This window comes from Pseudophryne corroboree, chromosome 1 (assembly GCF_028390025.1).
Source record: "Pseudophryne corroboree isolate aPseCor3 chromosome 1, aPseCor3.hap2, whole genome shotgun sequence".
Classification (NCBI taxonomy): Eukaryota; Metazoa; Chordata; class Amphibia; order Anura; family Myobatrachidae; genus Pseudophryne; species Pseudophryne corroboree.
Genome location: NC_086444.1, coordinates 861,716,092 through 861,788,180, shown reverse-complemented (window position 1 = coordinate 861,788,180; position 72,089 = coordinate 861,716,092). Strand labels below are relative to the sequence as shown.

General features: G+C 45.7%; 1 long non-coding RNA gene, 1 other non-coding gene and 1 pseudogene across 2 annotated transcripts; 1 reads left to right on the top strand and 2 right to left on the bottom strand.

The window, feature by feature from the left end:
* Positions 1 to 20,274: 20,274 nt before the first annotated feature.
* On the bottom strand, positions 20,275 to 20,381 carry LOC134932527 (U6 spliceosomal RNA). The gene has a single exon (XR_010179383.1). It is a non-coding gene; the product is annotated as a U6 spliceosomal RNA (small nuclear RNA).
* A 608-nt stretch (positions 20,382 to 20,989) lies between these two features.
* On the bottom strand, positions 20,990 to 21,090 carry LOC134961797 (U5 spliceosomal RNA; annotated as a pseudogene).
* Positions 21,091 to 35,339: 14,249 nt separating this feature from the next.
* Positions 35,340 to 63,679, top strand: LOC134957263 (uncharacterized). The gene is made up of 4 exons (XR_010186547.1): positions 35,340 to 35,440; positions 53,208 to 53,292; positions 58,379 to 58,459; positions 63,075 to 63,679. It is a non-coding gene; the product is annotated as an uncharacterized LOC134957263 (long non-coding RNA).
* Positions 63,680 to 72,089: the final 8,410 nt, after the last annotated feature.

Below are 72,089 nucleotides of genomic sequence, written 5' to 3'. Positions count from 1 at the left end.
TTAACCTCAATAACCATAATTTCCACTCATTTCCAGTCTATTCTGAACACCTCACACCTCACAATATTATTTTTAGTCCTAAAATTTGCACCGAGGTCGCTGGATGACTAAGCTAAGCGACCCAAGTGGCCGACACAAACACCTGGCCCATCTAGGAGTGGCACTGCAGTGTCAGACAGGATGGCACTTCCAAAAAATAGTCCCCAAACAGCACATGATGCAAAGAAAAAAAGAGGCGCAATGAGGTAGCTGTGTGACTAAGTTAAGCGACCCAAGTGGCCGACACAAAGACCTGGCCCATCTAGGAGTGGCACTGCAGTGTCAGACAGGATGGCAGATTTAAAAAATAGTCCCCAAACAACACATGATGCAAAGAAAAAAAGAGGTGCACCAAGGTCGCTGGATGGCTAAGCTAAGCGATACAAGTGGCCGACACAAACACCTGGCCCATCTAGGAGTGGCACTGCAGTGTCAGGCAGGATGGCACTTCAAAAAAATAGTCCCCAAACAGCACATGATGCAAAGAAAAATGAAAGAAAAAAGAGGTGCAAGATGGAATTGTCCTTGGGCCCTCCCACCCACCCTTATGTTGTATAAACAGGACATGCACACTTTAACGAACCCATCATTTCAGCGACAGGGTCTGCCACACGACTGTGACTGAAATGACTGGTTGGTTTGGGCCCCCACCAAAAAAAGAAGCAATCAATCTCTCCTTGCACAAACTGGCTCTACAGAGGCAAGATGTCCACCTCATCATCATCCTCCGATTCCTCACCCCTTTCACTGTGTACATCCCCCTCCTCACAGATTATTAATTTGTCCCCACTGGAATCCACCATCTCAGGTCCCTGTGTACTTTCTGGAGGCAATTGCTGGTGAATGTCTCCACGGAGGAATTGATTATAATTCATTTTGATGAACATCATCTTCTCCACATTTTCTGGAAGTAACCTCGTACGCCGATTGCTGACAAGGTGAGCGGCTGCACTAAACACTCTTTCGGAGTACACACTGGCGGGGGGGGCAACTTAGGTAAATTAAAGCCAGTTTCTGGCTTTCTGCAAGGGCCTCCAAATTGCCTCTTTTTCCTGCCAGTATACGTACGGACTGTCTGACGTGCCTACTTGGATGCGGTCACTCATATAATCCTCCACCATTCTTTCAATGGTGACAGAATCATATACAGTGACAGTAGACGACATGTCAGTAATCGTTGGCAGGTCCTTCAGTCCGGTCCAGATATCAGCACTCGCTCCAGACTGCACTGCATCACCGCTAGCGGGTGGGCTCGGAATTCTTAGCCTTTTCCTCGCAGCCCCAGTTGCGGGGGAATGTGAAGGAGGAGCTGTTGACGGGTCACGTTCCGCTTGACTTGACAATTTTCTCACCAGCAGGTCTTTGAACCTCTGCAGACTTGTGTCTGCCGGAAAGAGAGATACAACGTAGGTTTTAAATCTAGGATTGAGCACGGTGGCCAAAATGTAGTGCTCTGATTTCAACAGATTGACCACCCGTGAATCCTGGTTAAGCGAATGAAGGGCTCCATCCACAAGTCCCACATGCCTAGTGGAATCGCTCTGTTTTAGCTCCTCCTTCAATGTCGACAGCTTCTTCTGCAAAAGCCTGATGAGGGGAATGACCTGACTCAGGCTGGCAGTGTCTGAACTGACTTCACGTGTGGCAAGTTCAAAGGGTTGCAGAACCTTGCACAACGTTGAAATCATTCTCCACTGCACTTGAGTCAGGTGCATTCCCCCTCCTTTGCCTATATCGTAGGCAGATGTATAGGCTTGAATGGCCTTTTGCTGCTCCTCCATCCTCTGAAGCATATAGAGGGTTGAATTCCACCTCGTTACCACCTCTTGCTTCAGATGATGGCAGGGCAGGTTCAGGACTGTTTGCTGGTGCTCCAGTCTTCGGCACGCGGTGGCTGAATGCCGAAAGTGGCCCGCAATTCTTCGGGCCACCGACAGCATCTCTTGCACGCCCCTGTCGTTTTTTAAATAATTCTGCCTCACCAAATTCAATGTATGTGCAAAACATGGGACGTGCTGGAATTTGCCAAGATGTAATGCACGCACAATATTGGTGGCATTGTCAGATGTCACAAATCCCCAGGAGAGTCCAATTGGGGTAAGCCATTCTGCGATGATGTTCCTCAGTTTCCGTAAGAGGTTGTCAGCTGTGTGCCTCTTATGGAAAGGAGCGAGTTGGCGTTTGCGAGATGCTGCTACTGGTACCGCCGCTGCTGTTCTTGCTGCGGGAGGCAATACATCTACCCAGTGGGCTGTCACAGTCATATAGTCCTGAGTCTGCCCTGCTCCACTTGTCCACATGTCCGTGGTTAAGTGGACATTGGGTACAACTGCATTTTTTAGGACACTGGTGACTCTTTTTCTGACGTCTGTGTACATTTTCGGTATCGCCTGCCTAGAGAAATAGAACCTAGATGGTATTTGGTACCAGGGACACAGTACCTCAATCAAGTCTCTAGTTGCCTGTGAATTAACGGTGGATACCGGAAACACGTTTCTCACCACCCAGGCTGCCAAGGCCTGAGTTATCCGCTTTGCAGCAGGATGACTGCTGTGATATTTCATCTTCCTCGCAAAGGACTGTTGGACAGTCAATTGCTTACTGGAAGTAGTACAAGTGGTCTTCCGACTTCCCCTCTGCAGCGCCAGCAGCAGTAGGCGTTACAATCAAGGATGCATCGGAGGAATCCCAGGCAGGAGAGGACTCGTCAGACTTAACAGTGACATGGCCTGCAGGACTATTGGCTTTCCTGTCTAAGGAGGAAATTGACACTGAGGGAGTTGGTGGTGTGGTTTGCAGGAGCTTGGTTACAAGAGGAAGGGATTTAGTGGTCAGTGGACTGCTTCCACTGTCATCCAAAGTTTTTGAACGTGTCACTGACTTCTGATGAATGCGGTCCAGGTGACGTATAAGGGAGGATGTTCCTAGGTTGTTAACGTCCTTACCCCTACTTATTACAGCTTGACAAAGGCAACACATGGCTTGACACCAGTTGTCCGCATTTCTGTTGAAATAATTCCACACCGAAGAGGTGATTTTTTTTTGTATTTTGACCAGGCATGTCAATGGCCATATTCATCCCACGGACAACAGGTGTCTCCCCGGGTGCCTGACTTAAACAATTCCTCCCCAGCGCCAGCAACACCCATATCCTCATCCTGGTGTACTTCAACAGTGACATCTTCAATTTGACTATCAGGAACTGGACTGCGGGTGCTCCTTCCAGCACTTGCAGGGGGCGTGCAAATGGTGGAAGGCGCAACCTCTTCCAGTCCAGTGTTGGGAAGGTCAGGCATCGCAACCGACACAATTGGACTCTCCTTGGGGATTTGTGATTTAGAAGAACGCACAGTTCTTTGCTGTGCTTTTGCCATCTTAACTCTTTAAAGTTTTCTAGCAGGAGGATGAGTGCTTCCATCCTCAGGTGAAGCTGAACCACTAGCCTTGAACATAGGCCAGGGCCTCAGCCGTTCCTTGCCACTCCGTGTCGTAAATGGCACATTGGCAAGTTTACGCTTCTCCTCAGACGATTTTGATTTAGATTTTTGGGTCATTTTACTGAGCTTTATTTTTTTGGATTTTACATGCTCTCTACTATGACATTGGGCATTGGCCTTGGCAGACGACGTTGACGGCATTTCATCGTCTCGCCCATGACTAGTGGCAGCAGCTTCAGCACGAGGTGGAAGTGGATCTTGATCTTTCCCTATTTTACCCTCCACATTTTTGTTCTCCATTTTTTAATGTGTGGAATTATATGCCAGTAATATATCAATAGCAATGGCCTACTACTATATATACTGCGCACAACTGAAATGCACCACAGGTACGGATGGATAGTATACTTGACGACACAGAGGTAGGTAGAGCAGTGGCCTACTGTACCGTACTGCTATATAGTATATACTGGTGGTCAGCAAACTGTGCAAAACTGAAATGCACCACAGGTATGGATGGATAGTATACTTGACGACACAGAGGTAGGTAGAGCAGTGGCCTACTGTACCGTACTGCTATATATTATATACTGGTGGACAGCAAACTGTGCAAAACTGAAATGCACCACAGGTATGGATGGATAGTATACTTGACGACACAGAGGTAGGTAGAGCAGTGGCCTACTGTACCGTACTGCTATATATTATATACTGGTGGACAGCAAACTGTGCAAAACTGAAATGCACCACAGGTATGGATGGATAGTACACTTGACGACACAGAGGTAGGTAGAGCAGTGGCCTTCTGTACCGTACTGCTATATAGTATATACTGGTGGTCAGCAAACTGTGCAAAACTGAAATGCACCACAGGTATGGATGGATAGTATACTTGACGACACAGAGGTAGGTAGAGCAGTGGCCTACTGTACCGTACTGCTATATAGTATATACTGGTGGTCAGCAAACTGTGCAAAACTGAAATGCACCATAGGTATGGATGGATAGTATACTTGACGACACAGAGGTAGGTAGAGCAGTGGCCTACTGTACCGTACTGCTATATATTATATACTGGTGGACAGCAAACTGTGCAAAACTGAAATGCACCACAGGTATGGATGGATAGTATACTTGACGACACAGAGGTAGGTAGAGCAGTGGCCTACTGTACCGTACTGCTATATATTATATACTGGTGGACAGCAAACTGTGCAAAACTGAAATACACCACAGGTATGGATGGATAGTATACTTGACGACACAGAGGTAGGTAGAGCAGTGGCCTTCTGTACCGTACTGCTATATAGTATATGCTGGTGGACAGCAAACTGTGCAAAACTGAAATGCACCACAGGTATGGATGGATAGTATACTTGACGACACAGAGGTAGGTAGAGCAGTGGCCTACTGTACCGTACTGCTATATAGTATATACTGGTGGTCAGCAAACTGTGCAAAACTGAAATGCACCACAGGTATGGATGGATAGTATACTTGACGACACAGAGGTAGGTAGAGCAGTGGCCTACTGTACCGTACTGCTATATAGTATATACTGGTGGTCAGCAAACTGTGCAAAACTGAAATGCACCACAGGTATGGATGGATAGTATACTTGACGACACAGAGGTAGGTAGAGCAGTGGCCTACTGTACCGTACTGCTATATAGTATATACTGGTGGTCAGCAAACTGTGCAAAACTGAAATGTACCACAGGTATGGATGGATAGTATACTTGACGACACAGAGGTAGGTAGAGCAGTGGCCTACTGTACCGTACTGCTATATATTATATACTGGTGGACAGCAAACTGTGCAAAACTGAAATGCACCACAGGTATGGATGGATACTAGTATAATTGACGACACAGAGGTAGGTAGAGCAGTGGCCTACTGTACCGTACTGCTATATAGTATATACTGGTGGTCAGCAAACTGTGCAAAACTGAAATGCACCACAGGTATGGATGGATAGTATACTTGACGACACAGAGGTAGGTAGAGCAGTGGCCTACTGTACCGTACTGCTATATAGTATATACTGGTGGTCAGCAAACTGTGCAAAACTGAAATGCACCATAGGTATGGATGGATAGTATACTTGACGACACAGAGGTAGGTAGAGCAGTGGCCTACTGTACCGTACTGCTATATAGTATATACTGGTGGTCAGCAAACTATGCAAAACTGAAATGCACCACAGGTATGGATGGATAGTATACTTGACGACACAGAGGTAGGTAGAGCAGTGGCCTACTGTACCGTACTACTATATAGTTTATACTGGTGGACAGCAAACTGTGCAAAACTGAAATGCACCACAGGTATGGATGGATAGTATACTTGACGACACAGAGGTAGGTAGAGCAGTGGCCTACTGTACCGTACTGCTATATATTATATACTGGTGGACAGCAAAGTGTGCAAAACTGAAATGCACCACAGGTATGGATGGATAGTATACTTGACGACACAGAGGTAGGTAGAGCAGTGGCCTACTGTACCGTACTGCTATATAGTATAAACTGGTGGTCAGCAAACTGTGCAAAACTGAAATGCACCACAGGTATGGATGGATAGTATACTTGACGACACAGAGGTAGGTAGAGCAGTGGCCTACTGTACCGTACTGCTATATAGTATATACTGATGGTCAGCAAACTATGCAAAACTGAAATGCACCACAGGTATGGATGGATAGTATACTTGACGACACAGAGGTAGGTAGAGCAGTGGCCTACTGTACCGTACTGCTATATATTATATACTGGTGGACAGCAAAGTGTGCAAAACTGAAATGCACCACAGGTATGGATGGATAGTATACTTGACGACACAGAGGTAGGTAGAGCAGTGGCAAACTGTACCGTACTGCTATATAGTATAAACTGGTGGTCAGCAAACTGTGCAAAACTGAAATGCACCACAGGTATGGATGGATAGTATACTTGACGACACAGAGGTAGGTAGAGCAGTGGCCTACTGTACCGTACTGCTATATAGTATATACTGATGGTCAGCAAACTGTGCAAAACTGAAATGCACCACAGGTATGGATGGATAGTATACTTGATGACATAGAGGTAGGTAGAGCAGTGGCCTACTGTACCGTACTGCTATATATTATATACTGGTGGACAGCAAACTGTGCAAAACTGAAATACACCACAGGAATGATGGATACTAGTATACTTGACGACACAGAGGTAGGTAGAGCAGTGGCCTACTGTACCGTACTGCTATATAGTATATACTGGTGGTCAGCAAACTGTGCAAAACTGAAATGCACCACAGGTATGGATGGATAGTATACTTGACGACACAGAGGTAAGTAGAGCAGTGGACTACTGTACCGTACTGCTATATATATAGTTATACTGGTGGTCAGCAAAATCCTGCACTGTCCTCCTACTATATACTACAATGCAGCACAGATATGGAGCGTTTTTCAGGCAGAGAACGTATAATACTGGTGGTCACTGGTCAGCAAAACTCTGCACTGTCCTCCTACTATATAATACTGCTGGTCCCCAGTCCCCACAATAAAGCAATTAGCACACTGAGCACAGATATTTGCAGCTCACTGAGCACAGTCAGATATGGAGCGTTTTTCAGGCAGAGAACGTAGATATTTGCACTTGCAGCACACTGAGCACAGATATTTGCAGCACACTGAGCACAGATATTTGCAGCACAATTTGCAGCCCACTGAACATAGAAAATGAGAGGACGCCAGCCACATCCTCTCACGATCATCTCCAATGCACGAGTGAAAAATGGCGGCGACGCGCGGCTCCTTATATAGAATACGAATCTCGCGAGTATCCGACCGCGAGATGATGACGTTCGGGCGCGCTCGGGTTAACCGAGCAAGGCGTGAGGATCTGAGTCTGCCTCGGACCCGTGTAAAATGGGTGAAGTTCGGGGGGGTTCGGATCCCGAGGATCCGAACCCGCTCTTCACTAATTATAAATTAGAGATGTGCACCGGAAATTTTTCGGGTTTTGTGTTTTGGTTTTGAATTCAGTTCCGTGGCCATGTTTTGGATTCGGACGCGTTTTGGCAAAACCTCCCTGAAAAATTTTTGTCGGATTCGGGTGTGTTTTGGATTCAGGTTTTTTTTGTTTGTTTTTTAAACCCTCAAAAACAGCTTAAATCATAGAATTTGGGGGTAATTTTGATCCCATAGTATTATTAACCTCAATAACCATAATTTCCACTTATTTCCAGTCTATTCTGAACACCTCACAATATTATTTTTAGTCCTAAAATTTGCACCGAGGTCGATGGATGACTAACTAAAGCTACCCAAGTGGGCGGGACAAACACCTGGCCCATCTAGTAGTGGCACTGCAGTGTCAGACAGGATGGCACTTTAAAAAATTAGCCCTAAACATCACATGATGCAAAGATTTTAAAAAAAAAGGTTGTTCTCCATTTTTTAATGTGTGGAATTATATGCCAGTAATATATCAATAGCAATGGCCTACTGTACTGTCTGTACTACTACTGCTGTTCACCAAAATGCTGCACTGTCCTACTATATACTGCTTACAACAATGCAGCACAGATATGGATACTTGAAGTGATACGGAGCTGCAAGATACAGCAATGGCCTACTGTACTGTACTACTGTATATGTATACTGGTGGTCACCACAATGCTGCACTGTCTTACTATATACTGCTCACAACAACAATGCAGCACAGATATGGATAGTATACTTGACACAGAGCTGCAAGATACAGCAATGGCCTACTGTACTGTGCTATATGTATACTGCTGGTCACAAAATGCTGCACTGTCCTACTATATACTGCTCACAATAATGCAGCACAGAGATAGTATCCTTGACACAGAGCTGCAAGATACAGCAATGGCCTACTGTACTGTACTATATGTATACTGCTGGTCACCAAAATGCGGCACTATCCTACTATATACTGCTCACAATAATGCAGCACAGAGATAGTATACTTGACACAGAGCTGCAAGATACAGCAATGGCCTACTGTACTGTACTATATGTATACTGCTGGTCACAAAATGCTGCACTGTCCTACTATATACTGCTCACAATAATGCAGCACAGAGATAGTATACTTGACACAGAGCTGCAAGATACAGCAAAGGCCTACTGTAATGTACTACTATAATTATATACTGGTGGTCCCCACAATGCAGCACACTGAGCACAGATATTTGCAGCACACTGAGCACAGATATGGAGTGTTTTCAGGCAGAGAACGTAGATATTTGCAGCACACTGAGCACAGATATTTGCAACACACTGAGCACAGATAAGGAGCTTTTCAGGGAGAGAACGCAGCCACGTCCTCTCCGTTCAATCTCCAATGCACGAGTGAAAATGGCGGTGACGCGTGGCTCTTTATATAGAATACGAATCTCGCGAGAATCTGACAGCGGGATGATGACGTTCGACCGCGTTCGGGGTTAACCGAGCAAGGCGGGAAGATCCGAGGCTGCCTCGGACCCGTGTAAAATAGGTGAAGTTCGGGGGGGTTCAGATCTCGACGAACCGAACCCGCTCATCTCTAATTATAATAATGGTAATTCATAAGTGTTCTAAATAAGACCATGAAATCTGTAGTTTAACACTTTCTATAATGAAAGAGACCATTGAATCAAATTTAGCTTGGCATTATTGCAGCAGAAATAAGTCTCAGACACACAAAATTAAAAAGGTCAGGTCTTATCCAAATTGGTAAGTTACAAGTGCAGCCAAATTGCACTCTGATCCTGTCACTTGGCACTCAGGCTGAGCCGCCTGATCATACTGTTTGCAGACAGATTTAAACTCACTGTACTGCTCATTAAGCAGCTTTCATTCCAGTATTGAGCAGTGTATGCATTAATCTTTAAACAATTGATTAGGATTGTCATTACTGTCTATGAGCAGTTGCACACAAATTTACAAAGCACAAAGCAACAGTTCTCCTTGAGTATGCCCAGTGTACATGTACAGTAAGTGCATACCTCATCTTGGGCATGATTCAGAGGCACTGGCATATCATACGTGGTCAGAGCCACCATCATGGGGAAATTGCCGGAACTGGAGTCCCAGGCCCGAACAGAGAGAGGGTCCTGCCCCTGGTAGAACTAGTGGCACTGGCGTTTCTGTAATGGGTGCAGTGTGTGCGGTGCACACAGGCCCCTGAGTCCAGAGGGAGCCCACACTGCACACACTGCACCCATTTTTTTTAACACTCACCGCTCCTGAGTCCCGCACCGACATCACCGGCGCTGTTAAAACTCCGTGAAAATGGCGCAGCGGCCATTTTCACAGAATTCTGCGCATGCGCAGTAGAGAAACCTCTGGGAAAATGTCCGCAGCGCCATTTTCCCAGAGATCTGCGCATGCGCAGTACAGTCTGAGCCCTCTAGAGCTCAGACTCTTCAGCGCTCCTGCAGAGAGGAGGGGGCCCGTACAACGGAGGCAGGATACGGGCCTACCCCTCTCTTAAAGCGCCCCTGACTAGTGGTGTTGCATTTGGTGCATTGCACCAACTCCCACCGCAAATGCCTCTGCCCGTCACCCTCTGCCTCTCACTGTCACCCTAGTTGTTGTTTTTCTGTTTTTTGTTTTTTCTGAGGCGGGGGCTGCCTATTTTGTCTGCCCGGGCCTAACACATTTTGATGGCAGTTCTATGCGTGGCTGTGATTTCCCATGGATTCTGCAAATGGGAGTTTAAGCATGAAAATATGCAAATGGTGGCTTCAGCATTCCCTTTGTGCACTGGACTGAGCAAATCCTGCGACACCCACTTAGCATATCTGAGCAATGCCCAGGTGCGCTGGTGGATCCTATGTCTCCTCCACTGACACACCATTGGTCACAACATGGACTACTCCAGCACTCTGTATCTGGCAAGGAACCTCCCTTGTCATTTTCTTAAGATATGGACACAAGACTTTAGGTCTCTTCCCATTCTCTACCGTGAACCACCCAAGAATCACAGAAATCATCTCAAGCAATACAGTGTTGTATGCAAAGTGTACGCCATCACACTGTTTTTCACACATTTTATATTACAATTTTGTACTGCGCTCAATCCTGGACTATGTGGTAGTTTGTCACTATGTCTACTTTATTGTTTACTGTAAATCACCTTTATAATTTAGAAATAAATAAATGAGTACAATAAATTGTCTTTAAATGCTTTACTGATTCAATGTCTAAAATAATAATGTCTCTTGATGAAGAGAAACAGTGAGAAATTGTGGATGTTTCCACAAGCACAGCGACCTGATGTAACAATATTTGGGGATGCAAGTTCCCCCCAATCCAACAGGTTTGGATAAACCAAAAATTGCAGCACAAGAAAAATCAAAATAGTTGAAAAAATAGTCCTTATTTGTTTTAGCAATGTCTATTAATAAGTTGCGGCGTCCCGCACTCTTATAATGTGTGAGCACTTGATGCTGAGTAAATGTGAGATGGATGAATAGACACTGCGGGTCTGCACAGTGTCAGGTCGTAAGTGTGAAAAAACGAGGTTGAATAAAAAGGTGTGGGGCTCCGGACTCGTTCCTCCACCCTCCCCCAGCTCCTATTGGTGCGCTTGGGTTCAGGCGCTCCCCTGGAAGCCAGTCGGTCAGGGGGAAGAACTCAGTCTAGGGCAGGGCTGCCTGCATTCACCGTTGTCCACCACGTCCATGCACCGGCTTCTTACCCTCGTCCTCCGTCCTCCTGGTTGCTAGGCGATGCTGCTCACTTCCGTGTTGCCGAGTCACGTGACCAGATCGTCCCATATTCTTTAGCACTGAGTGCCCTGTTTGCAATGGATAAGTCAATCTTTGTTTGCTGTAGCTCCAAAGCGTTTCAGCCCCTTGGGCCATCCTCTGGGAGCAGTACAGCAGCTTGTCCAAACCAAAAGATACTCAGTGCGCAGTTAAACTTCCATATATTTGTTTTCACATGTGCATTAAGGATTTTTTCTGGGCTGCGCATGCGCAGTATGCCAATTATCGCTGCTACTGTGCGTATCTTAACTGCGCCCACCTCTGGATCATCCAAAGTAATCGGAAAGAGGTCAAATCTTTAGAAGTCGCACTGTTAACGTCAAACCAGTGTAACCTCTTAACTTTCGGTTTGTGTTTTATGAAGGACCAGATCCTTAGACTTGCTAGTTGCTGTGAAGTTCTTCAGTACTATTTTGGGACATAGCAGCCTTGGACTTGCTTGAAGTTGTGGGAATCTCTGGTTCTATTAGGGTGAGACTCTAAGGACCCTCAAGAGGCTTTTCACTATTAGCAACCCCCACTGTTCCTTTAGTGCTTGTTGTGCACACCGGTACTAAGGGGGCCACCTGGACTTAATTCCTCCAGCAGTAGGAGCTCACCCAATAGACAGGAGATTCCAGAAAACAAAGAATAAAACTGAAGAGAGAAGGCACCACTGGTAGCTAGGACACAGCTTGATTAGACTTCAGTACCACTGGGTCCTAAGTGATCCTCCCATATCAGAGGTTGCAGAGAGGCAGAGAAATACGTTGGCAAATGTGGACAGACCAGGGTATTAGGAATGGCTGCGGTTCAGTCGTGCAGAGTAATAGCAGTCAAGTCAGATATAATGGAGATGAAGTAGCTTGACCTTGCAGGATGACAACAGGCAGGCCTGGTATGCAGGATTAGCTAGAACATGGCCTTACATGCTGTCAACAGACAGACCAGATATACAGGATTGGCTGTTGGCTCGATTTTGCAGAATACTGACTAGGTGTGCAGGAGTGGCTGGAGCTTGGTCTTGCAGGATGTTAGCAGACAGACCTGGCGTGTAGGGTAGGTTAAAGCTTGGCCATAAAGATGTTAGGAGGTATGAAAAGTAAATCGGAACTTGACCTTGCAGGATGTTAGCTAAATTGCCAGATGTGCTGGCTAAACTGTAGCTCAGCCTTGCAAAACTTCAGCAGACAGACCAGGTTTTCAGGATTAGCTGCAGCAGACAAAGGAAGCCAGGAAGATCCAAAGTACAGAACAGAGTAACTAAGGATTATAAAAGGCAGGTGTAAACAGAAGATAAAGGAGTGGGGAGTCAGTCCAGAGGCCAGCTGAGACAAGCCCATCCACATGCAAAACTCTGCGCAACTGGAGCGCTGCACGTCCCTCAGGATTGCCTGCACTCCCCAACGGGCGGTCGCCTAGCTACGACCGGGACTAGTGCTGAGCTGGCATGGCAGCTCGTGACAGATCCCTTTCAAATTAATGTTTTCAGTTGATCTTATATAGTACCAGAGGCAGAACTCTGGGAGGCAACGGAGTCAGCTGCCGCCGGGCTCCTGCTTTGAAGGGGGGCACCTCTCCTCCTGTTCCGTGTGTTCAGCGACATTAATCAATTAAGTTAATGACAGCAGCCGGTATCTCTTCTGTAGCCGGCTTCCCCACTAGTCCCTGCACCTTACAAATCACACCCTATTTATTATAGATACACTGGAAGCAGACACCTTACTGATGAAGCTATTTGCTCCTATAAAGGAAACATGAGAATTCTAACTATATGAAGTTATTTCTCTGACAATTACACGTAACTTCATATAGTTAGAATTATCATACTTCCTATGCAAGAGCAGATATCTCCATCAGTAAGGTGCATGCTACCAGTGTAAAAGGTTGTGGGTTCTAATCCTGGATATGACACTTGCAAATTAATTGTCAGAGAAATAATCAGCATTGTGAGTGACTGAGCAGATCTATTTAGTGTGTGGCTGGACCCCTACATAGATCTGCCTAGTTGCAATGGTTTTGTAGTAGCTTCATATAGTTAGAATTAGAGATGAGTGGGTTCGGGTTTTACTCTGTGTTACTCGGATCTCAAAACGGCATGTTATTGGCTCACGGATGATATATAAGGGGGGGGGGGGGCACCAATATTTTTCTTGCCTCCGGGCAACTGGGATAAACTTACGCCACTGTATAGTACTGCTCAATTTAGTCTGCTTTGTAGAATAAATACAGTAGCCAACCCTTTATTTCCTCTCCAACCCTATATTTCATTGCAATATCTTAAGCCCACAAAACGAAAACCTTGTTTCTAACCTCCTCTGCAAAACATGGCACAAGTGTGTCTCTTCCTTACTCAGGGGGAATTCCCTCACTCAGCCTCTGCCTGTGCACACTTCTTCTCCACAGGTGTTTTGATCCATAATTCACTGCATAATTCGCTCTGCAGCCAAAGCCCCCTTCAAACCTTTCTCTCTCTCCCATCTCTCCTTCCCCTCTCTTTCTCACCCTCCTCTCTGTCTCCCCCTCATCCCTGTCTCTCCCATCTCTCCCTCACCCATCTCTCTAATCTCTCTCTCTCCCTCTCCTCTCTCTCTTTACTTTCCTCTCTATCTCTCCCTCCCATCACAGTCTTTCTCTCTCTGTCTTTCCTCTCTCCCATCTCTCTCCCTCTCCACTCTCCCATCTCCCCTCTCTCCCATATTTCTCTCTCTCTCTCTCTCTCTCTCTCTCTCTCTCTCTCTCTCTCTCCTCTATCTCCCTTTGCTCTGTGTAGTGGCACCACTGGCACACCCTTGGTCAGATGGCGAAACTGCACCTGGACTGGTGCAAGTTTTGATGCTGTATCCGATGGTAGTGTAGAAGGATGCACTAGTCAGCATTACATTGTGCACGGACAATAAAAGTGTGTGCCTCCGTCATTGCACATTCGGACAAATGGATGTCCTCAAGAAATGGCGATTGTAGAGGCATTGCATAAACTTGCAGATGTGCTGCATGTGATTTTGCATGCAACTCAGAATCAGGCCCTGAGTTAGATGCAATGCCAATATTCATGCAAATGATAGAATGCATTCTAAGTTGCAAAAACTTCACACAGCAAGCTGTGCATGTGCAAATTCGCAGTAAGGATTGAGATGCATGGACGTGGAAAAGTATTGGAAATGTAATGGTGTTCCAGGGTGGTGACTGGAAGGTGGCCATTTAGACACATGGCCATCATATGTGCATGTAACAGGGGTGTCACAACCATGCTGCAGGAGTGGCTGCAGGCTCAGTCATGGACATTGAAAGCCATACTCTGGCAGGGAATTTGCACCTGGCATGGGGCTGGTGTAAGTTTCTATGGTACAACCATAAGTAGGTTTTTTTTTGCCGTAGTTAAGTCTCGGACTGTATGCTAATGCTAGCAAAGCCCTTCCCTTGGTGTACAGGTGTGCATCTGAATGCACAAGGGCTGGGTTATCCACTTTCAGGTGCTCCCGGTACAACCATCAGAAACACCATTGGGTCTTGCACCAGCCCTATGCTAGGTGCAGAATCTCCATCATAGGGGTACATTTACTAAGATGGGAGTTCTATTTAAGATGGGATGTTGCCCATAGGAACCAATCAGATTCCAGGTATAATTTTCTAGAATGTACTAGATAAATGAGAAGTAGTATCTGATTGGTTGCTATGGGCAACATCCCATTTTAAATCAGTGGTGCAAGTAGAAAAAATGTCTTACGGGTACTGTGTGCGCGCGCCTTCGGCGCGCGCGCAAAAAAATGGGTGTGGCCAAATGCCACATGGGGCGTGGCCAATGAAAATATACACATATGGGGGAGGGGCAGATACACGTATGACCCCAATAGTGTCAGATACACGTTGCCCCACAGTGCTAGATATACATTGCCCCACAGTGCCAGATACACATTGCCCCACAGTGCCAGATACACAAATGTCCCCAGAGTGCCAGATACACAAATGTCCCCAGAGTGTCAGATACACATTGCCTCACAGTGCCAGATACACATTGCCCCACAGTGCCAGATGCACATTGCCCCACAGTGCCAGATACACAAATGTCCCCAGAGTGCCAGATACACATTGCCCCACAGTGCCAGATGCACATTGCCCCACAGTGCCAGATACACAAATGTCCCCAGAGTGCCAGATACACATTGCCCCACAGTGCCAGATACACATTGCCCCACAGTGCCAGATACAGAAATGCCCCCAGAGTGCCATACATTGCCTCACAGTGTCAGATACACATTGCCCCACAGTGCTAGATACACAAATGCCCCCACTGTGTCAGATATACATTGCCCCCCGTGCCAGATACAGAAATGCTCCTACAGTGCCAGATATGCCCCCAGTGCCAGATATCCTCCAGTGCCAGCTATACATGCCCCCCGTGCCAGATATCCCCCAGTGCCAGGTATATATGCCCCCCTGTGCCAGATATGCCCCCAGTGCCAGATGTCCCCCAGTGCCAGGTATATATGCCCCCCTGTGCTAGATATGCCCCCAGTGCCAGATATCCCCCAGTGCCAGGTATACATGCCCCCCCCCAGTGCCAGATATCCCCCAGTGCCAGGTATACATGCCCCCCCCAGTGCCAGATATCCCCCAGTGCCAGGTATAACATGCCCCCCCAGTGCCAGATATCCCCCAGTGCCAGGTATAACATGCCCCCCCAGTGCCAGATATCCCCCAGTGCCAGGTATACATGTCCCCCTGTGCCAGATATCCCCCAGTGCCAGGTATATATGCCCCCCTGTGCCAGATATGCCCCCAGTGCCAGGTATACATGCCCCCCTGTGCCAGATATGCCCCCAGTGCCAGGTATATATGCCCCCCTGTGCCAGATATGCCCCCAGTGACAGGTATACATGCCCCCCTGTGCCAGATATCCCCCAGTGCCAGGTATATATACCCCCCCTGTGCCAGATATGCCCCCAGTGCCAGATATCCCCCAGTGCCAGGTATAACATGCCCCCCCAGTGCCAGATATCCCCCATTGCCAGGTATATATGCCCCCCTGTGCCAGATATGCCCCCAGTGCCAGGTATACATGCCCCCCCAGTGCCAGGTATAACATGCCCCCCTCCCCTACTCACCGTTGCCGCTGCCGTCGCTGTCCTCCTATCTGTCATGTGAGGGAAGGAGAGTGCAGCCTGCGCCTCTCGTTCCCCTCAGTCTCCGGCGGGTGTCTCAGTTTAATTCAGCGCCGATCCGTGAGCCAATCAGAGCTCGCGGGTGCGAGCTCTGATTGGCTCACGGATCGGCGCTGAAGTAAACTGAAACACCCACCGGAGACTGAGGGGAACGAGAGGCGCAGGCTGCACTCTCCTTCCCTCACATCAGCGGCGGTGCGGCGTGTGCGGCGGTGCGGCGTGGGGGAGGGAGGGAAGGAAGAGGAGCGGCGGCCCGTCTGTGTGGGTACGGCGTACCCACGGCTAAATTCTTACGGGTACGCCGTACCCACCCGTACCCGCCCACTTGCACCACTGTTTTAAATAGAACTCCCATCTTAGTAAATTTACCCCATAGTTTGGCCACCAAAGTACGACACGCCTGCGACATTCCCATAACACATCCATTAGACGGAATATCTTTGTGCATCTGCTTACCCACCTACCAGTCATCAGCCAGGAGAGCTCAATACATTCCAGAGCCAGTGCAGCTTAATCATCCCTGCGATCGCTATGGAATGCATACGCTTCATCCAAGGACCCCATTGGGGGACTTTGTCCCCAAACACAATATGATAGTTTATATTTTCCCTTATTTTAGTCCCTGCTTGTAGAGTTGCCACTTGGACTATTTTAAGGACCTCAGTTGTGTTCTTTACCAGTAATTCTAAGTTTAGTCCTGGAGCAAATATTATTCTATTCAACATTTGTTCAGTGATTCTCTATGACTATGATATACCTGTACTCATATATGGCTTATGCAAAACTTTGGTTATGCAAAACCTTCCAGCATACGCCCCTTTTCATTAGCCAGTAGTCTGTATTTGTTTTATTGAGAAGCTAGCAAGCTAAACCTATGCACAACCAAGAGACACCATACATATAATAAATGTATAAAATAAGGGAGACAATACTAACATGGCAAACAAAACTAGCACTAACATTTCAACATTAATAAAATAAATTATTCCATTACAAAATAAGTATTTAGATCAATGTCTTGGTACTACCTGGAATATAGTGCCACACACGCAAGATTATTGGTGCTTCTGGAAAGAGACAGCATTTGTAAATACAGTATATCCTCTAGTATTACATACATATTATTAATCAGTGGCTTAGCCTTATTATAGCTGTAACAATTCTAAACTGAAGTAGTGTATTTTGAATCAATTCTTTTTGTTATTATAGAATGATTTTAACTACAGATTTGATGGATGTGTGTTCATGTTATAGGACATTTTTGACTTACCATTTTTACAACATAAAAATTGCAATAACTTTAAAGACAATAAGAGTGATTCATGTCCTTTCAGCATAGAAACTTTTATGAACACACAAATATGTAAAATGAACCACCTCTGTACTACTTCACTTCCCACACATCATTTTTCATTTGTTAACTCTACAGTTGGCTTCTGCCCCCACACACTGGAGTGGGTGCACCTTGCTTTGATCCTGTTCTTTTGCCATGGAAACAGGGACACCATCCTTGGAAACAAGAGCTACCCCTGCAGGGTGCTAAGCAGCACATTGAGCAACAACTAAAAGTAGCGTGGCTGGTGATATGCATGCATATATATATGCTCATATTGTATATCAGTAAAAAAAATACATATATACATATATATTATATTCACTATTAACTATATATATTTGCATAAGTGTGTGTGTGTGTGTGTGTGTGTGTGTGTGTGTGTGTATATACATATATATATATATATATATACTGTATATATTTAGGTAACATTAATACTTACAGACACACACCTAGGTAAACATTAACACACTGTACATACACACAGGGTTAACATTAATACAAGCCAACATAAAATTAATACAGAAGACACTCGCCTAGCCATAATAAAACTGTTCTCTGCACCAGTGGAGGAGAGAGGTGGAGATCAATTGAAGAAGAGAAGGATGTTTGGAATAAAGAGGACTTAGGGATGTGAGGGAAACAAACAATCTTAGATTTGAGGCGCGTGAGTTGGTGGATGGACCTGGGGCATGGGCCAGCCACAGTGAGGATGCACAGTTGCCGGACTTGGTCCCTTTTAAGGCAAGACCAAACCCAATAATTCTCATAATCCAGATACAGATCCTCATTAAGATAACTCAGGCATCCCACATTGATCTTTACTGTTGGCATGTAGTTTACTTATAGAGTGGTCCAGCCCCGCATGGAACTAGCTGAGATTAGAAGTTCGCTGGTCCCTATCTATGGGCAATTTGTATGTTCTCCCTGACTTTTTGTGGGTTTCCTCTGTGTGCTCCTGTCTCCTTCCACAGTGTAAAAATAGGATTTTGGTACTTACCAGGTAAATCCTTTTCTTTGAATCCATAGGGGGCACTGGAGTACTCTTGGGATATGGACGGGCGTAGCCGAACAAAGGCACTGAATATTCAAATTCAGGACTCTCCCCCCCCTCCATATCCCCAAGTACCTCAGTGTACCTTGCCAGTGTTTTTTACTGAGCGAACAGGATATAGAGAGGTTGACAATGGAGAATCCCTATAACATAACGGACAACCACAAAGTTGATCCGTAACCTTATTGTCAACTAAACAGTTGACACCTTAACCGATAGAACTTTATAATTTGAGCCAATCGGTGAAAATGTGTTACCATAAGCTCCCTTGAGCTTAATACCATCCAAGTTAAATTTGTTCACTAAGCTCCTTTGAGCTTAAAACAACCCAGGTAAAACTGCTCTGGGTGGGCGTCCAGTGCCCCCTATGGATTCAAAGAAAAGGATTTACCTGGTAAGTACCAAAATCCTATTTTCTTTATCATCCACTAGGGGTCACTGGAGTACTCTTGGGACGTACCAAAGCTTCCCTCGTGGGCGGGAGAGCTGTTTGATACTTGTAACAGTAGGCAGGCCAAAGCTAAATGCTGATGGCGCCACCATTAATAACGTATAAACGTGCACAAACGTGGTGCACTGAAGGCTATGTAGCCGCGTTGTAGACGCTCCACGACCCGTTGGGTCTGACATTCCCACAGAACCTGTGGGATGAACTATTACTGACGTAGGCGATTGTAACTTAGCCTTAAAGTAAGTCTGACTTGTAGTCATTATTATCCAACTGGATAATGTCTGCTGAGAAACTGGCTAACCCCAGTTTACAGTATCATATAGAACAAACAACGTATTCAGATCACGTACTGTAGACGTTCGGTACATATATAAACGCGTAACGCGTGTACCACATTCAGAATTCAAGAATGTGCAGTCCACACAGGAACCACTATTGGTATATTGATGTGAAGAATACGAAAGCGGATTTCGTCCGAAGATCTGCTTTGTCATGAGAAACTCAAATACGGTGGCTTGGAATACAAGGCACCCAAATATGAAAACAAAACCTTTGCCGAAGCACCCTTGCCGAAGGCAAGGCTAGAAGAAAAATGTTTTCCAAAGTGAGAAACTTAATTCTCATTTGTTGTAAAGGTTCAAAAAATATGAAACTTACTTCCCCTTTGTTGAAAGGGTTCCAAAATATGAAAACTGTAATAAATCTGAACCCAACCTCAAATCGCCTGGCGCTGTAGGTGGGATAAATAGAGTCTGAACTTTGGTGACACCTTGTAGAAAGATGTTTACAGACGCAAATAGAGGCAAACTTCTTTGAAAATACGTTTACCACACAGATACCTGCACTGTTAGTGCAGATGAACGCAGTTTTCCATTCCATCCCGTTTAACAGAATACGGGTACTTGAAGTATGATGTTGGAAACTTCTGAGGTTTACAACCTATGTAAGCACACGAAATGTTTTAATAATGAGCTGCCTTAAGCGGCTTACTATTTCGTTACATGGTTGGTATAACCGATACTGTAATGCTCTATTTTTTTAAGAGGGCGGTCTTATGGAACGTTTCACGAATTTGCGTGTCATCCTTGCGCAGGGGCCATGCTAATCTTCTCTGTATCGTTCCAACTTTAGTATATGTGCTGCCGAAGCGAGCACTGAACCCTCACCCCGTCAACCGCAGCTGCGGTACATAGATAATAGGTACATAGGTAACTATGGGTAAAAGAACGTTCCCTGATGTAACAGGTTGGACGTATTATGAGCGGGCCAAGATCGTGTGCAAGTATTCCTTGAAAATTCGAGAAGCAAACTTCTCTGAAACCCATAAGATACCACCAGTATGCCTGTGACGAACTGTCTTCTGATCCGTTTTGGCAACGAAGAAAGAAGCGGAAATTGGTGAAGCCAGATACACGATGCTGAATGACCCCATGAATGTGATGTACACATACTGAGCTTTTGTAATTGTGGTGAGATGCCCTCATGTATACTTGAGGGTAACCCCCTTCTGTGGACTCACATCTGAAACACCTCTGGATTTAATGTCCAGTGTTTTAAAATCCAAACCCTGACAGGTGAGATCGTCTGTCTAACAGATGTCCACTCACGGATTGATATTTTGACATTTTCACATAATGGCGTTCTGAGCCATTGAAGATTTGAGTTACCTACCGCCTTGCCATGCGGCTTATTGGTTCTCATTGGTTGTTGAGTATGCAACTGCCGTTGCTTTGTTTGACTGCTTAAGGGCAGCGTGAGCCAGGTATGAAAAACAAAATTACATGAAACTCACGGTTGTTCCTCTCCACAGAAATCTTTAGTAAAAAGCGAAAGATTTATTTGTTCTGAAGAGAAACCAGAGTCTATCCCTGGTCAGACTGAAAGCGATTTATTGCATTGTAAAATGCACATAGTTCTAGGACATTTATCTATTGCATTGTAAAATGCACAGAGTTCTAGTACATTTATCGACAGCAATCTGTCGTGTTTTAGAACCTTATAACGACAAATCCTGACTCTCTGTGACTGTAATCCAGAGTATACGCACCCTTGTTCCTTTGTGGGTAAAGCAAATGAAGGGTGGCGAACTAAATTGAAAACCCATCTTTATTCTTAATAAGTGAATACACCAATGTACCGCTAGTGTAAGTGTACTTTTGTTGTTGCTGGTGTAGTAGGTAAAAGTCTTTGAATTACCATATTTATAATCTTACCTAGGAATTGACATCGTTTAGACAGACTTAGATGTGATTGTTACTTAATCTGCTACCGCAGTATACCTTAGTAACGCAAGATATAGGAACTTTGTTGATACATAGTTCTTATGTGAGATGAGCTATCATTCCAACATCACTTTGGTAAATACAGGAAGCGATAAGCAACTGTAGAAATGAAATGGTTAATGGTTGCGGCGATTTGCAAACGCTAAACCTGTGATGAAGAAACCGGACTGTGTAAATACGCATTGTGAAGGTCAAATGCAATTATACAATTTTGTGTCTTCAATAAGCAAAAACTAACTGCAGAAAATTACTTGCTGATTGATATTGGAACGGAGCTGTTTGATTTTGCTCAAACAGAGGGGAATAAGTAACTCTGACTCTGTTGGCGTACTACTGCCTGGTTTATAAACCAGCAAAGACTAAATGACAACCTGCCAACCCGTTCGACAGAAGCAGTTTTGTACTCCAAGCTGTAAATAGCTGAGACATATATGAGTTGAAGTCATGAAACCTCGCAACTGTAACATGAAAAGACACACTTCCACAATTGTAAAAGAGGTCATCAACCCACTGACTTGTGACTGTAACGTCCTGTATATGGAACGCTTCAAGAATTTGCATGTGAACCTTCCAATTTTGTGCTGCCGAAGCAAGCACTCGTTACAAGGCGTGACTTTTTTTTTTTTTTTTTTTTTTTTTTTTTTATAAAGGAATAAAACGCTGTTACAAGTAAATTGTATGCGCTAATGGCAGAATATCCTAAAGGGATAAAATGTCGTTACACATATATCAAATTTAGGAGCAAACAAGCTCTGGCCTTGTCGCGCGTTACTAACGACAATGAAAGTAACCGGCGTTAGCAGAAGCTTTACAGATATACTCTGCAGCTTCTTTTAACCGTGATCGGTATGGTTTCATACATAGATTCTAGTGACCCAAATGTATCTGTGGTTTTTATAATGTTTGACAGAAACGCATATACCAATGGCGGATCGCGTCCTTTTGGAAACGATTATTTATGGTTGTCCAAAACCCCGCACTATCTGAGTGCTGGACTAATGTACCCTTCTCACTCGTAGTTATCGGTGTGAGATTTGACATAGAATCGTGCATTAAATTATAAGACTAGTGAAATAAACACTCTGGTACCCAAAGGAAAATTGTCACTTTGGAAAGATTGTCTTTTGTTAGCGCTGGCGGAGTTATTCTGAGACTCCGATTACCGCTGTTTTAACTTGAATTGCCAATGTTAACATTTTTAGTCTGCACTAGAGCCTTATTCGCTATGTAGACAAACATCATAATAGGCAACAGACAGACACTTGCACGACTTAATACCATTATTATATGGCATATATATCTATATATATATGTTATTGCTGAACAGCATATTTATTAGGAAACTAAAGTGTTCTTTATGTGAAAAGCAGTTCACATGGGCATGAAACCCGAACCAAATTCCTACTAACACCCCTGCGCCTTCTGGTGGCTTAAAGATGTAGGGCAGGAATGTTCTAGAATTGAACTAAAAATTCCCACTAACACCCCTGCGCCTCCTTGTGGAGTAGAGGTGTACAGTCTGGAATTATAACTGGAAAAAACCAGCAATGATTAAAATGGCCGTCATGCCATGCTTTCCTAGAAAATCACAGTACAGGTTACCTGCTGCAGTTTTAATATAGGCTTAATAGCCTATTATACAGTTACTAAGCTTAATAGCCTATTATACAGTGCATTTATTCAAATAATATGAGCACTGCCTGCAGTGTATGCCAGTGTAACCAAAAATAACAGAAAACATGGTTAAACGTGCAATAGGGTATGCCACTGATAACCTATTGCCAGCCAAAGCCTCATATATATATTATATATATATATACAAAGTGTTTACACATATATATTATAGACAGTTTCGCCAGCAAAAGCTTTATTATATTTATATATATATAAAACGTGCTGAAACATCCCAGTACACAGTGTACATTGTTTAAAGTGCTGCGCTGCTTGTGTATTTTGAACCCATGCAGCCTTTGCTGCTGCCATGGGTATTATTCCCCCTCCCCCCCCCTGCATCCCTTACCTGCAGCGTACGGAGATCGGGAACAGGGAGAGCGCCTGAATCTAGCGCCGGGGAGCCGTCCGGCAGCTGCTTCCTACAGCAGTACACAGTCTCCCTGTGTCTGCGGTGTCTCACTGGAAGAGCGGCCGGCGTCCTTTAGTGACGTGCGGCCGCTCTTTAGTACAGAGGAGCGTCTCGGCGGCGTGCCGGGCCATCAGAGCAGCGAGAGCGGCCGGCGTCTGAGTGACGTGCGGCCGCTCTGCTTAGTTGAGCGCCCGGAGGATGTCGGCGGCGTGTAGCGGTGCCGCATCAGAGCCGTGAGAGCGGCCGGCGTCTGAGTGACGTGCGGCCGCTCTGCTTAGTTGAGCGCCCGGAGGATGTCGGCGGCGTGTAGCGGTGCCGCATCAGAGCCGTGAGAGCGGCCGGCGTCTGAGTGACGTGCGGCCGCTCTGCTTAGTTGAGCGCCCGGAGGATGTCGGCGGCGTGTAGCGGTGCCGCATCAGAGCAGTGAGAGCGGCCGGCGTCTGAGTGACGTGCGGCCGCTCTGTTAGTTATAACACTCCCGTGCTCAGCGGCTATGGCATTCTACAGCTCACACACAGCAGGGCGGCAGCGTGAGCTGACCGCCCTGACACTCATACCTTGTGCTGCCTTCTCCTGGCTGTGACGAGCTTCTCTCTGCTCCGTTTCAGCCTCCAGCATCTCATCTTGGCTGCGTTGCAGCTGTAGATCTTTCCAGCTCTTTGTCTCCTTCTGGCTGTGACGGAGCTTCTTCCTGTAAGCTCCGTTCAGTTTGCAGGAGACAGTGGCTGCCTGTGGCTGTGAGGGTGCTCTTTGTGAGGACCGACACGCCATGCGCTTGCCTATAGCGCCTGTGGCTGTGAGGGTGCTCTTTGTGAGGACCGACACGCCATGCGCTTGCCTATAGCGCCTGTGGCTGTGAGGGTGCTCTTTGTGAGGACCGACACGCCATCCGCTGCCTTGCAGCGGCACCATCCCGGACCCATGTTTTTCAGAAACTGGGACGGGAAGTGTAAAAATTAAAAATAAAAATCTTCTGAAAAGTGGCCATTGCCACAAGCCGATGTTCATCTGTGAGCACCGAAAAAACACTGGCAAGGTACACTGAGGTACTTGGGGATATGGAGGGGGGGGAGAGTCCTGAATTTGAATATTCAGTGCCTTTGTTCGGCTACGCCCGTCCATATCCCAAGAGTACTCCAGTGACCCCTAGTGGATGATAAAGAAAACATAAGCGCCACCCAATATCAACATTTACACATCCTCTGTAGAGTGCTATATATACAGTAAATACATGTTTCAGTTTTTTCTGTCTCGTTGGAGAGGAATGCTTTTTTTTCTCACAGTCGGATCCAGTGTGTTGCATACACAACGGAATGTTGAACTAGATAACCATTATAAAGGCCAAGGAAAATGAACAGCTTTTTTATTCATGTGACTCTGTTTGTGAAGTAACACAATTCATATAGTCACTGGCCAGTTCAGCAGCATCATCTCTTGAAAATAGGTGACCCAATCCTACTCAATGGCAGGCTGTATCTAGGGTTCCGAGCGCCCCTCGCAAAGTAAAGGACTGGCGCCCCCCACCCCCATAATTGAAACAGGGATGGCACGTGTGTCAAAAAAGGGGTGTGGCCACTCAATAGTACCCCAATTCAAATTACACCACACAGTAGTGTCGCTTACTCACATTACACAGCACAGTAATGTCTGTTATTCAGGTTATGCTACACAGTCATGCCCCTTATACACATTATGCCACACAGTAGTGCATATATATATTATATATACCAATCCAATGACTGCTGGCACCCCTATGGTTTTTTCATCTGCTGTGTTGCCCCAACCAGTGATACATATCCTTTCAGAAAAGAGACTGGCACTCAGGAGACTATTGAGAATGTTAAATGTTTTTCCCCAATATCAACGTTTCGGGGATATAAGCCCCGTCATCAGGACCATATACCTGTTTTGCTATATGGTCCTGATGACGAAGCTTATACCCCTAAAACTTTGATATTGGGGCAATACATTTGAGAATACCCCTGAGAATGAGCAGAACCCCTCAGAGCAGGTACTGGGACATAATATGGTGACAGGGGCATTACTGTGGGGGCATAATATAATATGGTGTCAGGAGCATAACTGTGGGGGGCATAATATGGTGACAGGGGCATGTGCACAGTAATTTTTATATCTATAACATACTTTTTTTATTATTCTTTTTTTCGGAGGGGTGGGGTCCTGCCTAATTTGTCAGTCCCGGGCCCCACAGTTTATGATGGCAGCCTTGGTCACATACATTTATGTACCACTTGTTGTTTTTTTGTTTTGCTTTTTATTTATTAATATATTGGGGGGTAAATTGTTTTTATTAAATCCAAAGGCAAGCAAAATGCACACCGTGCTTAAAAATGCACACAGTGATACAACAATATACAGTGATACAACAATATACAGTAGTCAACAGATGAGGCACACCCATAAACATCGGGAAAACAGTCATCAACCCTATCAAGAACACACGTCATAAAATTACTAAATAATAGAAGGAAGGATACATATCAACACAGCACTAGCAATAGTCATAAATAACTAAACAGATGGGGTACAGCACGTAGCACTCGTTTTCAACATTTATGTTTTGGTTTGTTTGTTTGTTTGTTTGTTTGTTTGGGTTTTTTTGCAATGTTTTGGTTTGTTTTATTTTTGCAATAAATGCAGTCAATACCAGGAGTGAATACAACTACTGTAACACAGTAAAACAATATCCCCTATCTTGTATGAGTAATATAATGTTTTGCTGGAACACCAACAAAATGTCAGAGTGATGAAAAGAGTCGGTAGATCATTTGCAGTCAGCCAATCATAAAGAAGACCGTTATCAGTGGCAAACGCAGGATTTCTAGAGGGGGGTTTCCAAATACAATACACAATCTCCCACTACTGGAATACAGTATTAATATTTAACATTATAGATGGTCTATAGTATAGGCTGTATCAGACATATTTAAATAATATAAATAAAGTAAGTGGTCAGGAAAAAGGTTAAATATACTATAATAAATAAATACACAAACATAATAGAGCCAGTACTGCACTTACTAAGCACACATTATCCCACCTCATGGTAAGGCTGCTGTCTCTTCTTCCTGGTAGCTGCTCTCTGGTCCAGAGCAATGATTGAGGACGCAGATGCACACACACAGCAAACTTGGTAGAAGAAGCTGCTACCACTGGGTATGTGCAGCAGCTCTGCTCTGTCCTTTACACTGCATGATGTGCCGGTAGCTCTAGTAATCATATTATATACTATTGCTATTGTCATAATTTGAGCCACTTGCCAAGAGGAGGGGGGTTTCCAGGCAACCAGAACCCCCCCCCGCGTTTGTCTATGGTTATCACCATCAATTTGCTCTGGCTCTTGTCCCACTGCAAGTAATACCCCTTTTACACTGACAATTTTATGTTGAACGCACATCATCCCGGGATTTTTGTCAGTGTAAAAGGGTACACTTACAATTTCCCGGGATGAGCATCCCGGGATTTCAACCCAGGTCTTGACCAGGGTTGAATCCGGGACCATCCCAGGAATCTATGCAGTGTGAACGAGTATACCGGGTCAAGGCGACCCGGCACCCGTTCTCTGCATAGGAGGAGGCGGTGCTTGGAGAAGATTATCTCCAAGCACCGCCTCCAGTAAAGTCAGCGGTGATGTCACCGACCCGGCAATATGCCGGGTCGGTCTGCTAATGTAAAAGGGTCATTCCCGGGAATGTGTCATGGAAAATATCCTGGGACACATTCCCAGGAATGACCCGAGCCTGCGAATGTAAAAGTGGTATTATAGGGCTTTCTTAACCGCATGTGTATCTTGGTGTCTGCATGTGTTTATGATGCATGAGCATGCCATTACAGTACTGGGCCTACATTAGTGCACCCTTATCCTACCTGTACAGGTACAAAAGGTATAAGTGGCAGAATCACATACTGTACTGTAGGTCTGCATGGACATAAATGCATGTGGGCATGTTTCTGTGCCTTTGCTTACTGATTTCTTGCGGGATATACTATGCCAATGTCTGAATAATCATCATGACATCCTTCTGGTATAACCAGATTGATATAAACTTATAAAGCAACATTATTTTCAGAAAGGAAGAAATCTGAAGGACATATTAGCCCCAGCCAGGGGAAATCTGCTCAGGAATGTAATACAGACTTATTTGGAAGACAAACAGTTGGTTTCCCTAAATGTACTCATTGTAATATCCACAAGTTAATAACCCTTTAAAAAGAGCTATAGCAATTCAGATGAATACAAGATTCAGCACTTTATGTATTGTCAGATTACAGCCTACAAATCTTCTCGTACTTATGGCCAACAATATGTGGGTAAATCCAAACAACCATTAAATTGAATAATTCAGGAGTTTGTCAGATATATGAAAAGTACTTTTGAAACCATTCAACATCCAAGCACTTTGATCTGACACATACTGTATTTTAGTTAGATCTTTGTTATCTTACTTTTCGAACTTTAGAACAAATAAAAGAGTGACAGCAGAGAAGATACCGTGACAAAACTCTCACAAAGATATTTTGGATTTACAAAGTGAAGTCCCTCTCTCCCCAAATATTAAATAAGAACTAGGATATTGAGCCTTTATCTAAACAGTATTTGATTGAATTTGACATTAAAATTCTGTTCCACTCAGCTTCTACTCCAATATAATTCATTACAATTACCTAGCATCTTGTGATTTTGCCTCTACTTTTCTTTTTAGCTGATGCTATTTATTAACATGATTTAAATTAGCTATACACTACATGACCAAATGTATGTGGACACCCAAACATCACACCTATATGCAGCTCTGCCAAATGTGTCCATAGGCCTGCGCTAAGGGGGCATGGGTAAATGTTGGGAGGTGCGGTCACACACACCTCAAAAAAAACCGAAAAAATAGTATGTACCGCGGCTGCACAGGGGAATGATGATGGCTCATCAAGGCCCCTCTACCAAGCCTGAGCCCAGTTAATTAGTACCCGCTGCCCCCTTCTTGAACTATATTTGTGTGTTGAACATTTAATTGCAAAACCATAAGAATGCCCTAGCAGCATCCAGTCTTCTGGGTGGCTCTCCGCTGTATTTTTAAACATAGCTGCAGGGATTCTCATCCATTCAGCCACAAGAGCATTAGTGACGATGGACACTAATGTTAGATGTAATGCTTGGCTCATATTCTTCCACATCTAACTTGGCAAACTGTTTTTGATTGACCTAGCTATGTGCACGGAGGCATTGCCATGCTGGAATGGAAAAGGGCATTATCCAAACTTGCCACAAAGTTGAACACTGGGTGATTGTGAGAGAAAAGCTAGTGAGCACTTGCGCTCGTGAAAGAAAAAAGCTTATCGTCAGGGTGTGGCAGGTGATAGAAGATCTGTGGGCAGGGGTTGCCTGTTAGTTGCAAGTGCTGAAAGAAACAGTGTGGGCAAGGTATTGGAATGTGATAGAAAAGCTGGAGGACAGAGTGGCATGTGAAAGAAAAACTGCAAGACACAAAGGTTTGTTAGAGGAAAGCTAGTGAGCAGGAGATGGCATGTGATAGAGCAGAAGATGGACATGTCAACATGTGTAAACAAAGCTTGCAAGGGATGGCTAAGAATGTAATAGAGCAGATTGTGGACTAAGAGAAAAGCTGGTGGACAGGGTTTGGCAAGTACAAAAACAACTGTCAGATTGATGTGAGTGAAACACTGATGGATAGAGGAGTTTTGAGAGAGAAGCTAGTCTGAAGGCTATAGAAATTCTGTTCATTAGATACATGTAGAACTGTTCCCCAAGTTGCACGTACTCTTCATTTGTCTGTAGGGTGTCGGATATGACAGAATAGGCTGAAATTGAAGCTTTGTTCATCTGGTGACCAAGGAAATAATACGTTTCTTCTGCACAGAGCAAATAGCTGGAAATTCTCTACCTGATATTCTCATAAGCATGTGTCTTTACAATTATAGAAAGTAGTGAGTTCCCTGAGGTATACAGAGGCATCCATACTGGAAAGCTTAAGTTGATTTCTTAAAATAGACTCATCCAAGAGCAGCACACGATACCACAGAATTGCAGATATTTTCAGTTGTGATCTGCTGCATAAACAGCGATAGTCAAGTGACATTACATTACAATTTTCTCTTCATTGATTGTACTAAAATCATATGAGATGAGGGTCAAATTGTAACTCATGTTGTGTAAGAGATCCAGACTAGTACTAGGGAGCAGGTATCTTGCAGGAAACAAGATGTAGGAAGAACATCTAGAAATTCCATTGTAGATAAGTGAAACACTAGTCAATGGAATGATAAATGTGCTTAGAATATAACAAATCCTTAGTAAATGTACCCCTTAATCTCTTGAGAACACATTTGTTATATTCTATGTTTTTGCTGTATGCTGTAGAAATATATACTATTGTTAATCAGAAAGAGAGACAACATTTTTGGGACAGGACAGACTACAACACAGCAAAACAATACTGAAAGAAAATAATGAGACTGCATGGTGGTAGAGAAGTCACTCACAACAGATGCATGCAAACATTCATAAACCAAAAACATATGTAAGAGATTGGGGAGGCAGTAATTCACTATACAGAGTAATACAACATAGCTCAGAAAGAGGACAGGGCACAGAACACTGGTTTGGAAAAGAAATTAAACTTAAATTATAAGGGCTCAAATACAAAGATGGAATGCTCCTAAAAGACAAAACAAAAGAGACAACACACAGTACAGGATCACATAGGCATATTAAATAATTAATTAGAAGATAATTTACAAGCTGTTAGAAAGATATGTTCTTGCAAGATTTATTCCATGAGTCATAGCTTCAGAGAAAGTATCTGTGGGTGACAGTTAATATTGTTAGGAGAGAGTTCCCTGTACTGTCTCTGTTCACCACTAGGACCGGGTATGGGTCATTAGGTCGACAAGACTTTGGTCGACCACTATTGGTCGACATGTACTAGGTCGACATGGGTTTTTTAACTTTTTTGGGTGTCGTTTTCTTTGTAAAGTGATGGGGAACCTCAATTAGTGCACCGTGGTCACTAGGTCGACATGGTCATTAGGTTGACATGTACTCGGTCGACGTGAGTTTTTTTTATTTTTTTTGGGTGTCGTTTTCTTTGTAAAGTGACGGGGAACCCCAATTAGTGCACCATTGTCACTAGGTTGACATGGTCATTAAGTTGACATGTACTCGGTCAACGTTAGTTTTTTTATTTTTTGGGGTGTTGTTTTCTTTGTAAAGTGACGAGGAGCCCCAATTAGTGCACCGTGACCCCACGCAGGACTCGCTTCGCTCGCCATGCTTCGGACAAGGTGCACCGCTGCGCTCGGCACAGGTTTCTATTCCCAATCGTAGTCCACATGAGTCGTGAAGTATGAAAAAGTTAAAAAAATGAAAAAAATGTGGGAAGCAAGCGGCGCTAAGGAGTATTCAAAGTTTTTTTGGAACCTGTATCCAATAGCAAGGGCATAACTAACAGGTTTAGAGAGTAGCTGAAAGACCTGTAAAAGCTATGAGCGAATGAAGTTCAATGATATGCGGCCACATTGGCGGTGTAGGCTGTAGGGGATGTGCAAGAAAAGAAATCTGTGAGAGCAGGAAGGAGGAAGAACCTCCTCCTAGGGGTTTACAATCTAAGGGAAAGACAAACAGAAAACATGAGGAGTCAGTTAGTGTATGGGGACCTGAGGGCAGGAAGTAAGAGAGGTAGAAATTGCCAAAGCAGGAGGGTGGAGATCAGATGAGAACGATATGTGTTCCTACACTGGATACCTGTTTATCTTATCGGGTGCAGCCGTCAGCTGGGCTAGCAGAAAGCAACCTGCTGTTTCCTGGTCTGCTACTAAAGCAGAGTGCATCGCACAGAATTAACCAAAGAGGCATTGTGACTGGAGGAGGATTTGTGTGAATTGAGTCTTCTAAATCCAGACAGCACTATCAGTATTGCATGTGACAATAAAGGTGCAACTGACTTGGCTTACAGCATCAAACACAATGGTCACTCGAAGCACATTGCTAGAAAATGCCATTTCATAAAAGAGCTGGTAGACAGCATTTTGGTCAGTGTGAGATATGTAATTAGTAAGGAGAATCTTGCTGATATGTTAACCAAAGATCTAACGTCACATGTATTAAACAACTTTCTATGGAAATGTGGGCTTGAATGTATTTGAAATGCTGATGTGTTATATTGGGGCAGATGTATTAAACCTGGGGAAGTGATAAAGCAATGATAAAGCAGTGATAAGTGGAAGATGATAACGAACCAGCCAGTCAGCTCCTAACTGTCATTTTATATATTAGAGCTGATTGGCTGGTGCGTTATCACCTTGCGTTTATCACTGCTTTATCACTTCTCCAGGCTTAATATATCTGCCCAGTTATGCTTATTTATACCCTCTTATGTTTTTTTGTTACAAATTAAGCATCTAAAATGTGGGATGTAATGTAACATAGTTATTAAGGTTGAAAAAAGACTAAATGACCATCAAGTTCAATCTTTTTTATAATTCTTACATTAATCTGTATTTAACACTATTTTAACTATACTGGCCCAGATGCAGTTAAAGTTGATGTCTTGTGTTGTTAATGTAATCAGAGGCCATATTGAGCAATGGGGATCAATATACAGGGCAAGCACTGAACTGCTTAGCTACTAAATATGTATGGCCATATCGCACATCTTCAGCTTCATCTTCCATACTGAAAATACCGAAGGTGCATAAAGATGATTAAGAAACCGACACAGGCTAATTTAAGGAGTCTATTTACTAAGCCTTGGATGGAGATAAAGTGGCTGGAGATAAAGTACCAACCAATCAGCTCCTAACTGCCATGTCACAGGCTGGGTTTAAAGAATGACAGTTAGGAGGTGATTGGCTGGTAGTTTATCTCCAGACACTTTATCTCACTCTAAAGGTGGGTACACACTAACAGATCAATTGATCTGCAGATATATCTATGGACGGATCGAGCAGTGTGTTCAGCATACACACTGCTCGATCCGTCGGGGACTGACGTCATGAACCTGTCAATCACCGCCGGCCGCCGCAGCAGCATGTGTACGGGCGGTCGGCCGACCGCCCCGTACACACACAGCGACGCGCCAATATATCGGTAGATATATTGGCCGTCGGCTGTGCTGCGCGGCCGACGCGATACGTCTGTGAATGACGGAGTTCACAGACGTATCGGCCGTACACACTGGCCGACGGTCCCGCGATATATCGGCCGTTCAGGAGAACGACCGATATATCGACCAGTGTGTATGGGCCTTAAGGCTTAGTACATGCACCCCCAAGAAGCTAATCCTGATCCCTAACCTCTCTAACCTTAATCCAACTTTCCCGCAGCCTAAATCTAACCCTCCCATCCTTTGCCAAAATATCTACCCCCCACCCCCACAGCCTTAACCCTCCCCGGTGGTGCCTAACCTTACCTCCATACAGCCTAGCCCTAACCTGTCCCCCCGCAGCCTAACCCTAACCTCTCCCAACACCCCCCTCCCCTTGCAGCTTACCTCTCTGGCGGCTGTGAAAACATTGTTCAAGATAGTGATGAATGTCGGTATCCCTACACCGGCCTTCCAAGTAGTGTTGGCGTCAGTATTTTGACTGCCGGGATTCCGAATGCCAGGATCCTGACCAGATCCACTTGCAAGTAATGTCCTCCACCTGTGTTTGTTTGAGCTTCATTACACAAAGAGGCACACAAGCAGCATGTCCTGTACATGAAATAAAGGTAATATTTCCAACTATAGAGTCTTGGGTTTAACATGTTCTCTATATTAAAGTTAATATTTCAAACTTTTTTTAACTTAATTTAAATGTTAATAACATTGTTAAAAATGTATGTATCTCAGAAAGCTTGTTATTTTAAGTGTTCGTCAGAAAAGTAAGCATCATCATTGCCTTTCTTCATTTATCAGATCAAACAAAAAAAATAAAAAATAAATGAAGGAATTATTTATTCAATCAGGGCCTTTTTTTGCCTAGGCGAAAAAACATCATGATTCGCTATTTTTAGAGTGAATTGGGATTTGCCGTATTCAATAGAAGGCCATTTTTGCTGATTTTGAGGTATTTTTCGACAATGCCTTTTTGCTAAAAAAAAAAAAAAGAAGTGAAAAGGCATTGGTGAAAATGCCTTAAAAACGGATGAAAAAGGCCCACAATTGAATACGTGGGTGGGAGTGAATTCGATAGCTCCGAGTTAATTGAATACCCCCTATATCTCTTTCCAAGAATGTACTGTAGGTATTGAAAAGTAAACATTTGCAATTAAATACGTAATACATAAGTAAATTAAAACTTTTCTGCCTGGCACCTTCAAAAATAAGCAGCAACATTTTTACTCTGCAAATTATAGTATTTGCTTGAAGATTGGCAATGGTATGAAAGAGCTGGCTCCGATATGTATTGCCTAGAAGCTGTCTTTCCTAATGTTTGGCTTGGATGTTTAAGCTGTACTAAAATCTCCGCTATACCAGATGTCCTTAGCATATGGCAGAAGTATCACAAAGGAAGTACGTCAGCATGTACTCAAATAGTAAAAGAATAAGTACAGTAGAAATGTTCCCTTTTATCACTACCAAATGCATTGATGTAAAACTAACATGTCTTCACAACGTTCTAACTCCCACTATGCGTGTTGTTATTTGAACTTTCTCTGTACAGATTTTAAGCCATACATACGCATGACTGGAGTGATTTAAATTAACACTGCTTCACGATTAATGTGATAATGAGCTTACATAAGTAACAATAATAGTGATATTAAGCTTCTATATGTAATAAAACGCTTTAGCATATTAATCGTGCATTACCTAACAAGTGCAGATATAATTGTTTTGAAAGATTTAAAGCATCTATATCTACATACTGTATACTTTATAAGCATATACTACATATTCTGTTTTTTACTTCAAGTATTTATAAATGAATGTATTTTACCTATATGAATGAATCAATATATTGTTAATATGGGTGTGCTATGACTTGTCGACAGTTATGTCGACAGCCATCAGGTCTACACAGTCAAACTATGAACACATACAGCAATGCAGCATGTTTAGCATGTTGCTGTTAATTATGTCTACCCGGATGATATGGTGACATGATGAACTGCCAACAAACCATCACTGGTGGTCAAGTAGTCTCTTACCTTCTCCCGGTGACAGTGGCCTAACCCTAACTTCCCCCTAGCAGCCTATCTCTGATGGTTGGCATCCTCAGAATGTTGTCATTTCACATGGGAACATTTCAGATGTAGACATCTTGAACCTGTTGACTATTTGAGGAGTTTGAACCATGTCAGCATTCTGATGCAGATCCGTTTCTTGCAGCGGGCGAGGCGTGCATTCGCACAGGGTGGCCGCCGCGGCTCTTGGTGGCTCTTTCTGCTCCCCCCCTCCCCAGGGGACAGGGTTTTGCGTAATGATGCTTTTGCATCGTGAGGTCATGACGCAAACGCGTCATTATGCAAAACTCCACACCCGAGCGGAGTACTAATGACGGAGAGGAGGGGAAGCCTAGAAGGACACTGACAAACAGGCGTGTTGGCGTGCTGATGGAGATGATGGCGGCCGGGCGGGCGCAGCGCAGTAAACACACCAAAGACAACTACACCGCACTGCCAAATAGCATTACACAGCCCTGGCAACTGACATTGTAATGCCAGTTGCCAGGGCTGTGTAATTTACACAGCCCTGACAACTGCCATTTCACAGCCCTGGCAACTGGCATTACACAGCCCTGGCAACGATCATGACACCCGTCCCAGAGCTTGAAAACCCTGGCAACCAGCATGACACCCAGTGCGTGAAACCCTTGGCAATGAGCAGGTAATTTAAAAGTGATTAGAAGCTTTATTGTAGGGCATAATGTATCAAGGGCATTGCGGTGTGTGTGGCATAATATGGTGCAAGGGGCATTACTGTGTGGGGCTTAATATGGTGAATTTTTTTTCCATGGTGGCCATGATCTGTTGGTGCAGGGTCAAAACCTGGGGTGTAGGGTAGTCTTTTCAGGTGAGCCCATGCCCATTTTAGCGAGGCCATGCCCCCTTGCTGGGAGCACGCGCGCAAATTTATATTTTTTAGATGAATGGGGTGGCGCATTTTTTTTATGTCAATGGGGGGGTGCATTTTTAAATCTCGCACTGGGAGCCAAATTGGCTAGTAACAGCCCTGTTCTGATGTCTGCATTGTGAACATCGATACCGTTGATACTGCAACTTAGACATCAGAGAGATAAGTGAATGTTTGCAACTTCTTAGCTGATATTATACTAGGCAAAGATAAGAAAACACATTTGGATGAAAACTATGAGGCCTATTTAATAATAAACATTTGCTGTATTTTCCCATGTTTAAGGGCTAACTGCAAATATCCCTAGATGTACCATCGAGGGATAGCAGAATATATCTCGATATTATATGGGTGCTGCTATGCAGTCAGATTTATCAAGTTTCGGAATTAGTAGCCAGATAGTAGATAGCAACATTTAGAAGAGGCTCTGTCCTCGATTATTTCACACCACACATTTCATTATTTCACACCACTTCCTGCAGCAATTCTATATTGTATGCTCCTAGTTCATTTTATGCTGCATGCTAGTGCCTTAGGGCCTATGTCAGACCTGATCACTCCTCTTCAAATTTGCAGAGGTTTGCGATCAGATAGTCACCGTCCAAACAGAGTGAATACTAGAGATGAGCGGGTTCGGTTTCTCTGAATCCGAACCCGCCAGAACTTCATGGTTTTTTTCACGGATCCGAGCAGACTCGGATCCTCCCGCCTTGCTCGGTTAACCCGAGCGCGCCCGAACGTCATCATGACGCTGTCGGATTCTCGCGAGACTCGGATTCTATATAAGGAGCCGCGCGTCGCCGCCATTTTCACACGTGCATTAAGATTGATAGGGAGAGGACGTGGCTGGCGTCCTCTCCATTTAGATTAGGGTTGAGAGAGAGAGAGAGAGATTGACCTGAGGCTGTGATACTGTAGAAGAGAGTGCAGAGTTTAGTGACTGACGACCACAGTGACCACCAGACAGTGCAGTTGTTTGTTTTATTTAATATATCCGTTCTCTGCCTGAAAAAAACGATACACACAGTGACTCAGTCACATACCATATCTGTGTGCACTGCTCAGCCCAGTGTGCTGCATCAATGTATATATATATATCTGACTGTGCTCAGCTCACACAGCTTATAATTGTGGGGGAGACTGGGGAGCACTGCAGTGCCAGTTATAGGTTATAGCAGGAGCCAGGAGTACATAATATTATATTAAAATTAAACAGTGCACACTTTTGCTGCAGGAGTGCCACTGCCAGTGTGACTAGTGACCAGTGACCTGACCACCAGTATATATAATATTAGTAGTATACTATCTCTTTATCAACCAGTCTATATTAGCAGCAGACACAGTACAGTGCGGTAGTTCACGGCTGTGGCTACCTCTGTGTCGGCACTCGGCAGCCCGTCCATAATTGTATATACCACCTAACCGTGGTTTTTTTTTTCTTTCTTTATAGTCATACTAGTTACGAGTATACTATCTCTTTATCAACCAGTCTATATTAGCAGCAGACACAGTACAGTGCGGTAGTTCACGGCTGTGGCTACCTCTGTGTCGGCACTCGGCAGCCCGTCCATAATTGTATATACCACCTAACCGTGGTTTTTTTTTCTTTCTTTATACATACATACTAGTTACGAGTATACTATCTCTTTATCAACCAGTCTATATATTAGCAGCAGACACAGTACAGTGCGGTAGTTCACGGCTGTGGCTACCTCTGTGTCGGCACTCGGCAGCCCGTCCATAATTGTATATACCACCTAACCGTGTTTTTTTTTTCTTTCTTTATACATACATACTAGTTACGAGTATACTATCTCTTTATCAACCAGTCTATATATTAGCAGCAGACACAGTACAGTGCGGTAGTTCACGGCTGTGGCTACCTCTGTGTCGGCACTCGGCAGCCCGTCCATAATTGTATACTAGTATCCAATCCATCCATCTCCATTGTTTACCTGAGGTGCCTTTTAGTTGTGCCTATTAAAATATGGAGAACAAAAATGTTGAGGTTCCAAAATTAGGGAAAGATCAAGATCCACTTCCACCTCGTGCTGAAGCTGCTGCCACTAGTCATGGCCGAGACGATGAAATGCCAGCAACGTCGTCTGCCAAGGCCGATGCCCAATGTCATAGTACAGAGCATGTCAAATCCAAAACACCAAATATCAGTAAAAAAAGGACTCCAAAACCTAAAATAAAATTGTCGGAGGAGAAGCGTAAACTTGCCAATATGCCATTTACCACACGGAGTGGCAAGGAACGGCTGAGGCCCTGGCCTATGTTCATGGCTAGTGGTTCAGCTTCACATGAGGATGGAAGCACTCAGCCTCTCGCTAGAAAAATGAAAAGACTAAAGCTGGCAAAAGCAGTAGCACCGCAAAGAACTGTGCGTTCTTCGAAATCCCAAATCCACAAGGAGAGTCCGACTCCAATTGTGTCGGTTGCGATGCCTGACCTTCCCAACACTGGACGTGAAGAGCATGCGCCTTCCACCATTTGCACGCCCCCTGCAAGTGATGGAAGGAGCACCCGCAGTCCAGTTCCTGATAGTCAGATTGAAGATGTCAGTGTTGAAGTACACCAGGATGAGGAGGATATGGGTGTTGCTGGCGCTGGGGAGGAAATTGACCAGGAGGATTCTGATGGTGAGGTGGTTTGTTTAAGTCAGGCACCCGGGGAGACACCTGTTGTCCGTGGTAGGAATATGGCCGTTGACATGCCTGGTGAAAATACCAAAAAAATCAGCTCTTCGGTGTGGAAGTATTTCACCAGAAATGCGGACAACAGGTGTCAAGCCGTGTGTTCCCTTTGTCAAGCTGTAATAAGTAGGGGTAAGGACGTTAACCACCTCGGAACATCCTCCCTTATACGTCACCTGCAGCGCATTCATAATAAGTCAGTGACAAGTTCAAAAACTTTGGGTGACAGCGGAAGCAGTCCACTGACCAGTAAATCCCTTCCTCTTGTAACCAAGCTCACGCAAACCACCTCACCAACTCCCTCAGTGTCAATTTCCTCCTTCCCCAGGAATGCCAATAGTCCTGCAGGCAATGTCACTGGCAATTCTGACGAGTCCTCTCCTGCCTGGGATTCCTCCGATGCATCCTTGCGTGTAACGCCTACTGCTGCTGGCGCTGCTGTTGTTGGTGCTGGGAGTCGATGGTCATCCCAGAGGGGAAGTCGTAAGCCCACTTGTACTACTTCCAGTAAGCAATTGACTGTTCAACAGTCCTTTGCGAGGAAGATGAAATATCACAGCAGTCATCCTGCTGCAAAGCGGATAACTGAGGCCTTGACAACTATGTTGGTGTTAGACGTGCGTCCGGTATCCGCCGTTAGTTCACAGGGAACTAGACAATTTATTGAGGCAGTGTGCCCCCGTTACCAAATACCATCTAGGTTCCACTTCTCTAGGCAGGCGATACCGAGAATGTACACGGACGTCAGAAAAAGACTCACCAGTGTCCTAAAAAATGCAGTTGTACCCAATGTCCACTTAACCACGGACATGTGGACAAGTGGAGCAGGGCAGGGTCAGGACTATATGACTGTGACAGCCCACTGGGTAGATGTATGGACTCCCGCCGCAAGAACAGCAGCGGCGGCACCAGTAGCAGCATCTCGCAAACGCCAACTCTTTCCTAGGCAGGCTACGCTTTGTATCACCGCTTTCCAGAATACGCACACAGCTGAAAACCTCTTACGGCAACTGAGGAAGATCATCGCGGAATGGCTTACCCCAATTGGACTCTCCTGTGGATTTGTGGCATCGGACAACGCCAGCAATATTGTGTGTGCATTAAATATGGGCAAATTCCAGCACGTCCCATGTTTTGCACATACCTTGAATTTGGTGGTGCAGAATTTTTTAAAAAACAACAGGGGCGTGCAAGAGATGCTGTCGGTGGCCAGAAGAATTGCGGGACACTTTCGGCGTACAGGCACCACGTACAGAAGACTGGAGCACCACCAAAAACTACTGAACCTGCCCTGCCATCATCTGAAGCAAGAAGTGGTAACGAGGTGGAATTCAACCCTCTATATGCTTCAGAGGTTGGAGGAGCAGCAAAAGGCCATTTAAGCCTATACAATTGAGCACGATATAGTAGGTGGAATGCACCTGTCTCAAGCGCAGTGGAGAATGATTTCAACGTTGTGCAAGGTTCTGATGCCCTTTGAACTTGCCACACGTGAAGTCAGTTCAGACACTGCCAGCCTGAGTCAGGTCATTCCCCTCATCAGGCTTTTGCAGAAGAAGCTGGAGACATTGAAGGAGGAGCTAACACGGAGCGATTCCGCTAGGCATGTGGGACTTGTGGATGGAGCCCTTAATTCGCTTAACAAGGATTCACGGGTGGTCAATCTGTTGAAATCAGAGCACTACATTTTGGCCACCGTGCTCGATCCTAGATTTAAAGCCTACCTTGGATCTCTCTTTCCGGCAGACACAAGTCTGCTGGGGTTGAAAGACCTGCTGGTGACAAAATTGTCAAGTCAAGCGGAACGCGACCTGTCAACATCTCCTCCTTCACATTCTCCCGCAACTGGGGGTGCGAGGAAAAGGCTCAGAATTCCGAGCCCACCCGCTGGCGGTGATGCAGGGCAGTCTGGAGCGACTGCTGATGCTGACATCTGGTCCGGACTGAAGGACCTGACAACGATTACGGACATGTCGTCTACTGTCACTGCATATGATTCTCTCAACATTGATAGAATGGTGGAGGATTATATGAGTGACCGCATCCAAGTAGGCACGTCACACAGTCCGTACTTATACTGGCAGGAAAAAGAGGCAATTTGGAGGCCCTTGCACAAACTGGCTTTATTCTACCTAAGTTGCCCTCCCACAAGTGTGTACTCCGAAAGAGTGTTTAGTGCCGCCGCTCACCTTGTCAGCAATCAGCGTACGAGGTTACATCCAGAAAATGTGGAGAAGATGATGTTCATTAAAATGAATTATAATCAATTCCTCCGCGGAGACATTGACCAGCAGCAATTGCCTCCACAAAGTACACAGGGAGCTGAGATGGTGGATTCCAGTGGGGACGAATTGATAATCTGTGAGGAGGGGGATGTACACGGCGATATATCGGAGGGTGATGATGAGGTGGACATCTTGCCTCTGTAGAGCCAGTTTGTGCAAGGAGAGATTAATTGCTTCTTTTTTGGGGGGGGTCCAAACCAACCCGTCATATCAGTCACAGTCGTGTGGCAGACCCTGTCACTGAAATGATGGGTTGGTTAAAGTGTGCATGTCCTGTTTTGTTTATACAACATAAGGGTGGGAGGGCCCAAGGACAATTCCATCTTGCACCTCTTTTTTCTTTTCTTTTTCTTTGCGTCATGTGCTGTTTGGGGAGGGTTTTTTGGAAGGGCCATCCTGCGTGACACTGCAGTGCCACTCCTAGATGGGCCCGGTGTTTGTGTCGGCCACTAGGGTCGCTAGTCTTACTCACACAGTCAGCTACCTCATTGCGCCTCTTTTTTTCTTTGCGTCATGTGCTGTTTGGGGAGGGTTTTTTGGAAGGGACATCCTGCGTGACACTGCAGTGCCACTCCTAGATGGGCCCGGTGTTTGTGTCGGCCACTAGGGTCGCTAGTCTTACTCACACAGTCAGCTACCTCATTGCGCCTCTTTTTTTCTTTGCGTCATGTGCTGTTTGGGGAGTATTTTTTTGAAGGGCCATCCTGCGTGACACTGCAGTGCCACTCCTAGATGGGCCAGGTGTTTGTGTCGGCCACTTGGGTCGCTTATCTTAGTCACACAGCGACCTCGGTGCAAATTTTAGGACTAAAAATAATATTGTGAGGTGTGAGGTGTTCAGAATAGACTGAAAATGAGTATAAATTATGGTTATTGAGGTTAATAATACTATGGGATCAAAATGACCGCAAATTCAATGATTTAAGCTGTTTTTTAGTGTTTTTTGAAAAAAACACCCGAATCCAAAACACACCCGAATCCGACAAAAAAAATTCGGTGAGGTTTTGCCAAAACGCGGTCGAACCCAAAACACGGCCGCGGAACCGAACCCAAAACCAAAACACAAAACCCGAAAAATTTCAGGCGCTCATCTCTAGTGAATACCCGCCCTGTGCAAGTCTGCGTATGCCTTGCAAAACAACCTCTGCGTACGCCGTCAGCTGCAAATCGATTCACAACTCACCATCAAATGATTTTTCCAGTCTGTGTGTAGGCCAGGATCTACTCCTACAGTGCGATAGAAACAGGCTGATCGGGCCAGAGCTGACGTCATACACCCTTCCTGAAAACGCTTGGGCACGCCTGGATATTTTCTGACACTACAAGAAAATGGCCAGTTAGCATCCCCAAATGCCGGCTTCCTGTCAATCAACTTGCGTACACATAGCGATCTAAAAAGACGCTGGATTTTTATTTTTTTTGCAGTTTGGCCTTGCATGTGCGCACTACAATCCGTACGCACGTGCAGTCGATTGATAATCGGCCGCCTTGCGAATTCGCACAACAGCGATCAGGTCTGCATTAGGCCCTTAGTTCCTTTTATGTCCCATAGTAGTGCCATAATTAATCTTATGCACCAAAGTAGTGCCCTAGTTTATATTATGCTACACATTGCCCTATGTCTTATTTTGCCACATATTGCCCCCAGTACATATTATGCCACTCTGTAGTTCACCAGTTCATATTGGTGTACAATTTGATAGACAGCTATATGACCTGGATGCCGATGAGCCAGACCCCCTAAGCCTTGGGGCCCTAAAGCAATGGCATCTCCTGCACCCACTACAGCTATGCCACTTGTTCAAAATACAAATAATTCTGGAGCTTAGCCCCAATAGCTACAGTAACAACATCTGAAGATGGTGTTAGCCACTAGTAGCCTATGGGCTTCTGTGTGCTCTGGATCCCTTTCCATGCACAAACACTGATGCATGCTCCTGCCAATGGTGCACAGATGATCCTAACCAGGAGGCACAGTGGTAGTGTACAATATAATTTTGCTTCCAGCTCTTCACCAACACAGACTCTCAGAGCACGTCTCCCGGCAAGAGCTTCTCACTAAATTCAAATGACAATTTTCATTTCCATGTTGCTAATTTAGGCATAAAATATTTATTTCATTCAAAAAATGTGAATTATGATAAATATGCCCCATATATTATTACATAATATGATATGTATATTATTCTTTGTCTATAATATATATGCAATATACAGTAGCTTTATAATGTAAGCTAAGTGTCATCTAAGAATGTCTTGGCTCCTGTATTTGTTTTCAAGAGAAGATCAAGAGCTTCAGTGACTATTTGCAGAGGATTAGAATTTACAATATAAAGATTAAATGTCCCAGTATAAATTAACTACCTAGGCGATATGTAATAGCCTGCAAGGTGCTGGCTGTTTAGGAATTTCTGCGAGTCTGCCCATATTTTTAAAGCAGCAGTCATTTACATGGCAATACCAGGTTGATTTTGCCTTGTAAATGATTGCTGCTTTAAAAATATGGACAGACTTACAGAAATTCCACCTTGCAGGCTATTACATATTGCATCATGGCTATGTTTAGTTGAGATGACTTCATTCAGGAAACAAAACTTCTCCCCACTGACACTTCATAAGTACTGGGACATTCCAATGAACTAAACCAGAGGTTCCCAAACGTGGTCCTCAAGGCACCCCAACGTTCTTGGTTTTAAATGTACCCATGCTTGGCCACAGGTGACTTAATTAGCACCTTAGTCAATTTGATTTAACCATCTGTGCTGAGCCATGGATATACCAAAAACCTGGACTGTTGGGGTACCTTGATGACCGCGTTTGGGAACCTCTGAACTAAACACAACCCGATTTATTTGAAAAGTCCTGAAATTATCGTGAAAAAGTAAAAGAAATTGATTACAACAAAGATAAACTGCCCCATACACTTATGCGACATGTCCGACCGTCATGTCGCAGGCCATCACCCCGATAGCTTCCCCGGCGGCAGGATCGCCCAAGATACATCGTATGCTGTCCTTTTGCATACGATGTATCTTGGGCGATCCCAGCCATGTTTGCGGGGTCGGACATGATCACTAGTGCAGCATGGTCAATCTGGAGGATCCGATCCAATGCTCATGGGACCGCGCATCGGATCGGAAACACATCCAAAATGCCCGATTTCATCCGATATATTGTAGTGATGAGCGGGTTCGGTTTCTCGGAAACCGAACCCCCCCGAACTTCACGCTTTTTACACGGGTCCGAGGCAGACTCGGATCTTCCCGCCTTGCTCGGCTAACCCGAGCGCGCCCGAACGTCATCATCCCGCTGTCGGATTCTCGCGAGGCTCGTATTCTATCGCGAGGCTCGGATTCTATATAAGGAGCCGCACGTCGCCGCCATTTTCACACGTGCATTGAGATTGATAGGGAGAGGACGTGGCTGGCGTCCTCTCCGTTTAGAATAGAAATAGATAGTGAGAGTGAGACACTTGATTTACTGGAGCTTAGGAGTACTCAGAGAGTGCAGAGTTTACTAGTGACTGACCAGTGACCACCAGTGCAGTTTTATTATTATTTAATATAATCCGTTCTCTGCCTGAAAAAAAACACGATACACAGTGACACAGTATACCATATCTGTGCTCAGCCTCAGTGTGCTGCATCATCTATGTATATCTGACTGTGCTAAGTGCTCACTGCTCACACAGCTTAATTGTGGGGGAGACTGGGGAGCAGTTATAGCAGGAGTACATATATTTAACAGTGCACACTTTTGCTGCCAGAGTGCCACTGCCAGTGTGACTGACCAGTGACCACCAGTATATTGTGATTGTCTGCCTGAAAAAGTTAAACACTCGTCGTGTGGTGTTTTTATTCTATAAACGCATTCTGCTGACAGTGTCCAGCAGGTCCGTCATTATATAATATATACCTGTCCGGCTGCAGTAGTGATATATATATATATATTTTATATCATTATCATCCAGTCTATATTAGCAGCAGACGCAGTACGGTAGTCCACGGCTGTAGCTACCTCTGTGTCGGCAGTCGCTCGTCCATCCATAATTGTATACCACCTACCTGTGGTGTTTTTTTTTTTTTTATATCTTCTTGATACTAGTAGCTTACTTTAGGAGTCTGCAGTGCTGACAGTGTCCAGCAGGTCCGTCATTATATAATATATACCTGTCCGGCTGCAGTAGTGATATATATTTTTTATATCATTATCATCCAGTCTATACTAGCAGCAGACGCAGTACGGTAGTCCACGGCTGTAGCTACCTCTGTGTCGGCAGTCGCTCGTCCATAATTGTATACCTACCTGTGGTGGGTTTGTTTTTTTTCTATCTTCTTCATACTAGTAGTTAACTTTAGGAGTCTGCAGTGCTGACAGTGTCCAGCAGGTCCGTCATTATATAATATATACCTGTCCGGCTGCAGTAGTGATATATATATATTTTTTATATCATTATCATCCAGTCTATATTAGCAGCAGACGCAGTACGGTAGTCCACGGCTGTAGCTACCTCTGTGTCGGCAGTCGCTCGTCCATCCATAATTGTATACCACCTACCTGTGGTGTTTTTTTTTTCTATCTTCTTGATACTAGTAGCTTACTTTAGGAGTCTGCAGTGCTGACAGTGTCCAGCAGGTCCGTCATTATATAATATATACCTGTCCGGCTGCAGTAGTGATATATATATATTTTTTATATCATTATCATCCAGTCTATATTAGCAGCAGACGCAGTACGGTAGTCCACGGCTGTAGCTACCTCTGTGTCGGCAGTCGCTCGTCCATCCATAAGTATACTAGTATCCATCCATCTCCATTGTTTACCTGAGGTGCCTTTTAGTTGTGCCTATTAAAATATGGAGAACAAAAATGTTGAGGTTTCAAAAATAGGGAAAGATCAAGATCGACTTCCACCTCGTGCTGAAGCTGCTGCCACTAGTCATGGCCGAGACGATGAAATGCCATCAAAGTCGTCTGCCAAGGCCGATGCCCAATGTCATAGTACAGAGCATGTAAAATCCAAAACACCAAATATCAGTAAAAAAAGGACTCAAAAATCTAAAATAAAATTGTCGGAGGAGAAGCGTAAACTTGCCAATATGCCATTTACCACACGGAGTGGCAAGGAACGGCTGAGGCCCTGGCCTATGTTCATGGCTAGTGGTTCAGCTTCACATGAGGATGGAAGCACTCAGCCTCTCGCTAGAAAAATGAAAAGACTCAAGCTGGCAAAAGCACAGCAAAGAACTGTGCGTTTTTCGAAATCACAAATCCACAAGGAGAGTCCAATTGTGTCGTTTGCGATGCCTGACCTTCCCAACACTGGACGTGAAGAGCATGCGCCTTCCACCATTTGCACGCCCACTGCAAGTGCTGGAAGGAGCACCCGCAGTCCAGTTCCTGATAGTCAGATTGAAGATGTCAGTGTTGAAGTACACCAGGATGAGGAGGATATGGGTGTTGCTGGCGCTGGGGAGGAAATTGACCAGGAGGATTCTGATGGTGAGGTGGTTTGTTTAAGTCAGGCACCCGGGGAGACACCTGTTGTCCGTGGGAGGAATAGGGCCATTGACATGCCTGGTGAAAATACAAAAAAAAAAATCAGCTCTTCAGTGTGGAAGTATTTCAACAGAAATGCGGACAACATTTGTCAAGCCGTGTGTTGCCTTTGTCAAGCTGTAATAAGTAGGGGTAAGGACGTTAACCACCTCGGAACATCCTCCCTTATACGTCACCTGCAGCGCATTCATCATAAGTCAGTGACAAGTTCAAAAACTTTGGGCGACAGCGGAAGCAGTCCACTGACCAGTAAATCCCTTCCTCTTGTAACCAAGCTCACGCAAACCACCCCACCAACTAGAGATGAGCGGGTTCGGTTCCTCGGAATCCGAACCCGCCCGAACTTCAGCTTTTTTTACACGGATCCGAGCGACTCGGATCTTCCCGCCTTGCTCGGTTAACCCGAGCGCGCCCGAACGTCATCATGACGCTGTCGGATTCTCGCGAGGCTCGGATTCTATCGCGAGACTCGTATTCTATATAAGGAGCCACGCGTCGCCGCCATTTTCACACGTGCATTGAGATTGATAGGGAGAGGACGTGGCTGGCGTCCTCTCCATTTAGATTAGAAGAGAGAGAGTGAGATTGAGACAGAGACACTTGATTTACTGGAGCTTAGGAGTACTAGAGAGTGCAGAGTTTACTAGTGACTGACCACTGACCAGTGACCACCAGTGCAGTTTTATTTAATATAATCCGTTCTCTGCCTGAAAAAAACGATACACAGTGACTCAGTCACATACCATATCTGTGCTCAGCCCAGTGTGCTGCATCATCTATGTATAATATCTGACTGTGCTCACACAGCTTAATTGTGGGGGAGACTGGGGAGCAGTTATAGGTTATAGCAGGAGCCAGGAGTACATACATATTATTAAAATTAAACAGTGCACACTTTTGCTGCAGGAGTGCCACTGCCAGTGTGACTGACCAGTGACCTGACCACACTGACCACCAGTATAGTATACTATATTGTGATTGCCTGAAAAAGTTAAACACTCGTCGTGTGACTTGTGTGGTGTTTTTTTATTCTATAAAAAACTCATTCTGCTGACAGACAGTGTCCAGCAGGTCCGTCATTATATAATATATACCTTTCCGGCTGCAGTAGTGATATATATATATTTTTTATATCATTATTTATCATCCAGTCGCAGCAGACACAGTACGGTAGTTCACGGCTGTAGCTACCTCTGTGTCGGCACTCGGCAGTCCATCCATAATTGTATACCACCTACCCGTGGTTTTTTTTTCTATCTTCTTTATACATACTACATCTCATTATCATCCAGTCTATATTAGCAGCAGACACAGTACAGTACGGTAGTCCACGGCTGTAGCTACCTCTGTGTCGGCACTCGGCAGTCCATCCATAATTGTATACCACCTACCCGTGGTTTTTTTTTTCTTCTTTATACATACTACATCTCATTATCATCCAGTCTATATTAGCAGCAGACACAGTACAGTACGGTAGTCCACGGCTGTAGCTACCTCTGTGTCGGCACTCGGCAGTCCATCCATAATTGTATACCACCTACCCGTGGTTTTTTTTTCTTTCTTCTTTATACATACTACATCTCATTATCAACCAGTCTATATTAGCAGCAGACACAGTACAGTACGGTAGTCCACGGCTGTAGCTACCTCTGTGTCGGCACTCGGCAGTCCGTCCATAATTGTATACCACCTACCCGTGGTTTTTTTTTCTTTCTTCTTTATACATACTACATCTCATTATCATCCAGTCTATATTAGCAGCAGACACAGTACAGTACGGTAGTCCACGGCTGTAGCTACCTCTGTGTCGGCACTCGGCAGTCCGTCCATAATTGTATACCACCTACCCGTGGTTTTTTTTTCTTTCTTCTTTATACATACTACATCTCATTATCAACCAGTCTATATTAGCAGCAGACACAGTACAGTACGGTAGTCCACGGCTGTAGCTACCTCTGTGTCGGCACTCGGCAGTCCGTCCATAATGTATACCACCTACCCGTGGTTTTTTTTTCTTTCTTCTTTATACATACTACATCTCATTATCATCCAGTCTATATTAGCAGCAGACACAGTACAGTACGGTAGTCCACGGCTGTAGCTACCTCTGTGTCGGCACTCGGCAGTCCATCCATAATTGTATACCACCTACCCGTGGTTTTTTTTTCTTTCTTCTTTATACATACTACATCTCATTATCAACCAGTCTATATTAGCAGCAGACACAGTACAGTACGGTAGTCCACGGCTGTAGCTACCTCTGTGTCGGCACTCGGCAGTCCGTCCATAATTGTATACCACCTACCCGTGGTTTTTTTTTCTTTCTTCTTTATACATACTACATCTCATTATCATCCAGTCTATATTAGCAGCAGACACAGTACAGTACGGTAGTCCACGGCTGTAGCTACCTCTGTGTCGGCACTCGGCAGTCCGTCCATAATTGTATACCACCTACCCGTGGTTTTTTTTTCTTTCTTCTTTATACATACTACATCTCATTATCAACCAGTCTATATTAGCAGCAGACACAGTACAGTACGGTAGTCCACGGCTGTAGCTACCTCTGTGTCGGCACTCGGCAGTCCATCCATAATTGTATACTAGTATCCATCCATCTCCATTGTTTACCTGAGGTGCCTTTTAGGGTCGCTTATCTTACTCACACAGCTACCTCATTGCGCCTCTTTTTTTCTTTGCGTCATGTGCTGTTTGGGGAGGGTTTTTTGGAAGGGACATCCTGCGTGACACTGCAGTGCCACTCCTAGATGGGCCCGGTGTTTGTGTCGGCCACTAGGGTCGCTTATCTTACTCACACAGCGACCTCGGTGCAAATTTTAGGACTAAAAATAATATTGTGAGGTGTGAGGTATTCAGATTAGACTGAAAATGAGTGGAAATTATGGTTTTTGAGGTTAATAATACTTTGGGATCAAAATGACCCCCAAATTCTATGATTTAAGCTGTTTTTTAGGGTTTTTTGAAAAAAACACCCGAATCCAAAACACACCCGAATCCGACAAAAAAAATTCGGTGAGGTTTTGCCAAAACGCGGTCGAACCCAAAACACGGCCGCGGAACCGAACCCAAAACCAAAACACAAAACCCGAAAAATTTCCGGCGCTCATCTCTACCACCAACTCCCTCAGTGTCAATTTCCTCCTTCCCCAGGAATGCCAATAGTCCTGCAGGCCATGTCACTGGCAATTCTGACGAGTCCTCTCCTGCCTGGGATTCCTCCGATGCATCCTTGCGTGTAACGCCTACTACTGCTGGCGCTGCTGTTGTTGCTGCTGGGAGTCGATGGTCAACCCAGAGGGGAAGTCGTACTCGTAAGACCACTTTTACTACTTCCACCAAGCAATTGACTGTCCAACAGTCCTTTGCGAGGAAGATGAAATATCACAGCAGTCATCCTGCTGCAAAGCGGATAACTGAGGCCTTGGCATCCTGGGCGGTGAGAAACGTGGTTCCGGTATCCATCATTACTGCAGAGCCAACTAGAGACTTGTTGGAGGTACTGTGTCCCCGGTACCAAATACCATCTAGGTTCCATTTCTCTAGGCAGGCGATACCGAAAATGTACACAGACCTCAGAAAAAGACTCACCAGTGTCCTAAAAAATGCAGTTGTACCCAATGTCCACTTAACCACGGACATGTGGACAAGTGGAGCAGGGCAGGCTCAGGACTATATGACTGTGACAGCCCACTGGGTAGATGTATGGACTCCCGCCGCAAGAACAGCAGCGGCGGCACCAGTAGCAGCATCTCGCAAACGCCAACTCTTTCCTAGGCAGGCTACGCTTTGTATCACCGCTTTCCAGAATATGCACACAGCTAAAAACCTCTTACGGCAACTGAGGAAGATCATCGCAGAATGGCTTACCCCAATTGGACTCTCCTGTGGATTTGTGGCATCGGACAACGCCAGCAATATTGTGTGTGCATTAAATATGGGCAAATTCCAGCACGTCCCATGTTTTGCACATACCTTGAATTTGGTGGTGCAGAATTATTTAAAAAACGAGAGGGGCGTGCAAGAGATGCTGTCGGTGGCCAGAAGAATTGCGGGACACTTTCGGCGTACAGGCACCACGTACAGAAGACTGGAGCACCACCAAAAACGCCTGAACCTGCCCTGCCATCATCTGAAGCAAGAAGTGGTAACGAGGTGGAATTCAACCCTCTATATGCTTCAGAGGTTGGAGGAGCAGCAAAAGGCCATTCAAGCCTATACAACTGAGCACGATATAGGAGGTGGAATGCACCTGTCTCAAGCGCAGTGGAGAATGATTTCAACGTTGTGCAAGGTTCTGCAACCTTTTGAACTTGCCACACGTGAAGTCAGTTCAGACACTGCCAGCCTGAGTCAGGTCATTCCCCTCATCAGGCTTTTGCAGAAGAAGCTGGAGACATTGAAGGAGGAGCTAACACGGAGCGATTCCGCTAGGCATGTGGGACTTGTGGATGGAGCCCTTAATTCGCTTAACAAGGATTCACGGGTGGTCAATCTGTTGAAATCAGAGCACTACATTTTGGCCACCGTGCTCGATCCTAGATTTAAAACCTACCTTGGATCTCTCTTTCCGGCAGACACAAGTCTGCTGGGGTTCAAAGAACTGCTGGTGACAAAATTGTCAAGTCAAGCGGAACGCGACCTGTCAACATCTCCTCCTTCACATTCTCCCGCAACTGGGGGTGCGAGGAAAAGGCTCAGAATTCCGAGCCCACCCGCTGGCGGTGATGCAGGGCAGTCTGGAGCGACTGCTGATGCTGACATCTGGTCCGGACTGAAGGACCTGACAACGATTACGGACATGTCGTCTACTGTCACTGCATATGATTCTCTCCCCATTGAAAGAATGGTGGAGGATTATATGAGTGACCGCATCCAAGTAGGCACGTCAGACAGTCCGTACTTATACTGGCAGGAAAAAGAGGCAATTTGGAGGCCCTTGCACAAACTGGCTTTATTCTACCTAAGTTGCCCTCCCACAAGTGTGTACTCCGAAAGAGTGTTTAGTGCCGCCGCTCACCTTGTCAGCAATCGGCGTACGAGGTTACATCCAGAAAATGTGGAGAAGATGATGTTCATTAAAATGAATTATAATCAATTCCTCCGTGGAGACATTCACCAGCAGCAATTGCCTCCACAAAGTACACAGGGAGCTGAGATGGTGGATTCCAGTGGGGACGAATTGATAATCTGTGAGGAGGGGGATGTACACGGTGATATATCGGAGGATGATGATGAGGTGGACATCTTGCCTCTGTAGAGCCAGTTTGTGCAAGGAGAGATTAATTGCTTCTTTTTTGGTGGGTGTCCAAACCAACCCGTCATTTCAGTCACAGTCGTGTGGCAGACCCTGTCACTGAAATGATGGGTTGGTTAAAGTGTGCATGTCCTGTTTATACAACATAAGGGTGGGTGGGAGGGCCCAAGGACAATTCCATCTTGCACCTCTTTTTTCTTTCATTTTTCTTTGCGTCATGTGCTGTTTGGGGAGTAGTTTTTGGAAGGGCCATCCTGCGTGACACTGCAGTGCCACTCCTAGATGGGCCAGGTGTTTGTGTCGGCCACTTGGGTCGCTTATCTTAGTCACACAGCTACCTCATTGCGCCTCTTTTTTTCTTTGCGTCATGTGCTGTTTGGGGGGTGTTTTTTGGAAGGGCCATCCTGCGTGACACTGCAGTGCCACTCCTAGATGGGCCCGGTGTTTGTGTCGGCCACTTGGGTCGCTTATCTTAGTCACACAGCTACCTCATTGCGCCTCTTTTTTTCTTTGCGTCATGTGCTGTTTGGGGGGTGTTTTTTGGAAGGGCCATCCTGCGTGACACTGCAGTGCCACTCCTAGATGTGCCAGGTGTTTGTGTCGGCCACTTGGGTCGCTTATCTTAGTCACACAGCTACCTCATTGCGCCTCTTTTTTTCTTTGCGTCATGTGCTGTTTGGGGGGTGTTTTTTGGAAGGGCCATCCTGCGTGACACTGCAGTGCCACTCCTAGATTGGCCAGGTGTTTGTGTCGGCCACTTGGGTCGCTTATCTTAGTCACACAGCTACCTCATTGCACCTCTTTTTTTCTTTGCGTCATGTGCTGTTTGGGGGGTGTTTTTTGGAAGGGCCATCCTGCGTGACACTGCAGTGCCACTCCTAGATGGGCCAGGTGTTTGTGTCGGCCACTAGGGTCGCTTATCTTAGTCACACAGCTACCTCATTGCGCCTCTTTTTTTTCTTCTTTGCATCATGTGCTGTTTGGGGAGTAGTTTTTTGAAGGGCCATCCTGCGTGACACGGCAGTGCCACTCCTAGATGGGCCAGGTGTTTGTGTCGGCCACTTGGGTCGCTGAGCTTAGTCATCCAGCGACCTCGGTGCAAATTTTAGGACTAAAAATAATATTGTGAGGTGTGAGGTGTTCAGAATAGACTGAAAATGAGAGGAAATTATGGTTATTGAGGTTAATAATACTTTGGGATCAAAATGACCCCCAAATTCTATGATTTAAGCTGTTTTTTAGGGTTTTTTGAAAAAAACACCCGAATCCAAAACACACCCGAATCCAACAAAAAAAATTCGGTGAGGTTTTGCCAAAACGCGTTCGAACCCAAAACACGGCCGCGGAACCGAACCCAAAACCAAAACACAAAACCCGAAAAATTTCCGGTGCTCATCACTAATATATTGGGCAGAATGCCCGAAATCGAAGGAAATCGGGCATTATCGTTCTAGTGTATGGGGCCCTTAAGTCTTGTAACTAGAACATGGTACAACGGAAAGCGGTCACCATACCGCTAGTTGGGATCCCGGGCGTCACAATGCCGATGCCGGAATCCCGACTAGCGGGGAACGGGTTCCCAGCCACCGGCTTTTCGTACTTATCCCATTACAACATAATGATGATGACATAAATGAAAGGTATTGCAATTTGCTGATGAGCTTTAGTAATTCCTTTTATTCTCTTTTTTTTTTTTTTTTTCAGAGCTAGAAAATTTGGAGCAGGCAATGTACATTCGGTTCCAGCTCTTATTTGATTTTATTGGAAAAGATTCTTTGTGGTGTTAAAGGTCAGTCTTTTCATTAAAGACATACAGGACAACATTTAGTGAAGCTCTAATATTGCTATATCAGAAGAAGCCATGACATTGACACAGTGATCTGACCCTTCACAATATGCTGCAGAGAAACAGTACATTTAAGTATAAAAATCTAAAGTGCAAAAGCAACCAGAGAAGCAGACAAATATGTATTCAGCAAATTATGCTAATGTAATGGCATTTGCTGATTCATAAGTTTAATAGTATGAATAACAATTATTAGTCAAAACTTTTAAATAAATAATACATGGAAAAATATGTTATGTTCTTGTCTGTACCATTTTTTACTTACGCACTTTAATGTATATTTTATAAGTGCACTAAAGGTGCAATCTGGGCTTGTCTACCAGGGCATGCTGCCACTTGTCTCTCTCCAAGGGCCAACATTCCCCAAGAAGGGATGTGTGGAACAGCCTTTGTGTATCAACACATGGGGGAGTGTAGCATTTTTTTTTACAGGCTTCAGTTCCTTAGGGATACTACTGTAGCCCTGACATTACTGACACTGGAGTGTTCCCCCGCTATAGTGCCACCCAGTGGTGGAACATGTGAGTGGTGGGCCACCCCAAGTTCACAATATGCCACACAGCAGTGCATGACAATGAGAGGCAGAGAGTGACAGCGTAAGGCAGAGGGAGGCAGAGGGTGACAACATAAGGCAGAGGGTGACAGCGTAAGGCAGAGGGAGGCAGAGGGTGACAGCATACGGCAGAGGGTGACAGTGTAAGGCAGGGGGAGGCAGAGGGTGACAACGGAAGGCAAGGGGAGACAGATGGTGACAGCAGAATCTAGGGGGAGGCAGAGGGTGACAGCGTAAGGCAGGGGGTGGCAGAGGGTGACAGCGGAATGCAGGGGGAGGCAGAGGGTGACAATGGAATGCAGGGGGAGGCAGAGTGTGACAGCAAAATGCAGGGGGAGGCAGAGGGTGACAGCAGAATGCAGCAGGAGGCAGAGGGTGACAGGGAGGCAGTGGGTAACAGGGAAAGACAGTGGGTGACAGAGGTACAGGCACAAAGTCCTGTGTGGTGTGGAGAACAGGGGGCATGTACCTTGGTGGGCGCAGGTGCAAAGCAGCCTCTACTCTGTACCTGATGTGTGCTTTCCTCAGTTTTGCACTCAGTCAGGCAGACTCTGACAGTGCTACTGTGCGCTACCTTTAATTTATCTGACATTGCTCAAAATGGTCTGCAGGGGAAGGGAGGGGGTGCAGGGGATAACTCATTGCTGGTAGTTCTGCCTTTTGGTGTCACCAACCTTGGCTGGTAATGCCTTTTGTTGGTTTAAAAAAATATTGGAGGACCCCACACTCTTTGTCCCCCTGACAGTGGTAAAACTAGGCTTTCTGCGAAGCAGATTATAGGGAGGGCATCAGGGACAGTCGGCCAGGGGCCCCCAACAAGGGCAGAACAGCATCTGCTGTCTGCACTCCATTTCAACTCCACGGTCCCTGCCCCCTCCCGAGCAGTAGATGAGGCGGTGGGAGAGCAAAACGCAGAGAGGCCGGTGGCAGAGCCGGATTTAGACCCCTAGGGGACTCGCCTCTCCCCACCACCAAATGAGATGTATTTATAATTAACAATTATAAACCCCGCTCCTCCGGCGAACAGCAGTGCAGGGCCGTCTGTACAACAGCCGGAGGGGGAAACGGATGCTGGGATGAGTGTGTTAGGGGCAGGGCCGGTGCATGGTTTCTAAGCACCCTAGGCAAATCTTCAGCACCACCACCCCCCCCCCCCCCCCCAAAAAAAGTACATACACACACAATAGCGCTAACCTGCCACCCTTAAGATAATTTATGTGGCACTGTACAGTCTTGCTTCTGTTTCTCTTTGCCACTTCTACTGCCAGAATGGCGAAGGGAGGGAGAAGTGGGTGGCAGACACACACATGAGGAGGTAGGAAAGGGACAGAGGCACACAAGGGGGCAAATGGAGATAGTTTCAAAGGTACAGATAGAAAAGGGGACATAGGGGGATATCTACAAAGCAGTGATAAGAGCGGAGAAGTGAGCCAGTGGAGAAGTGCCCATGGCAACCAATCAGCACTGAAGTAACATCTTTTATTTACATACTATAAATTTATACAGAGCTGCTGATTGGTTGATGGGGAAACTTCTCCACTGGCTCACTTCTCCGCTCTTATCACTGCTTAGTAAATGTCCCCCCTAGGGGGTGAAGTATCAGAAGGTGTAGAGGAGAGTGAGCAGAGGCACAGATGGGAAAAGATACTGAGGCATAGAATAGGGAGGAACAAATGCACACAAAGGGGGGGGGGGGCACAGCTGATATAGGTGGCACTGGCACATATGGGGTGAAGGGTTGAAGCACGCAGAGGCATGGCTGAGGAACTTCATTCTTCTGAGTGCCTGTCTAGCACAAGTAGGGAGAGGAGAAGGGAGGAGCTGTAGGAGACCTGTGGGGCGGCACGGGATACATGTGGAGGAGTCAGGAGTGAAGGAGAAGAAGCTGTGAACTAGTCCAGATTCCGGAATGAAGTCACCTGTGTCCTGCGGGCAGGGTAGAGGGGGCACACAACCCCCATCCTCCATCTTACACCTGATGTAATTAGCACAAGGCTGACAGAGGGAGACACTGGTGCTCATAATCCCACACCCTTATTGCTTCATTCTCACATCTGCCTCCTGTCAGTGAGCAGCAGTGTGCGGCCACAATCACCAGCACCAGTGGGCCCCTCTGTCAGTGATACTTCCTCCCACCCTCTGCACCTCTGAGCTATGTCAGCTCCACCTGCAGATCACCCTCACCAGTCAGCCCGGCCTCTCAGTACAGCCAGCTAACCGTGAGCACATTACTGTGCAGGCCCGACCAGCAGCAGCTCATCAGTCAGCCTGGCTCTTTATCCCCGCTGGCTGGCTGCCTGCTAAAAATGTGTGCCTGGCACTCTGACTCCCTCCTCCTGTCCCACCTTCTGCTCTTTCAACAGCCGCTGCCGATCAGGTCACGCTGCAAGGGAAGACAGATCTGCCATAAGTGGAAGAAGTCCTGTCCTTTCCTTTCCTCCCAGGGTGAAGGTGCCGCCGCCGGTCATCAGGGCAGGTGGAAGGTGGGAGGAGGGAGGGGGAGCGAGTGACGCAGCAGTGGAGGAGGGAAGTGCTCCAAGACGTGGCTCCAACCGGGCAGACACCGGGTGAGCAGAGAGCGGATGACTCACATATTTTTTGTTGTTGTTGTACTCAGCACCGCCCTTCAAGTGCCGGAGCCATAGGCAGCTGCCTAGTGGTAGCGCCGGCCCTGGTTAGGGGCAATCTCTCACTGTACACTGATATTGCAGCATTCATGTAGGGGCGTATCATGGGTGGAGCATCCAGGTCTAAAGAAGAGTTGGGGGCGGGCACAATAATTCAATATTCCCATCCCCTTAGCTCCGCCCACGGGACACTTGAAAACGACAGGGCTGCACCATTAAAGACCCCGCAGCTGGAAACACTCTTCAGTAAGTTTTATTCCTGTGAACCTGCGCTGGACTCCTGTTCCTCCACTTCCTGCATCAGTGCTCCTGCCCTTTACTTCATATTGTATGCCTGTTTCCCCCAGTCACATGTCTCCATGTCCCCACTTGGTAAGACCTCTCCTCAATCCTCAATGTGTATGTGTCAATGCCCCCCTCCCCCGAAGACACCAGTGTGTACCACACCATCTTCATGCATCCCAAGCCACCGATGTCTCCATGTCCCACTCCACCCACCCCCAGTCACCAGTGTGTACATCTCCATGTCCCCCTCCCCCCAACCCCAGTCACCAGTGTTGCTACACCATGTCTCCCTACCCCTATCCCCAGTCACCAGTGTGTATGTCTCCATGTCCCCCTCTCCCCCACCCCAGTCACCAGTGTGTACATATGCATAATCCCCCCCAAGTCACCAGTTTGTACATCCATTCCCCCCTCCTACCAGCCCTTTCACCAGTGTGTACATCTCCATGTCCCCCTCTGCCCACCCCAAGTCACAAGTGTGTACGTCTCCATGTCCCCACCCAACAATCATTAGTGTGTACGTCTCCATGTCCCCCCACCCCCAGTCACCAGAGTGTACGTTTCCATGTCCCCCACCAGTCTCCAGAGTGTATGTCTCCATGTCACCCACAAGTCACCAAAGTGTACGTCTCCATGTCCCTCTCCAGTCACCAGTGTGTAAGTCTCCATGTCCCCCTCTCCCCCACCCTAGTCACCAGTGCGTACGTCTCCATGTCCCACTCCCCCTAGTCACCAATGTATGTATCACATACGTACAGAATGTCTACATGTCCCCCTCCTCCACCCCAGTCACCAGTGTGTATTTCATCCCCACCCCCAATCCCGTGTGTTTGTCTCGATGTCCTCCTTCCCCCACCCACAGTTACCAGTAAGTATGTCTCCATGCCCCCTCCAGTCACCACTTTCCGCCCACCCCCAGTCACCAGTGTGTACATCTCTATGTCCCCCTTCTGACACCCCCAGTCACCAGTATGTATGTCTCCATGCCCCCCCCCCAGTCACCACTTTTTCCATCTCCATGTCCCCCTCTGCCCACCCCCATTTCACCAGTGTGTACGTCTGCATGTCCCCCCCCCCCCCCTCCACCCCGAGTCACCATAGTGTACATCTCCATGTCCCCCCTCACCAGTATGTATTTCTTAATATCCCCCCAGTCACCAGGAGTATTTCTTCATGTCTCCCTGCCCACCCCCACCCCCAGTGTGTATTTCTTTATGCCCACCCACCAGTCACCATTGTGTATGTTACCCCCCTCCCAGTCACTGGTGTATACAGTATATCTCCATGTCCCTCCAGGTCCCAGTGTGTCTCTGTATCATCTTTGTGTGCGTCTGGCCTATGTTTTTCCTCCTTCCTTTGCCTGTGTCTTCTAATACTCCTGCTATTATAGCTGTTCCCCCACCTAATTCAATAATTTATCATCCACTGCCCATCTATTTCCTGTGTCTCCACCACCCACTTTAAAATTGTGCCCCTCACAAACCCCTTTTCCTCTAACCTGCTTCTCCATCCACCACTACCACTCCCTTTCTTCTTTCATTTCTCCCTTCTTCTTCCTTTGCAGTCCCTCACCTCTTCCACTGAAAGCGATGGAGTCCTACTGGCCACCGGTCAGAAGCGAAGTGGAGGAACCAGAGGACGGCAGGTAAGCACAATCTGTTTTAAACAATGTCTTTCCCTATAACGCTGCTGTCGCTGGCGAGAGCCAGTGATGCTTCTCCACATGAAATGCACAAATACTGTATTATGGCAGTACTTGTACTGACATAGCACCTGTTCTTCTAACAGATTAAAATAATTTAAAAAAATTATATTCCTTGAAGAAATAATTTTTAATGTATAAAGGTTTAAAATTGATTTGTTTGCACAAAACGATATGTTAACCTTACCGCCCTCAGGCAAGCACCCCCCCCCCCACCACCCCTCACCACCAAAAGGAGAAGGTTCTGTCCTGGATCTTCCCCAGATCCCCACCCCACCAGAGAAGAAAGTCCCAAACAGGGACATATAGGGGGGTTATTCTGACTTGATCGCTTGCTGCAGTTCTTTGCAGCGCAGCGATCAGGTCAGAACTGCGCATGCGCCGGCGCCGCTGTCGTTGCCTACCGATCGCCTCTGCCTGATTGACAGGCAGAGGCGGTCGCTGGGCAGGAGGGGGCGGCTCTGCTGCGTTTGGCTGCTGTTTGTGGACGCGGTCCGGGCAACGCAGGCATGGACGGACCATGCAGGAGGGTGGGCCGCAGCGCCTGTGTGACATCACACGCAGCCGCTGTGACCCGGGCAGCGACGAGTATCTCCCGGCCAGCACGCTGCGCTGGCCGGGAGCTACTCCTGAAGTTCAAAAGCACCGCCGCCGTGCGATGCTTTTGCACTTCTGCAATGGGCAGGGACTGACATGCGGGGCGGGCTAGCCCTATGTTGGGCGCCCCCCCCCCCCCCCCGCATGTCTGTGTTCCTGATCGTAGCTGTGCTAAATTTAGCACAGCTATGATCAAGTCGGAATCACTCTCATAATGTCATGTGTAGTTACTGAGAATAATTTTTTTTTTTTAATCTTTGCCTTAATTTATAGTTTATGTAGAATTTTTTTTATTTATTTTTTGCTGGCATGGGTGGGGGGCCCCAGACCAGCAACTAGCCTAGGGCCCCATGAAGTGTAAATCCGGCTCTGGCCGGTGGCTACAGCAGATACCCCATCGTCTGCCGCTCAGCTCTGGAGTTCATCTTTCTGCTGCTGCTACTCGGCCTGGCGAAGAATCCTACTCTGTGCACTGTGCTGTGCACACTAACTAATGAGTATCCTGGCACTCCCTCCCAGCTGTTTATCTCTTGCCCCGATATATCCATTACCAGAGTTCCAGCCATTTCAGTCCTGCAACGCCCAGCTATGCTGCTTTCCCACACACAGATACCCCAGGATGCATAGGGGCTTTCTCTATAACCCCGTCTTAAGGCATTGAGAGCTCAGTTTTGAGTTGGTGCTGAACAGGGGGGCTGCGCTGAGCAGCCCTGAAAGCTTTTCAATATGAAGAAAGAGTCTTTGTATCTGAGCTGGCCACACTGTATGTCATTGTGACATTCAGTGCTGCAGCTCCATCACCTCCCAAGCGGCGCCGCATAGTCTTTTTGGCCTGGTTCCCGGGTACCTGCGGCTGAGACGTCCCAACTTAGGCACAGTCGCAGACTGCTCTCCGAGATTGCGTTGCTGCTACGGGGAGCAGGTAAGAGGGTCTCCTAGGCAGGACCTGCCATTGAACCGCGATCCGTCTGCAGTCTGGAGAGACGGACTGCGGCGCTGGTGTGGACACTGTCACTGGGCAGGGACCCCACTAGACAACCAGGGCACCGGAGCGCAGGTCAGGTGTATTAACACCAATTTAATAGGGGTCCATAGTACCTAGGGTGGAAGACCAGCATAGGGGAGGCGGTGCTTGACCTGCAGCCCCTCCCCCGGCCAATCTCCTTGCAAATTTCTCACCCTGGAGCTGCCTCACACTCTCCCTCACTCCCTCACATAGACTCCGGGTGCCATCTTAACACCATAGCTGCAGCAGGTCTCCGGGATTGCAGGGCAAGGTCTCCCATGTAAAGCCGCCTGTGTACAGTGCTGAGACTTTACATTCACTTGAGTATACTAGATGTCTTAGAGACAGCGTTAGTTGAGAAAAGGTGTACATTGCAGGATATATTGTACGAGTATTCTGCTATATCCTCCGGTCTGAGACCGTGCTGTGATATATATATATATATATATATATATATATATATATATACATAAGTCAAGTGCAGCTTTATTGTCATCATGATTTCTGCATTGCATGTGACTGTGTGCTTGTATGCAAGTCCTTGGCCTGATGGTGCCGCCCTTCAACATGGTAGAGTACGCTCAATTTCACTCTCATCCTCTGCAACAGTTGATCCTGTCAAAGTGGGATGGCCTACCTCATCGAATCAGATACCCGATTGTCTCATTGACTCCGGAGGTTCGCCTGTCGCTGTCCTGGTGGCTTTGAGACCAGCAATTGTGCAGGAGCTGTCCATTCTGGATCCCCAGCTGAGTCCTACTGACAACAGACACCAGTCTGCGGGGATGGGGAGCGGTGTTGGAGCAACTCTCATTTCAGGGTCGTTGGACCAAGGAGGAATCACTTTTCCCAATCAACATTCTGGAGTTGAGGGCAGTGTTCAATGCATCTTTTCTCCTGCCTTTGGTACGGAACAGGCTTACATAAACCATCAAGGCGGCACTCGAAGCCACATGGCAATGATGGAAGTGTCAAAAATCCTTTGTTGGGCGGAACGCCATCTGCCAGCCATATCGGTAGTGTTCATTCCGGATGTCCTCAGTCGCCAGGACATTCACTCCAGAGAGTGGAGCCTACATCCAGAAGTCTTCCAACTTCTGGTTGACAGGTGGGGTCTACTGGATGTAGATATCCTGGCATCTCAACACAATCACAAGGTTACGGTCTTCGGATCACGAACCAGGGATCCTCAGGCAGCGTTCGTGGATGCACTGGCTGTTCCGTGGAACTTTCGGCTGCCTTTCATATTCCCTACGGTGTCTCTCCTGCCCAGGGTACTGTGAGCAAGAAGGAGGTCTGCTGATTCTGGCCACTCCTGCATGGCCCAGATGGCAATTGTTCTCAGACTTACAGGGTCTCTCGTCAGAATGTCCCCTTCTACCTCCTCAGCATCAAGACCTCCTTATACAGGGCCCTTGTCTCTACCTGGCCAGACTGGCTTTGACGGCGTGGCTCTTGAAGCATCACTCCTGAGGGCCAAAGGATTTACTGAAGCGGTTGTTCAGACTATGCAAACTGGCCTCTGCCCGGATTTATTACAGGGCTTGCCATTCTTACTTCACCTGGTATGCTGATAAGAATTATGATGCTTACATATTCAAAACTTCCAGAAATTGGGCTTTTCTGCAAAGAGGCTTAGACTTCATCTGGCCTCCCTCAAGGTGCACATATCTGCCTTGTCAGTATGGTTTTAGCACAAGATTCCTGATGCACACGTTTACTTAGGGCATTTTACATATTCAGCCTCCCTATGTCCCCCCGGTGGCTCCATGGGACCTGTCTATTATTTTGAAAGCCCTTCAAGAGCATCCATTTGAACCTCTTGAATCGGGTGACCTCAAGTGGCTCACGGCCAAGGTCCTGTTCTTGCTGGCTATTGCTTCTGCAAGACGGGTGTCGGACTTAGGCACTTTGTCCTGTCGTCCACCCTATCTGATTTTTCACTATAACAGGGCGGTTCTACAAACTCGGCCTGGTTATTTACCTTAGGTGGTGTCATCCTTTCACCTTAACCAATAGATTGTGGTCCCGGCCTTTATCTCTATGGACTTGTCAACCAAAGAACATTCTTTGGATGTGGTGAGGGCTCTCCATGTCTATGTTGACAGAACTGCTTCCATTAGGCTTTCAGATACCCTCTTTGTCCAGTTTGGTTTTCACAAACATGGCTTGCCTGCGAACAAGCAAACCTTGGCCAGATGGATTAGAATGGTGATTGCACATGCTTACGAGCAAGCTGGTCTTCCAGCTTCGATTATAGGCCATTCTACCAGGTCTGTTGGACTTCTTGGGTGGCCCACCGCGGCACGTCCACAGAACAATTGTGCAAGGCGGTTACGTGGTCCTCTGTGAACACATTTATTAGGTTCTAGGCCTTTGATACCTTCGCCTCCTAGGATGCTTCCTTTGGATGCCGGATTCTCACATCCGCTAAGGCGCGATCCCTCCCTTGAGGAACTGCTTTAGGACATCCCCGATGTCTTCCTGTGAAAACCTGTGTACCCTGCTGCAGAAAAGAAGTGTTATGATAGACTTACCATTGTTAACACTCTTTCTGTGAAGTACACAGGGTTCCACAGGGCGCCCACCCTGACGCATCTAGCTTCTTTGGGTTTGTATGGCATTAGCCACTGGTACCATCTCCTGTCGTGAGATGTGTCCTTATGTGATTAACATCTGCTTTCTCTCTTGCCTGCTCCTGCATTGGACTGGTTATCAAAACTGAGCTCTCAGTGCCTGGAGGCCCCTATGCATCCTGGTACAGCTAAAGCTTTACCTGTTGGTGCCTGTCATGTTTAAATACAGAAAGGAGGATCACAAATTATATGTGATCTAAGGTGTGGTGATTACCTGCTGGAATTATCACCAATAATGTTTTCAAGTGACTGTATATATATAATTTTGTATTCTTTCAGCCTAGATGTGACAACAATATACTGCATTTAACCTCCATAGGTCCAGGCTGGGGGAGATCTGCAGACCGTAAAGTTTGAGATGACATGTGCAATGACCAGACCAGAGGTTCTAAATACTGATAAGAGGGAGATGGCCGGATCAATTACCTGATGGAAAGTAAAAGAAGTCCACATGTGTATATAACTAAGCCAAAACTTCCTGGCTAGTCATAAAGCTGTCCAGGGGTGACAAGGTGCAGTTCCTCCCAGACCTCACTCTCTATGAAGGAGATTTCAATGCCTTTGGGCTACACCCTCTCCCCTTCTCCTGTGCTTCTTTCTATCATCAACAAAATGTAAACCTGGTGTAGGTATAGTGTCCAGCAGGGAATTAGTTAAAAATACCAAGGGAGGGAGCCTGATGAAGCTGGAGACTATGTCTGTCCCTCTCATGAAAATAGAAGGTGTGATCTGTTGGGGAAACAGTACATGCTGGAGATCACCTGAGTAATCCTGTGAAATCCCCCACAGCAGAAATACTTAAAACTTGTTTGCGTAAGTGAATAGGGTTTCTGTAAGCTTTTATTTCCTTTTCATTTATTAAGATTGCTATATTCTGTGTGTTTTTAAAATATTCTTAATAATCTTTGTAACCTTTTTAACTAAACTCTGAAGTATTCTTGAAATTAAAATCCTAATTTTAGTTCTGATTTTGTTGTTCTTATGAACTCAAGGCCTGTGTGGCTCACACCTATTTATCTAAGTATTGCAGTGTGTGTGTGACAGGTAAAGCTAAAGACGCCTGCAACGTCCGTAATACGTTGAAAAGTCTTTGCTGGTGGCAGCTGAAAGTATTTAAGTAATCCCGTGTGTCAAAAGTAACCCCGCACGTTGCGTGTGGCAATTCTCAAATTGGCGTATTTGTGGAATTGTCCAACAGCGTCGTCACAGTGCCTCTGGATCCAGATCCACTCTACACCCCGATGTTTCCCTGTGGAATCCTGTGTACTTTGCAGAAAGAGTGTTAACAATGGTAAGTCTACCATAGCACTTCTTATATAAATAATAGTTATATTAATAGGAGCCCTCACATATTTGTTGTCCAGGGATCCCACAAACCTTAATCCGACCCTGTGCTTGGTGCAGAACTAGCGCAAAGTGTCAGGATATGGGGGTGTTGTGGTCGCAGAGGATGTAAGTAAGGGGCACGGGGGTCACACACAATTTATCTTCCATCCGTTTAAAGCAGCACTGCCAGTGGCAGTCACATAAATGTGCCCCAGTGTAATGTCTCTTGTGACTCTACCTGCTGTACTGTGTAAAAGGAAGCACTGCCTGCCGTAATGTTTAAGAGGGAGCTCTGTCTGCCATAATGTGTAAAAGGGGACTCTACCTGCCGTAATGTGTAAAAAAGAGCTCTGCTTGCCGTAATGTCTAAAAGGGGGTTCTACCTGCCATAATGTGTAAAATGGGGCTCTACCTGCCGTAATGTGTAAAGGGGAGCTCTGCCTGCCGTAATGTGTAAAAAAGGACTCTACCTACCATATTGTGTAAAATGGGGCTCTACCAAGCTTAATGTGTGACATGGGCCCTACCTGGCATAATATGTAAAAGGGGCTCTACCTGGTGCAATGTGTGTAAGTGTTGCTACTGTGTGGAGTAATTTGAATAATAGAGACTACTGTGCAGCGTAATATAAATTGGTATTATTTTGTGGCCATCCCCTTTCTCATGAAGCCACTCCCCTATGTATTTGGCTCTGGCCCTGTTTAAAATACGGGGGGAGGGGGGGGGGGGCGCCGATGCTGTTTCTTGCACACAGCTCTAAAATGTCTAGTTACGGCACTGAGTAGGGTGTTGATTAGAATTCAACAGGTTCTAAGTTTGACTCCAGGGTATGGCAGTATACTGAAATGTGTTATTTAATAAAGGATATTGTAACTGAATAACAACAGTTAAGTGCATGAATGTGGTTTGAAGAGGATTTGTGTTCATACCCATTTTCTTGCAGTGGTCTATAAATGTGTAATATATATATATATATATATATATATATATAAATAACGAAGTACATTCGGCGGCACTCAAGAAATTAAACACGTACAACAGCCAAGCTACTGCCAACGTTTCAATGCTACTGCATTTTCGCCAGGGCATACACAAACAATGAAAAAACACTCACCATTTAATTGCTCAGCCTTCACCGTTAAATTTGCGCTGCCGGCGTCTCTTTCGGAATGCGAGGCGCACGCTGATGACATCACCATGTGCACCCATCACCAAGGTTACAGCTATACAACATAACATGTAATGGAATGCAAACAGCGACAATACAAAGAACAATCCTGAAGAAGTACAACCTATCAACTAGATTAAAGATACATGCTGTATAACCATTATTATACATGAGATAAAGCTGGTACCTGCTGTTATATACTGTATACTTAAACAAAAAAAGAGCAAAACAATCTCAGTTGCAATAAGAATAGACATTGCCCTCAAATGAAATTTCATTCAGACCATGGGGACTAAGGGTATCAAGTAAAAAGACCCACTATGCCTCTCGTATGCTTCTACATTCTGTATGACATTTGCACCGATGGTGAATTGCCGCATTTGGAGAATAAAGACGCATTTGACTTTTTATGCACATCGGTTGCGCGTCCATACACATTGTCAATGTGATGGACAGGTGACGGCGTTGTGGCGTTGCAAAGGCGACTCTGGAAAAATGGGGGCAGCCTAGGACCATTTTCGGGGGCCGCTGCGTGACGTCACATGCAGCCGCTCCCAAAAACATGGGCGCTGACCGCCTGACAGCAGAGCCAGGGATCAACCTTAGAATCGATACGTCCGCAATTAGATTGCGGACGCATCGGGAGATGGCCTCACATATGCTGGACAACCTTGCCCTGTGCAGGGCAGACCCCAGCATGTGCAGAGATGAACGCAGATCTGGCTGCATGTTTTGGCTTACGTGTGTCACGTAGGGGCCCAATTTTGGGAGTGGCCTTTGTGACAAGCTGCGTTACACAGATTGCTGGATGTCGCGTATTTACCAACCACTCACCGTGGTGAGAGGTTTTAAAGTACATTTAATAAAATGTACTTGATAAATGTTAGCTAGAAGCTGAGTGATTGCTATGGCAACTTATCCACTTGCAAGGTTTAATACATTTCCCTCAAAGTTTAGTATTTGGGGAAATTTGTATACTACTTACGATCTCTAATAATTTAGGGCTTAATTCAGACCTGATCGCAGCAGCAAAATTGTTCTCTAATGGGCAAAACAATGTGCACTGCAGGGGGGTGGCAGATATAACATGTGCAGAGAAATTTAGATGTGGGTGGGTTATTTTGTTTCTGTGCATGGTAAATACCAGCTGCTTTATTTTTACACTGCTATTTAGATTTCAATTTAAACACAACCCACCCACATCTAACTCTCTCTGCACATGTTATTTTTTTACCCCACCTACAGTGCACATGGTTTTGCTCATTAGAGAACAATTTTGCTGCTGCGATCAGGTCTAAATTAGGCCCTTAGCCCAGGGCTGTTTCTAGCCAATTTGGCTCCCAGTGCGAGATTTAAAAATGCGCCCCCCCCATGACATAAAAAAATGTGTCCCCCCCCACACACAGACCTAGATAAAAAAACAAAACGTGCGCGCGCACCCGGCAAGGGGGCGTGGCCTCATCTAAATCGGTGTGCCCTTATTTAAATGGGCATGGCCTCATCTGAAAAGACTACCTCACAATCCAGTTTTTGACCCTGCTCCAACAGATCACGACCACCACAGGAAAAAAAAAATTCTACCATATTCAGCCCCACACAGTAATGCCCCCTGCACCATATTATGCCACACACTGCAATGCCCTTGATACATTAAATCCCCACACTACGGCAGGCAAGAGTCCCCATTTCACACATTACGGCACGTGTCCCCATTTTACACATTGAGAGAGAGAGAGAGAGAATACTTACAGAGGCGATTACCGCTCTTCGGCCCGCCTCACCAGTCGCTCCTCGCGCCGGCCTTTCCCTCTTCCTAACTTGGGTCCCACTCTTTACTCCGCTCGGGGGGGGGGGGTTCGCGGAGTGATGGGGTTGCGTCGTGAAGTAACGGCGCAACCGCGTCATTCCGTGAAACTCCGCCCCCCGAGCGGGTTACTTGGGGAGAAATAGGAGGGGGAAGCAAGGAGCCACAGTTAGTGCCGCGGCGGGCGCCCAGTGCGGTTACACTGCTCGCCTGCCCCAAGAAACGGCCCTGCCTTAGCCCTTAGTATGAGGGGTTCTTGATATAGGAATCCTCCCAGCCTCAGCAATAAAGATATATAATGAGATGAAGGGGAATCCTTCTACTCTTACATATCCCAGTGGAAAGCCTAAATCATTAATAGGGGTATATTTACTAAAGTGCAGGTTTTTTAGTGGAGTGGAGATGTTACCCATAGCAACCAATCAGATTCTAGCTATTATCTTCTTGAAGCAGCTAGATAAATGTTAAGTAAAGTCTGATTGGTTGCTATAGGCAACGAGCAAAAACCCGCACTTTAGTAAATATAACCCATAATCTCGATTCTCTATATGTGCTCACTCTCTGCAATACCATATGAAAGCTGTTCCTCTGTAACACTCTTTTACTTCACTACTCAGCTCTCTTTTTTCTAATCTGTTGCCATATTTTTCTCCACACCTACAAACCTTACCAATTTCTGGTGGGACAGTCTCATTTTTTGGCCACTGTCTGCCATCCCACTTGCTGTCCGGAATGTCTTGCTGTGGAAAGGTTGTGAGAGAACTCTTTCTTACCGATGCTCTGCATACATAGCAGAGCAGCGATTAATGGATGCATACAATTTAGGGGTCTATTCATGAAGCAGTGAAAACAGTGGAGAAACAAACAAGTTGAGAAGTTGTCCATGGCAACCAATCAGCATCTCCCTTATATTTTATAAAATGTACTTGATAAAGGCTTCCTTCTCCACTGGTCCTTTTCTCCACTATTTTCACTGCTTCATAAATAGACCCTTAATAATTAGACCCTAGAACTGTTTAACAGAGGCATAATGTACAGCCGCGACTCCCAGCCCTTTTTTTGTGCGCATACCAAAATCGCACACTCATAGTACCAATCTTTCTCCACCAAATTTTGGGTGGTATGAATCTTTTTTACAGCAGTTTTCTCACTCCTGGAGATCATACCCTTTCCATTCCGGCTAACCTCTGGTAACTGTCTTATCCCAGGTAGTTGTTCAGTCCTCTCCAAACTGCTTCTTCTCACAACTGCCACTGAATAACTCTTTTAAGTTAGCTGTCACTATCAGCTAACATGGCTCATGCCTACTGCCTGCCTTTCACTGTCATCATTACTTTCTGGCAATGTTCTTTTAGTAACACACTTGTGGTACTGTGCTGGGTCAGCACCCATACTAGAATTATTCAGTGATTTTGATATGTGTCAAGAGCTCTAGTAATAATTATTACAACTGGACACCATAGTTTACAATAGCTGTGAAATAACAACATCACATGTTTATAAAGAGGCTCCAAAATGCAGTTGTTTTTTTGGCTAAGATATGTATAAAGTGTGTGTGTAGCAGCAGTCTTTAGGGATATACAGCAAAATAAGTTATGGAACTAAAGACTGGGGTTGTACACATGCACTGATTTATGGATTTTCCACCCATCACCTGTCTCCAACTTCTGTCTGCCACATGCTGTGTCACCAGGGCTGCTGAGAGGGTTGGGGGGAGCAGGTACTAATTACCTGGGCCCAGGCCTGGTGGAGGGGACCGGAAGGGGCCTGGGTCTGCCACCACTCCACCGCCCCTTACCTTGCAGCAGGAGATCTTCTGCTTAGCCCAGCACACACTGCTCTGTGCTTGGCTGCAGTGAGGCCAAAAAGGGAGCGAGTGATCTCTGAGGCAGTGAGGCAGCGAGTGATCTGTAAATACATGCTGTGTGCACACACATGGCATCTATTCAGTTCTGGCAGGTGAGCAGGGGGCTGCCCAGCTGCTTGGGGAGCTCTCTGTAAAATGACGGAAAACAAGTACATGTCGCGAGGCAATGCCCACTAGGCAGAAGCCATGTCCCTCACACCCAAAGCCATGCCCCCCTGTCCAGGTTGCGCACAACGAAGCTGCGGGAGGGCCCCGGGGCACCCGACTCCCTTCATTTAAAAATTGGAAGGTATGTATTGATCTGCTGACAGTCAAGAATCCTGACAGGGAGAATCTTAGTAGTAGTGTCTGGATTCCGGTGTCGGAAGTTTGACTGCCGGGATCCCGACCGCTGGGATCCTGACTGGATTCCGCTGTGCCATACAGCTTCCACAGAAAGCTACCCATGTGGGCCTCTGCCCCACCTTCAACAAGTTTGCATCTGCACCAGTCATCCCCAAGTGTGTCTCTGCCTCAACCCTCCCCAAGTGTACCTCTGCACCCGCCTCCCTAAGTGACCCCATGCCTCCCCAAGTACGCTTCTGCCCCCTCCCCAAGTGTGCTTCTGACCCAAGCCTCAGCAAGTGTTCCTCTGCCTCTTTTCCTAGGTCTGCCTCTCCCCCATCCCTCCCTATGCGTTCATGTAATCACCTCTGCTTCTCTGACCAATGTTCCTTTTTTCCGTGTTCGAAATGAGCATGCATCACAGCATGACACTGCATATATATTGCCGACGGCTCAAAATTGAAGCCAATGGATGGCAGGAGTGTGCGTACAAACGCAACCGACTCCCATTGAAAAGTACACATAACGCGTGCTATGCTGCAAGTTGTATGCAACAACTTGCAGCAGTTCTGCACACTCTCTCCACATGATTCCATACAGTGAATGGCTGCCAGCACTCTGATTGGTGGATAGCTCCATCCATCCACCAATCAGCATGTTGACAGCCTTTCACTGTCAGGCTGCAGGTTGTGAGGCAGGTTGAGAATGCTGCCTGGGCACACTGTGTGTGTCCACCACCCTCCCCTGCTTGGAGTTCCCTAGGATTGTGGGGTCCTGGGCAGCCGCCCAGTGTGCCTATAATTTAAGATGGTCCTGCATAGGGGTTAGCCTGGGCTTTAGAGGAGCAAGAGACTGTTTTCTCCCCACCTCAGGAGTCTGAGCAGTCACACGCCTTGTAGTAGTTCCACCACTGCTGGATATAACATGGAAATCTTATCTGCAGTGCTAGCTGTTAATGTCAGACATACTGTAGAAAAACCAAGCCCCAGGAGGTGATAGACTAAATAAAATCATTATGAGGAAGAAGGGCAATATTTCTAATGGAATGGAATCATTATGATGGGGAAGGTGAATGGGTGAAAGCAGATATAATTATAATATAGGATTAAAAACATAATTTTTTACACAATATATAGGGTCTGAATTGCTAAATTTCTATGCTCATCTCTCAAACAAGCCTTAATTAAAACTTTTATTTTCATTATTGCAGCTGCCTTTGTTAATGCGATTTTCTCACAAAATGAATCCATATATGTTTTAATCAAATATAATGAAAGTGTATTGTACATTATTATTAAACTCTGTTACAGATTAAATATATCTTGGCTATATTTCTTTTTAATAAGGTGCTTCACAGTTTTATTTTTGCATATCCTACAAATTGGATCTCTTATCAGTGGCAATTTTCAATTAACGTCCATAAAGTTAAATAGTAGTTCACTGGGCCTCCTTACAAATCCTCTATCTTTCATCCTGGAATTACAGTCATTGAAACTGATTAATAAGACACGTTATTTTCCTTTGTGCATTAAACTTTGTCTAATATAAGAGCCATTACTTTTTGACTAAGTCATACTATGTGGAAACTATAGGAATAAAAAGTATCTTTTCAACAGTACTGAATTTTTTTTGTTCGTATTATTTGATTATTTTAGTTCTAATCGAATTAATTTTTTTATCAGCAATTGTTAAAAGAATAATAATACTCGTCTGTCTGCGATCGTCTTTTTTTGGAACTTAAAAAGCACCATTGTGACAGGTCGCCTTTTGTTGGTTACAGGCTTATCATAGCCAGCTCATGGAAGAGATATAGATAGGTACTGTATGTAATTGCATTCCAGTGGATGGCTGTGGAAGGACAAAGCATTGGCCCAACCCCTGAAGCAAACCATTCATTTTATCACCGTGTGTACCGCATCACAAAAAGGGGCAAATCCAATTAGCCATGGGGTTTACTCCACAGCTAATTGTCAGCCTGGACCTATTCAATTAGGTTCTGCATACCTGCATGTAACAAGCATTGGAAAAATCCATGGTAAATGCACCCTCTGCAGCATTTAACGCAGAATCTATGGGTTACCGTGCATTACCTGTGGGTTTTCTGTGTTGGGAAAGAGCAGGATAATTAAATAGCTCTGGATATTAAACTTGAAGCTCTCCCTGCACAGTAAATCCCGCTGTTAATTGGATTTGGCTCTAAAAATTTGGAACATTTTAAACTATTTCCTACTCAACTGTATGTACAGTACATATTTAAGGCCATATTTCAAAATGTAGTAAACAATTTCTTAAAGCTTTATATAGCATAATCCAGAGATAAACAGGCGGTAAAGAGGAGGAACACACTTTACCAGTACAACAACATCAGACACTCTCCTGTGAGTTCCTGTTACCATCCACCTCATACTGTACATCTGATTTGTGCTCTGCTTGAACACTCCCTAATCAACTTATTGTACACCAAAATGTGTGTTAGGGGAGCGCTAGTCCTGTTCAGCGGCTGAATGGCAGCATTGATCCAGCTCAAAGAATAATATAAAAATATTAATATTTACTGAAACACACATAAAACTACAATGTAGTCAAATATCATGATGTACATATCCTGGAATCAAGGCTCCCAATGCAGATAGTATAGAGTCTATGGTTGAAACAGATTTAGAGACACTGATGAAATATATGTCTCAATTGGGCTGTAGATGATTGACAAATGTTAAATATAATAACATATATCATTCATTTAATAAAATAAATCATAAATTTTCATCATAATGAATGTCACTATGCCAAAACATTTTAATTTACTTTTCACTCAAATTTTATTTTTACAAACAACACTCCGCAG